Genomic DNA, 72,089 nt, shown 5'->3' with positions numbered 1-72,089 from the left:
ATGGGTAGTGAGAGGAGGGCTCTGGTTTTTGAACTGACTGCAGCTCCAGGAATAAATACTCTTCTCTGAGGATTTCCATCAAGGGCAGATCAAACACAGAAAGGCATGGGGGTTCAGAGAGAAGGGAAAGGAGCTGAGGCCACTACAGGCTTCTCAGACTCCATGTTTCATGGTTTAGGCTACCAACACGTGCTTTTACTTCTTTCTGGACAAACCCCGATTTTGGCAGGGTTGAGGAGCCTGCATTGGAGGGCATTTCTGATGGCACAGTGGTGGTGAATATTGCTCTTGGCACCTGGGAGGGCATGGATCTTGATACTTGGGAGGACATAGCTCTGGGCACTTGGGAGAATGTGGTTCTGGGCATTTAAGAAAGCATGGATCTGAATACTTAGGAGGGCATGGATCTGGGCATTTGGGAGGGCATGGCTCTGGGTACTTAGGATGGCATGGATTTGGGCATTTAGGAAGGCATGGATCTGAATACTTAGGAGGGCATGGATCTGGGCATTTGGGAGGGCATGGCTCTGGGTACTTAGGATGGCATGGATCTGGGCATTTAGGAAGGCATGGCTCTGGATACTTAGGATGGCATAGATCTGGGCATTTGGGAGGGCATGGCTCTGGGAATTTAGGATGGCATGGTTCTTGGCATTTGGGAGGGTATAGCTCTGGGCATTTAGGATGGCATGGCTCTGGGTACTTAAAATGGCATAGATCTGGGCATTTAGGAAGGCATGGCTCTGGATACTTAGGATTGCAGGGATCTGGGCATTTGGGAGGACATGGCTCTGGGCATTTAGGATGGCATGGTTCTTGGCATTTGGGAGGGTATAGCTCTGGGCATTTAGGATGGCATGGCTCTGGGTACTTAAAATGGCATGGATCTGGGCATTTAGGAAGGCATGGCTCTGGATACTTAGGATTGCATGGATCTGGGCATTTAGGAGGGCATGGCTCTGGATACTTAGGAGGGCACTGAGAAAGGCATGAATCTGGGCACTTGGAGGGGCATGGCTCTAAATATTTGGGAGTACATGGATCTGGGCACTTAGGAGGGCATGGTTCTGGGCATTTGGGAGGACATAGCTCTGGACACTTAGGAGAGCATGGATCTGGGCAGTTTGGTTGGCAAAGATGTGGGCTGTTTAGGCATGGCTGGCATGGCTGTTTGCCCTGCTGCTGCTGTTGCTGCTGGCAGAACATCTCTCCTGGAGCTCAGTGAATCTGAAAGAAACAGAGAGCAGTGTTCACATGGCAGAGGGGGAGTCAAGGAAAGGAGGAAAAGGGAACAGGTATATATTAAGCACCTACTTTACCAGACATTGTACTAAGTGTTCTATAAATATTATTTCAGACAAGCATTTGCAAAGGTAGAAGGAACCAAAATCTACATGTAAAGCTAAGTCATGGTCTCAGCAGTCTCTGGTGCCAGACTTTTTGGTGAAGGAATAAGCACCAGACATAAAGTCAGAAGCCTTGAGCAGGTCTTCAGTCTGACACTCAATTTCTTTTTGACCTTGGGCAGGTCACAACCTCGAGACTCAGTTTTCCCATGTGTAAAATAGATCCAATAACATCCCTCATCCCCACCTCCATGGTGTTAACAAATACCGCCTGCATTGCAATACCTACCACTAATATCTACCCTGGAATATTAGAGCTTATTTAGTCTAGCTTCCTAATATTGCAAAAATATAAGGAAACTGAGGCACAGAGAAGCTGTGATCTGTCTCCTATCTTTCAGACCATAGCTTTGTCCTCTATTCTAGAGGTATCAAACCTGAAGCTGGCTGCATATGTGTGCCTATGTGTCAAATATTGGCGGCTGAGAGGTGTACATGTAGGATAGGCAGTAGCATCAAACTCAAATAGAAATGAGGGAGGTGCCAGAGAACCATAAGTAACCATAACGTGCCATAAGGAGCCCTGTGGGCTGAATACTGATTTAGCATAGTAACATGATCTATGTTCAATTGTATTTTATTTTGTTAAATATGTCCCAACTGTATTTTAATTTGGATTGGGCTGCACTCAGGAGCATTGATGGCCACATGCAGCCAGCTTCAGGTTTGATACCTCTAGAATAGAGGACAAAATCCTGGTCCGAGAGATAGAAGACAGGTCACAGCTTCTCTGTGTCTCAGTTTTCTTACATTTTTGTAATATTAGGAAGCTAGACTAAATGAGCTCTAAGGTTCTCAGCTCTAAATGCTGGGTAAGTCTGAGTAAATGTCAGAGAGAAAGGAACCAAAGTCACTGACATCCTGGCCAATCCCATAATAATGCCAATCACCATCATTGTCCTCATCACCACTGCTACCAAGAGCAGGTCCTTGTTAAGCCCCCAGGGCGTTGTGCCCGGAGCTGTGCAGAGACCATTCCAGGGACTCTGACATTGCCGTGACAGCTCATACTTGAATGTGTGACTCTTAGCACATGAGGAGATTCTGCTCTAACCATGAGACTCCTCTAGAGGAGCATGGAGCCTAGTGAATTAATGCAACTTCAAGGCCTTTTCCTAGACGTATCTTGTGCTTCTTTATTTTTTCTTGTCTTAAGTGAACTTCAAGACCACCCACAGAAAAAAACAGCTAACACAATACATTCCCAGCTTCCTTTACCAGACTTCCCCAACTCTCTTGTCTTCCAACAGAACCAAACACATGAGCATCAATTCACACCCAAGTCACTTAGGATTTTGGTATTAGGTGGGGTGTTAGAGATTATAGGACCATGGGATCACTGACTCAGAGCTTAGAGTCCAGCTGCCTCATTTTACAGATGAGAAAGAAGAAGCTGTCCAAGGTCACACAGACATTTAGAAAGAATGGCAGGACTAGAACCCAAGTCTCTTCTTTGTTTCTGACCAGAGAATGCTATGAATTTTTAGTCATTTCATTTTCTTTTGAGATTAATCCCAAATGACCCACAATACCATCCTTTTACAGAATTAGATGGAATATAATAATATAATTTTAATCATTAAATATTATTATTATAATTATTAAAAATTATAATTACATTATCTATTTATTTAATTATCCCCTGCTATAGAATTATCCATTTACTCAAAGAGTGTCAAAACTGAAAGAGACCTGAAAGATCATCATTAGCATTACTCTTCTATTGCAAAGGAGGACACTGAGGCAAAAGGAAGCAAAGAAATGACTTGCCCAGGGTCATACAGCTAGTTAATGGCAGAGCCAACGTCTTCTGTTCTTCAAGTTCAATATTCTCTCTGTTGCCCCCACTGCCTATGAGCTTCCAGACTGATACCTCCTGACCCAGAGGCGGCCCCAAAGGATGTCAGACTCACCAGATGCTTCGATGCTGATCTGGGACCAGGCACCAAGTGGATGCCTGAGGTGTCAGTGAGAGCCCCTTTATAGGGCTGGGAAGTCCTGCCCAGAAGGAAGCAGAGACAGCTGGGGAATGTGCTATCTCAATTATCTCCCCACCAAAACGCAATCCACCTGAGGTTCTGCAACCACCTCACCAAATTCAGCCCAGCAACAGAAACCTCCCCTTTAGGTGATCCTCCCAGGGGCAGCTGCCTGCCTGGGGGTGATTCATCTCACAGAGTCCCCACCTTGACTTGAGATTGCATTTCCTTGTGGAAGGCCTTTAGAAAAAAAATATTCAATTTATTTATTTTCAGTTTTCAACATTCATTTTCACAAGTTTTAAATTTTCTTCCGTTCCCTCCCCGCTCCCTCCCCAAGACATCATGCAATCTGATATGGGCTCTACACATGCACTCCTATTAAACACACTTTCACATTAATCATGTTGTATAAAAGAATTACAATGGATGGGAGAAACCATGAGAAAGAAAAGAAAACAAAACAAAAGAGAAAGGAGTCTGCTCCACTCTGCATTCCAACTCTGTAGTTTTTTCTCTGGATGTGGATGGAAGAAAAGAGGCCTTGTTTTGAATTGGATCCATTCTCACTCCCAGATGGAGGCCCTGCAGGGATGGGGAAGACTTGTGCTATTGATGTGGTTGGATTTGAAGCAAAAAACATGTTAAAGTGGTAGGAAAGGCTGAGTGCCATAAAGGAAAATGTGCCGGTCCTCCAGGTAGAAAACTGGCACTTCTCAGCTGTGTGGATCTGGGCCGTCACTGACCTTTCTCTGTGCCTTGGTTTCCCCCATCTCTAAAATGAAGATGATGATGCTTCTCCTGTATCCCCCTCCCCCAAGTGAGGAGGATCCAGTGAGGCAATATGTGCCAGGTGCTTTGCAAGCTTCAAGGTAATCATTGTAGTTGACATTTCTAATGACACTTCAAGGTTTGCAAAGCACTTTACAAATAAGGTCTCATTTCATCCTCACAACAGCCCTGGGAGGTGGGTGCTGTTATTATCCCCATTTTACAGAGGTGGAAACTGAGGAAGACAGAGGTTAAAGTGACTCCCTCCAGGTCACATAGCAAGCGTTAGAGGCTGGATTTGAACTCACGTCTTCCTGAATCCAGATCCACTGTACCACCTAGGCACCATAGAAATAGAATCTCTAAAGGTAGTCTGGAAGGATCAGAGGATCGTAGCATTCTATGGCCATGGTTTCCTCACAGCTTCAGAGCCAGAAGGAATTTTAGAGATCTTTCAGTCTGACCTCCTCACTTTACAGATGAGTGAACTGAGGCTCAGAGAAACAGTGATTTGCCCAATGTTTGTGTTCCACTTCTGCCAACATGGTAAGTAGAATATAAGGCTCTTGAAGATAAGGACTGCCTTTGTTTGTTTGTTTCCTCAGTATATAGCACAGGGCCTGGCACATAGTGAGTGCTTAATAAATGTTTATTGAATTGGGCTTCTGCCCCCTGATCTCTAGTTAATAAGTATCAAAGCCTGGATATGAACTGAAGGCCTTCAACTCTAAGACTAATGCTTGTGAAATTCTACCACTTTAGAATAATAAAACAACAGCATTGACAATTAACAATGATGATAATATTTATATGTGTTCCAAGGTTTGCAAATTGATTTACATATGTTATCTCATTTGGTACCTACAACAATTCTGTTGGGTTGATGCTATTATTATCCCCTATACAGAAGAGGACACTGAGGCACACAGAGGTTAAGGGCCGTGGGCACACCGCTAAGAAGTGTCTAAGGCCAAATTTAAGCTCAGGTCTTTCTGCTCTCTGGTGCAACATTCTCTTCAATGGGCCACCTAGTTCTTTCTCATCCTGGTGACATATTGGGTTACACCAACGCACTATCTTACATCCTCATGGTCAGCAAAATAAAATGCTGGAGTACTATGACTTACTTATATGCTGTGGTAAGTATATAGATCTAGGCTGAGTTAAGTCCAATGTTTTTGTTTTGCTCTCGCTGAGAGATTTCTCATTAAAAGAATTCCATGTGTTTTTTTTTTCTAATAAGGAATTTTTATTGCAGAACAAAACCTTGTAGTGTGAGTCACAAAGGCATTTGAACTGCAATTAGATATCTTTCAGCATCTAGCACAGTGCTTGACACATAGTAGGCCTTTAATAGATAGATGCTTGTTGATTGATTGATTTTGCAAGACAGTTTTTAACCAAGTACTCACCATTCATATAAGGTGTTTTTCTGTTGTGAATAGAGCGTGGTTGAATGGACAACATAGGATTATGAAAATGAGATGAGAAATACCAGCTCTGAAGCTTACCATCAGTGAGATGTCAGGGAAGTCACTTAACCTCCATGGGCCTCAGTTCCCATATCTCTAAAACGAGGGAGGGTGTAGAATAGATAGCCTCTAAAGTTCCTCCAAACTCTACATGTATGAGCCTATTGTAGTACCCCCAAGGGCTACTCCTCCAACTTGTCTTTTGCACTGGAGGGCTGGATCTTCAGAGAGACAGCTGTTACATTGACTTAAAGGTACCCTACGGGTGACTACTTCTAAACTCATAGCTCAAAGGCTCCCAACAGTGAGATTTCTATTAACAATCCTCCAATTGACACAATTATATCTTAGCAAAGGCATTTCCTAATATGGCCTAATAAAAACAGTAGCTACAAAACATCTCTCCCATAAATGTGGGGTACACTATACACAAATACAAATAGCATTTATTGGAACAGTAAGTACAAACTTAAAGTGGTAGTGCGATACACATGAGCCAAGGCAAATAATAACTCTAGAACTGCAGGGCCAGAAAGTCCTTTCTCTTTTCATAGAGTATCCTCATGAACCTTTCCCTTGGAGACAGTCAACAAGTCAACAAGCATTTATTAAATGTCTGCTGTGTACCAGGCACTGAGTTAAACACTGAACTTACAACAGTCCTCACCAAGGAATTTATATTCTAATGGGGGGAAATAAAATACAAATAATATGTATATACAGTGTGGGAGGGGAAAATAAGCATTTATATAATTACAAATATCTCATTTGATCCTCACAACTACCCTTTGAAGTAGGTCCTGTTAATTATCACCATTTTACAGTTCAGGAAACTGAGACAAACTGAGGCTAAGTGACTTGCCCAGGGTCTCACAGCCAGTAAGTGTCTGAGGCCAGATTTGAACTCAGGTCTTTCTGACTCCAGGCCTAGTAATCAATCTACTGGGCCACCTAGCCATTTCATATAACATGTATACAGGGTAAACTGGAAGGAAATCATTAGAATTGAAGGGAATCCAGAAAGGTTTCTTTGAAGAAGGTGGGATTTTAGCTGAAACTTGAAGGAAACTATGGAATCCAGGAGATGTAGATAAGGAGGGAAAACATTCCAGGTGTATGAGATAGGCAGATGGAACAACCCTTGCAAGGGACTGAAAGGAGGCCAGAATCACTAGATTGTAGTATACATGGGGTGGAATCAAAGGTAAGAATATTGGAAAAGTGGGAAGAGGATGGGTTCCGAAGTGCTTTAAAAGCTAATTGGAAGATTTAAAGTTTGATCCTAAAATGAAAAAAATCCACTGGAATTTGTTGGGGGGAAGGTAGGTGACATGATTAGATCTACACTTCAGAGGATTACTTTGGCAGCTAAGTGGAAGATAGATTGGATCGGGAAGAGACTTAAGGAAGTTCAGTGAGAAGGCTTTACAATAGGCTAGACATGAGGTGATAAGGACGAGCCCCAGGGTGGTGTCTATGGGAGTGGAAGAAAGTCGCCATAAAGGAGAAGTACTGAGAAGGTAAAATCAACAGACTTAGCAACTGATATGGGGAGAGAGATAGAGAGAGAGAGAGAGAGAGAGAGAGAGAGAGAGAGAGAGAGAGAGAGAGAGAGGGAGAGAGAGACATAGAGAGACACAGAGACAGAGAAAGAGACTGATAGAAACAGAGAGACAAAACCAGACAGAGATAGACAGATGTAGAAAAAGTAGGAGGAAGGAAAAGAGATGGGTGAGGGGAGAGAGAGAGAGAGACAGAGAGATAGAGAGATACAGAGACAGAGAGAGAGAGAGAGAGACAGAGAGAGAGAGAGACAGAGAGAGACAGAGAGAGAAAGAGAGGAGAGTTGATGATGACACCTAAGTTGTGAACCTGGATGACTGGGAAGATGATGGTGTTCTCAACAATGAGCGAGGAGGATTTGGGGGAAAAAGATGAGTCTCTTTCGGATATGCTGAGTTTAAGATGTCTACAGGATGTCCGGTTTGAGGGTCCAAGTTGTGCAAATTGCTTGCCTGGGCTCCTAGAGTCTGCTCTTCTCCACTCTTCATGATTGGGGTTAGCTTTCTCTCAGTCCATAGCTAGTTCTCTTCTCTACTGCTTAGGGGTCCCATTCATTAAATATACTTCCTCTTGTAAGTTACTGCCTTTATGTATATGTGTTTGTCTGGAGCATATGTCTCTGCTTCTTCAGTTTCGCCTTGAACTTTATTGAGCCAACAGACTCTTGAATTGGTGCATCTTTTTTTTTTACTACTAGATACTATGGCCCAAGGGGGAGGAGAGGGCAATCCACTCCTTCCCCACTCCTCAGTGATCTACCCAAAACCATTTTCAACCTGCACTCTTACCTTTGAAACTCTCTTTAGCTGCGAGTACAGTGGGTAGAACATGAATCCAGCCTGAGAGACTTATTAGCTGTGTGACACTGTGCAAGTCACTTAACCTCTGTTTTCTTCAGTTTCCTCAACTGTAAAATGGGGGTAAAAATAGCACTTACCTCGAATAATTGTTGTGAGGATCAAGTGAGACCATATTTGTAAAATGAGCTCAGCAGGTATCTGGCACACAGTATATAAATGCCTATTCCCTTCCCCTCCTTCTTCACCTTCTCTCATCAGGCTCTGGCTTCCTTATGATGATAATAAAAGCATTGGATTAGATGCCCTGTAAGTTCCTTCCACTCTTTGATTACTTAATTCTATAGCCTTATTATAAATATTAAGATGTAATTTACAGAACCGGAAACTATCATTCTCGTGAGCTGTCAGTCTGGGCATTGTCTGTGGAAAGGTAAAGGAGAAAGCAGGAGACCCATGGAAGAAATGGCATGGAGTCGAGGGACGACTTTAGTATTTTCCTTTGTGTACTACAGCTGTGAATATCTCACTTTGCTGAAGTCATTAACTTTATCATTATTCCCTGCTTTACATGAGCTTCTGTGGCTAGTAAAAAATTTTACCATAAGAAGTTTCAAGTAAGCAACTGGAGACTTTAAGACTAAGGACCCCCTGAGCCCAAGGAGGGGCAGGTAGAAGCAGGTGGCAACTTTTGGTGTAGAGAACCATGATTAGTGGGGTTTTAGCAGAGTAGTTTTTGAGCCTGTAGCAAGTACTACAAAATGTGCCCTTAAATCAGTTGCTGATAGTGGGAGACACCAGACATGTTGAGATGCCATTAGATTACTTTTGGGAGGACACTTACCCTTGGTGGTGAAAGTGGAGGGAGAGTTAGAACAGGCAGAGCAAAGACAGTGAGGAACTCCTTATCTGGGTGTAACTGTGAGGGAGGGAAAGAGGGGAAGGAAATCATCATCTGGCAACATCTTATTTTAATTTATTATTTTTGATAATTAGGTCCTGAGCCTATGCTGCTACTTTCAATGCTGGTAAAGGATGAGAGGGCTTCCGAGGTCTCTCTAAAACTTACCACCCAGGAGCAAAGCTCCAGTTGACCTGCCTCGGCTAGTATGCTGACTCTTGGCTGCTACATTAAGTTGGAAAGTCTAGTGATAGAATCAGATATAAATTCTTGACTGCAGTCTTAGCCAAAATCTCTTACACAGTCATTTTATTTTTTTTTCTTTATTTATTTTTAGTTTACCTCACACGGTTCTACCTAGTTTTGAGTTCCAGTTTTTCTCCCCTCCCCAAGACGGCATGAAGTCTCATATAACTGTCATGTATAACTTCGCATTGAATTAATTTATGCTCTAGTCAAGTCGTGGAGAAGAATTTTGACCAATGGAATGAATCATGAGAAAGAAGAAACAGAACCAAAAAAAAAAAAAAAGCAAAAAAAAAAAAAAAAAAAAAAAAACCCCAAAAACAAAAACAAAAGAGAAGCAGAAAAGGCGAGCATGTAGTGTGCCTCAGTCTGTATTCAAACTTCGCAGTTCTTTCTCTGAATGAAGATAGCATTCTCCATCGTGAGTCCCCTGGAGTTGTCCTTGCCCCTTTAGGTTGCTGAGAGAAGCGCAGTATGTCAGGGTTGGTCCTCACGGAATCCACATATCTGTGGCTGTGCACAACGTTCTCCTGGCTCTGCTCCGCTCACTCAGCATTATGTCGTGTAGGTTTTTCCAGGTTGTTATGAAGTCTGCATCATCCCCATTTCTTATGGCACAATAGTATTCCATCACCTTCATATACCACAGCTTGTTCAGCCATTCCCCAATTGATGGGCATCCCTTTGCTTTCCAATTCTTGGCTACCACAAAGAGAGCTGCTATAAATATTCTTGTACATATGGGTCCTTTTCCCGCTTGCGTGATTTCTTTGGGATACAACCCTAGAAGTGGTATTACTGGGTCAAAGGGTATGAACATTTCTATAGCCCTTTGGGCATAGTTCCACACCGCCCTCCAAAATGGCTGGATCAGCTCGCAACTCCACCAGCAATGCAACAATGTTCCAATTTCCCCACATCCTTTCCAGCATTTATCATTCTCCTGATTTGTTATTTTAGCCAATCTGACAGGAGAGATGTGGTATCTAAGAGTTGTTTTGATTTGCATTTCTCTAATCAGCAGCGATCCAGAGCATTTTTCCATATGCCTGTAGATAGCTTTAATTTCTTCCTCTGAAAACTGCCTGTTCATATCCTTTGACCATTTCTCAATTGGGGAATGGCTTGTATTCCTATATATTTGGCTTAGCTCCCTTTATATTTTAGAGATGAGGCCTTTATCAGAGATACTAGTTGCAAAGATTTTCTCCCAATTTTCTGCTTCCCTCCTAATTCTTGTTGCATTGGCTTTTTTTGTACAAAAACATTTCAATTTGACATAATCAAAATTATCCATTTTGTAATGCTCTCTATCTCTTGTTGGGTCATGAATTCTTTACTTTTCCACAAATCTGATAAGTAAACCATTCCTTGCTTTCCCAAATTACTTAGAGTATCAACTTTTACTCCTAAATCATGAACCCATTTTGACTTTATTTTGGTATATGGTGTAAGATATTGGTCTATGCCCAGTTTTTGCCCTACCATTTTCCAATTTTCCCAACAGTTTTTGTGAAATAGTGAATTATTAGCCCAGAAACTGGCTTCTTTGGGTTTATCAAAGAGTAGATTGCTAAACTTGTTGATTTCACCTACTTGTGTACCTATCCTATTCCACTGATCCACACCCCTGTTTCTTAACCAGTACCAGGCAGTTTTGATGACTGCTGCACACAGTCATTTTAGAGATAGTAGAGATGACAAAGGATGTATTCGGTAATTGCTGGGAAATGATTATTCTGGTTCCAAGATGCCCTGAGAAAGAACCAATTTCCTGCAAACAAGGTAAGCAGGAGAGAAAGATGCCACTCTAGAGAGCTATCCCTGATAATGACGAGTTGAGTTGGAGAGAAGAGCACACTCTGGGAGTCCAGGCAAGCCTCTTGCCCAGTTTAGACTCTCAAAGGGGACGTCCTGTAGACATCTTAAACTCACGATGTCCAAAAGCAAATTCATCTTTCACACCCCCAAACCTTATCCTGTCCTCTTATAGGTGAGAACACCACCATCTTCCCAGTCACTGAGGTTCACAACTTAGATATCATCAACTCATGTCTGTTTGTCTTTCTGTCTCCCCTTTCTCTCTCCCTCCCCCTCTCTCTTTCTCTTTCTCTCTCTCCTTTCCTTCCTTCTACTTTCTCCCTCCCTCTTTCTATCTCTCTGTCTCTTTCTGTTTTTGTCTCTCTGTCTGTCATTCCACACAGTTGCCGAATCCTATTGATTTTACCTTTTTAATTAATTAATTAAGGTGGGACTTTTTTTTTTTTTTACTGTTTTCTCTTTTAGAATACTAAAGTAATCAAGTGCCTTTGATTAAGTCTTGCTAGGTGCTAAGCCCTAGGCCCACATACCCTAAGCAATGTATATAAATTCAGAGGTTAGTGTTTTGTTTGGGACTCTCACTCACTGGAAGAGACTCTGGGCAGCCGTTGTTAAGAGCACCCCCTTGTCCAATCCCTTCGCTTGAAAACCCAGACATTGGTTGCTTCTCTGGTAATTATGTATTGCTGTGGATAGACTGGTTTGCTGTTGTTTGCTCTGTTTATATTGTCTCTGTTTGTAATTTCTGTTTGTATTTGCTCTGAAGTTCAAGGTTCTGGCTTTTCCCCCTGAACTAAGTGAATGATACCCGTGTGTTTGATTAAAGTGAGATTGTAAAGCCCTTATAGTTGCTTTCCTTAGAAAAGCAGATCAAAGGACCTGTCCTGGCAGCTCTTGTTGCTGGTCTTGTTGGGTCTTACACCCCTACAGCAGCTGCTAGCCACATCATTGTTACATACCTTCTCAATACTTCTCCCTTATGGCCTCTTTTTCTCCAATGTCCACAAATGCACTCTTACATACTTTTGACAAGAATTGTACAGATGGAAAAGGAATGGAGGGCTTCTGATATATGTGAGCCAAGGTCTCACCATCTCTCCTGGTGGCATCTTACTCACACTGCAATCATGAGACCAACATCCCCACATGTGCTTTCTTTGAACACTCAAACCTATAGAGCAATGGTCAATATCTTATCCAGGATTTCTGAAAATCAAGGATTGAGCTTCCTAGCAGATTCCTGGAGTGTGATGGAAGCTAAAATGGCAAAATCTTGCTCACCTCTGTGGTGGTGAGAAGATAAAGCACAGGCTGAAGGAGTAAGGTGACCATCTTCTTCCACACTGGGGAAAGATAATTTCCATTCCTTACCCCCCGCCCAAAATATAACATCTTCAGGGATGCTGTAGAGGAAGACAGAGGTACAGAGTTTTGCTCCTGGTAAAAGAAATATAAAAATAGGGGGAAAAGCCAAAATGGCAGAGTAAAAGCAGGGTCTTGCTTGAGCTCTCTCCCAAACCCCTCCAGATATCTGTAAAAAATGACTCCAAATAAATTCTAGAGCAGTAGAACCAACAAAGTGACAGAGTGAAACAAATTTCCAGGCCATGACAACCTCAAAGGTCAACAGGAAAGGTCTGTTGCACCAGAATGAGAGAGGAGAGCAGTTCAGTGTGGGTCATACTGGTACAGACTGGGCCCCCAGCAAACCTGGATCAGGGCTCAGGGCACCGAATCACTGGCAGCTGTGGTGGTTTTGAGACTTCTCAAACCACAAATGCCAAAGATAACTAACAAGGTCAGTAAGAAAGGTATGTTGGACCTGGGGGAGAGCAGAGCACAGTCTGGCTCTAACGCTGGGGTGGCAGCTGCTGCTGCTTCTTTTGGAATCCTTGGCCCACAGACAGTGGAGGAATTGAGGAGCTGATGGGAAGGGGATTGCAGGTATCTCTTTGCTGGCACTGAGGCAGGATTCTCTTGCTTTGCCTGTACTTAGATCTAGGTCACAGTCCTGGGTGGTGGTTCTGGGGTGAGGAGGAGCACTGGTGTGGCAGAGCTTTTGGTGGTGGTGGAGAGGGAATCCTCCTCACAGTTCTAAGGCAGCAAAGAGTGCTTGTGGTCACTCACAGGCCAGGAAAGGAGTAAACACCTCTCTTTTGATCATGCCACCTTGGAAGAACTGAAAATTTACAGGTCCCTAGAAGTATCTCTGAAAACAGCTGCACAAAAACCCTGAAGCTTGGGACAGCACACCCTCCACACTGGAAGCAGAGTCCAATCTTAACAAAGAGTTAAAAAGTCAAGTCTTTGGCTGGGAAAATGAGCAAACAGCAAAAAAAAAAAATCAGACTATAGAATCTTACTTTGGTGACAAAGAAGGTCAAAACATACAACCAGAAGAAGACAACAAAGTCAAAGCTCCTACATCCCAAGTCTCCAAGAAAAATACATTAAGGGATCAGAAGGCTCGGAATATGATATTCCGGAGGTCAAGGGAGCTAGGATTAAAACCATGAATCACCAAAACCCAAGAATGAGTATATTCCTTCAGGGGAAAAATGGACATTCAATGAAATAGAGGACTTTCAAACATGCTTGATGAAAAGACCAGAGCTGAATAGAAAATTTGACTTTGAAATACAAGAATCAAGAGAAGCACAAAAAGGTAAACAGGAAAGAGAAATCATAATGGACTTATTAAAGCTGAACTGTTCACATTCCTACATGGAAAGATGATATTTACAGCTCATGAGACCTTTTTCAGTATTAGGGTAGTGGGAGGAAATACACACGCACACGCACACACATATACGTATACATGTGTGTATGTACATACATATATATATATATATATATACATATATATATATAGAGAGAGAGAGAGAGACAGAGACAGAGAGACAGAGACAGAGACAGAGACAGAGAGAGAGAGACAGAGAGAGAGAAAGAGAGAGAGAGAGAAAGAGAGAGAGAGAGACAGAGAGAGACAGAAACAGAGACAGAGAGAGAGAGACAGAGAGACAGAGGGCACAGGGTGACTACATATGATGGGATAATATCTAAAAAATAAAATTAAGGGGTAAGAGAGAGGAATATGCTGGGAGAAGGAGAAAGGGAGAGGTAGAATGGGGTAAATTATCTCACATATAAGAGGCAAGAAAAAGCTTTTACAGTGGAGGGGAAGAGGGGGGAGGTGAGAGGGAATGAGCAAACGTTACTCTCATTGGATTTGGCTTAAGGAGGGAATAACATACACACTTAATTGGGTATGGGAATCTATCTTATCCTATAGGAAAGTAGGGGGGAAAGGGATAAGAGAGGGGGGGATGATAGAAGGGAGGGAAGATTCGGGGAGGGGGTAATCAGAAGCAAACATTTTTGAGGAGGGACAGGGTCAAAGGAGAGAACAGAATAAATGGGGGCAGGATGGGATGGAGGGAAATATAGTTAGTTTTTCACACCATGACTATTGTGGAATTGTTTTGAATGACTACAAATGTGTAACCTATATTGAGTTGCTTGCCTTCTCAATGAGGGTGGGTGGGAAGGGAGGGAGAGAATTTGAAACTTGAAGTTTTAAAAATGAATGTTAAAAATTGTTTTTACATGCAACTGGGAAATAAGATACATGGCAATGGGGTATAGAAGTCTATCTTGCCCTATAGGAAAATAGAAGGGGAAGAGGATAATGTGGGGACAGTGATAGAAAGGAGGGCTGATTGGGGGAATGGGTAATCAGAATGCACACCATCTTGGGGTGGGGAAGAGAGAGATGGGGAGAAAATTTGGAACTCAAAATCTTATGGAAGTGAATGTTGAAAGCTAAAAATTAATTAATAAAAAAGAAACACAAGAAAAAAAGAAGAGAAAATGAATAGTAGAACAATGAGAAGGAATACTCTTGGTAATAAAGAAGGCAACCCTTTGTTAATTATTTCCTATTTATCCTTTATATATCTTGTTTATACATAATTTTACATGCTATCTCCTCAATTAGACTGTGAGCTCTTTGAGGATAGAAGCTATCTTTTGCCTTTCTTTGTACCCCCAAATTTAGCACAGTAGTGCCTGGCACATAGTGGGTGCTTAATCCATGCTTGTTGATTGACTAAATGATGGAAGGATCTCTGATCAGAAGATCTGGCTTTGATTTCTACCTCTATTACTAGCTATGTGACCCTGCGTAAGTGACAGAGCTTTTCTAGGTGTCTGTTCCTATGATTCTATAAATTAGGGGACATTACTGTGACCTTGTGCAAATCCCACTTATGACCCATATCCAGGTTGAACTACATTAAAGGAATACTTTTTGGAATTACCACCCAAAACAGATGCATATCAACTCAGGCCCAGTTCATAGTGAGGGAGCATGGAAAAGGCCTGGACTCCCATGCCAGCTGAGGCAGTTTCATCTTTGCAACAAAAGATATGATGATGATGATGATGACGATGGATGAAATTTTCATAATACCTTTAAAGTCTGTCAAAAGTTTCACGTATATTATCTAATTTGATCCAACCAGAGCCAGGATGATACCCACCATATCACATGCTTTTAGATAATGCGCCCTGCTTATTTCACAGGGTAGAAATGAGATAATATCATATATAAAACACTTTATAAGCCAAGAAGTGCTGTTTAAAAGTAAACTGTTCCTGTTATTTCCATTGATAGAAGCCTAGTTTTAACCATGAAATGTAGATTGAAAACACTGATCTGGAAAGGGCCAGCACTGACTGACAAATTGGGGGTGAGGCCCCGGGAAAGGAGGAGAAAAACAATTCCAGTCATATTGTGCAACATTCACTTTGTGTAGGAAGATGGGAAGAGAGTTACAAGGGTCCAGGTCTTGGAAATCATCGCCCAGGGCACATCACACAACAGAAGGAGAGCTCATTCAATAACAAGGTGCCAAAAAGGCTCATCTTTCAGGGCTCTCTTTCTTCCGAGTTTCTGGGAAACCAGGGATCACAGAGACTGGCCCCTTTCTCTGCTGTCTCTCGTCCCAAATGATTTGGAGAGGGGAGGTCTGGTTTCTAAAATGACTTCAACTTCAGGACAAAGGCTTTTTTCAGGGTTACCATTAAGGATGTACCAAGGGCAAGCCAATGACAGAAGAACATGGAAGCTTCTAAGGGAGAGGGAAGAAGCCCATGACTTTGCAGTGATGCTCAAGCTTCCTGTTTGGTGGTCCTAGCAACGTTAGGCACCATTACTGCCTCTTAGGTGAAAACTGCTGCTAACAAGATGGACATGGGCATTTCTGCTGACACAGCAGCAGTGGCCGTAGCTCTGGACATTTGTGAAAGCATGGATGTAGGCATTTGGAAGGGCATGCCTCTGGGCCTTTAGGAGGGCATGGCTCAGGATACTTAGGAAGGCAGGCCTCTGGACATTTGGGAGGGCAAGATTCTGGGCACTTGGGAAGTGCCTGTCGGGGCTGTTGGCACTGCTATCCCTGTTGCTGGTAAGACTTCTTTCCTGGATTTTAGTGAATCTGGAAGAAACAAAGAACAGTGTTGACAGGTACATACTTCCATGGACAGAAGGAACTAGAGTCTGCCCATCAAGTCATGTTCTTAACAGATCTCTAGGGCTAGTCTTTTTGGCAATGTAGTTGGCATTGGAATTGGAGTCAACAGACATGACATTTCCCTACCTGTGTGATTATGGGGTAGTCATATAACCTTTCAGACTCAGTTTTCCCATTTTAAAATGTGTTATAAAAATAGATAGAATAGGAACTCACCTCATGGAGCATTAGGGGAGCTGAACCAAGCTCCCCTTGATACTTCTGGTGACATATGTACTCTGGGTTAGTCCTAAAGGACTTTCACTTTGGGATGATGCAACCCCTTAGTGGACCCTTGGGGGAAAGAACCAAAATCACTGAAGTTCTGGTCAATCTCATGATACATCCACATCACCACCATCATTATTCTCTTCAACATCGCCATCACTGCATGGCCCTCATTGAGCATCCCCGTCAGCAGCAACGGTAACTGTATAGACACAATGCTAGAGGCTGGGATGCTACTCCAGGAGCATGTACTCTTAACTTGTGACTGACAGCACAGAAGGAGATTCTGCTCCAAGCAGGAGACTCTTCTAAAGAGTCTAACTCATTCCACAGCATCCTTGAGCATCCTCTAACATTTCTCTTGGGCAGGTAGGTGGCACCATAGTGCACAGAGCACTAGGCCTGGAATAGAGAAGATATCTTCCCAAGTTAAAATCTGGCCTCAGAGACTTATTAGCTGTGGGCAAGTCACTTAACTCTGTTTGTCTTAGCTTCCTCATCTGTAAAATGAGCTGGAGAGGGAAATGACAAACCCCTCAAGTATTTTTGCCAAAAAAAATCTCAAATGGGGTCACAAAAAATTGGACATGACTGAAAATGACTGAACAAGAACAAAACATTTCTCTTGTGACTCTTTTCCTTCTTGTCCCTCAGAGACTTCAAGACTGTCAACAGGAAAATAACAATAACAGCAAAAATAATATAACAGCAACCTCCCTTTTCAGTTTTCTTCCCAACTCCCCTGCCCCCACCTCTAAAAGCAAACACATGAGCCTCAACTGATACCAAATATCAAGGGATTGTTAAGAGGAATTTTGGAGCTCGAAGAATATAAAATATTAGAACTAGTGGGGACCTTAAAAATCATACAGCCCAATCCCCTAACTATATAGTCAAGGGAGTAGAAATCTTTGCCCAAGATCAAGCGTGTGCAGCAGAGGTCCTCTCTAAATTTCTAGGATGTGTGTGGTTCAGTGCTAAAGGATTTAACATTTTGAGATCCCCAGCTCTCTCTATACTACACCATATTGCCTCTCTTAGCCACGCAGTCAGAACACCTGCCGAAAATTCAACCGTAAAATCAATCAATTAAAATTTTTTTTGAGAATGGGTGCCCCTGTAGATGCTATGGAAGTGAGATTTCAAATTTTAGTGATAATAGTTCAGGTAAGAAAATGAATAGCAAGTGTAATTCAGTTGATGCTACAGGGAAGAATATGAACCTGGAGAAGAAATCTACTTTAATGGTACATACAAACACAATTTTGATATGCCAATCCTTTGAATAAAGCCAGTGGAAGACATAATAAAGAGCATAAAATGCTGACAAGAGCACAAACCAAATGGGTGTGCTTGCTCAAGAAAGGGCAGATGAAACTGACCTTTATCTCCAGTTGGAGGGTCTGATTGGTTCTCTTTGCATAAGTTTTCTTAAACAGAATGGGCTGAACTCTCCTAAACACTTGCCTGCCTCTCAGGTCAAGGGTAATGTGAAGTATTTAATGGTACTTTTCATTACATTTACTTCTGAAACATACTTTTCGATGGTGTGTGTATGCGTACCCAACACAATGGAATCTAATTGCACCAGAAGTGCTAAACATCTCTTTAACTTGCTCACTAGCCAATAACATCTTATTCAATATAATAGGATGCACAGGGTGGTTTTTGTGGTGTTCTACTATCAAAATAAAGCTACAGTTTACTTTTAGTCTACATTCATTAAATTATAAGCTTAAATCACCATAAGCATTTTTATCCAAAACTGTTTGCTCCTCTTTGATCTGTATAAATTTTCATTGAGAAGAATTCTTCTTGAGGTAGCTAGGGGCACAGTGAATAGAGCCCTAAGCCTGGAATCAGAAAGACTTGAGTTCAAATCTAGCCTAAGACACTTACTAGCTGTGTGACTTTGGGCAAGTCACTTAACATCTGTTTGCCTTAGTTTCCTCAATTGCAAAAGAGTGATAAAGATAGCATCTACCTCTCAAGGTTGTAGTGAGGACCAGATAAGATGATATTAGTAAAGATAGCCTCTACCTTCCAAGGTAGTTGTGAGGACCAGATAAGACAATATTTGTAAAGACAGTGCCTAGCATATAGTAGGCACTTAATAAATACTTATTCCATTCCATTCCTTTGTATCTAGAAAAACATGTCTTAGCTGTTCATTTACATGAGAGAGCACAGCTGACCCATTTGTGTTTTCTGATTGTAAGATGGCATTGTCATTGTGCTTGGACTTTCAGATGAAACACTGACATTTGCGAAACTTGTACCATTTCTGAAGGATTCTTGTTAGGATATAGGTATGTTAGTTCACATCAGATTCTTACCATGTCTGTCTAGAGGCAACTGGATGGCCCAGTGGATAGAGTATTGGACCTGAAGTCAGAAAGATTTGAGTTGAAAACCTACCTGAGACACTAGTTGGTGATCTTGAGCAAAATCATTTAATTTTTCTGTGCCTCAGCTTCCTTATCTGCAAAATGAGAATAACAGAAGCACCTACTTTTCTGGGCTGTCCTGATGATAAAATAATATTTGCAAAGTGTTTTGTAAACTTTAACGCACTATAAAATGTGTTATTATTATTATTATTAATCTAATGAAACATTCTAAGAGGACTATATTATTGATCATTTGGGGAAATTTGGGTCTGTATTTTTTTTTGGAACAAAATAAAAACATTTCACTGGTTCTAACCCCAAAGTTCAAACTGCTCTTTAGCTCCTAGCTAAATGTGTTCCTTATTACCTAAAGCATCACCTCATTAATAATTGGGAAAATTGAGTGGAAATCTTGAGATTTTTAACTTTCCCATAGGGACAATATAAATATTCATCTAGTTTGCTGGGAGTTGAAAGTGGATGTGGTGTGTGTGTGTGTGTGTGTGTGTGTGTGTGTGTGTATGTTCAACAAGGAGAGAAGGACTGAGAGTGAGAATGATGTAAAGCTGGCCAAGGAATAATGACTATAGAAGGCAGGGATCTATGAATAATGATATCTAGTACCCAACTATACATTACTCTGTCAACATGGAGAGTCTGTCTCACTAAAATGTACAAGTTAACATGTGGTTGTGATGTTTTCATACAAGAGGTACAAAATAGTGGGTGACTATGACTAACCTGTATTTTGGGTCAAATATGAGGCTCTGTGTTGACGAAGTAGAGTATGTTTTGTTTTTCTTTCATTTTATCCCTCTGCTGAAAGTTTTCTCCATAAAACAACTTCAGCATTCAACTTTCTTACCATCAGCTCAGTACCTCCCTTCAGACAATGGATTGGTCCACTCCTTTCTGGATTACAAGCTTCTCTATATGCCCCTCACATACAACTCCTTGGTATGTTCTCCACCCCTCCCCTGCCCCAACATATGTCCCATGTTCAAAAATGGCAGAAAACTCCTCCCTGTGGGTGTATAAGGTAATATTCAATTAGCCAATTAAGCATGCATAGTAGCCATTTAACCCAGTTCTCTCTTCAACCCTGACTGTTATGTGGCCAGTTTAGGCCAGTTTTGCCTATATCTGGAGTTTGTGGTTTTCAGAAAGTCACTAGCTATTCTCTCATTGGCTGGGTCCATCTACCTTAGTTAATTTTTATTGCCTTCTTTGTTCAAGCTGATACTTCATTAATTATTCTGTAGAACTTAATTAATTATTCTGTGGAAACCTAACTTTCCCTAACTTTTACCAATCTCTCACAGGTGCCCAGTTCTTCTTTTGTTTCCATTTTCTCTGTCAAGAATGATTTTGTACTGGAAATGACAGGACAAAAATGGTGGAACCGGAAGTTGATACCCAAGAAAAGAAAAGAGATTGTAAGAAAGCATCTCGTTATCCTTAATGAAATCAAGTCTCTTGGGTCAAATGAATGACATCATACCATTGGAAACTAAAAGAACTGGCAGATGTGATTAATGAGCCATTGTCAGCAATATTTGAATAATCCTGGAAAATGGGTGAGGTCTTATTGCTGTTGTTGTTGACATGACATCCCCAAGGTGATGCCATGACTTGTAAGTGAATTGAATTTATGTGAGGCAGGACTGTGCAAAGTTTCCAACCTCACTCTCGTCTCCCAAACCATATGGTTCCAGTGGCAAGATATAGGTCAGGATGACTGAAGATAGCCCTGGATGCAATGGGAGACCCTGGCCTTTTTAATCTAAAATCTTTCCTAGGTCTCAGTTTGTCTGAGGCAACACTCATTCAGTGATTAAGGCTAGGTAAGAAAAGAGGCAAAAAATGGCCTCTTTTATCTAGCTAAAAAAAAATCAATCTGGGAGGATTTCTGGCCAAGACAGAAACAATTGCTGTTTACATTTACTCTGAGCCAATTAAGGCCCAAACAACGACCAAGTGGGACTTGGCTTGGCACCTATTGTTAGCCAATCAGTGACAGTCAGAGTGATTTAGGTTTAAAGCATGGTTCTTAAAAAAAAATCTGGCCCACAAACCCCAAGATATTTTGTAAGGTTTCAGTGATCAAAATTTATGTTCCTTTTATTTATATTCGTTTGGGCAGAGCACTGTTTCAACGTTTCAGCTAGCAGCTGCTGTTGGGGTGAAAAACCAACACAAACCCAACAATAAGAATGCTGCAAGCACAGGTTCTTTTGATCTGCTTTACTAAGGAAAGTAGTGTTAAGGGGTTAACAATCTTATTTCAATCCAACATACAAATGTCATTTACTTAGTTCAGGGGCAAAAGCCAGCACCCTGAACTTCAGAACAAATACAAACAAATTACAAACATCAACAGACAGACCTTGTCTGATTGAAATTTCAATGCATAGTCACCAGGGTTTAACAAAGTCCCAAAATATGGGTTTACAGCTGCCCAGAGTCTCCACATCAACACACCTCCAAGAGTGAGAGCCCCCAACAAATAGCTCTGTTCTCTCTTTTTATACACTCTTTTGCCATCATCAGACATCATCTGAGGAACCAGAACTCAGGCTCCTACTATTGGTTCTGGTCTTAGCAACTCCCCTTAGGACCCTGAGGGCTTCATGCCCACATAGGCTTAGCAAACCTAGCGGTTTGGGCCTGGGGTTTAGCACCTAGTAAGACAATCAAAGACATCCAACTTAATTGATATTACAAGCACTTGTAGGTAAGGGTTACACAAAACTGGAGAAAGGCAAATACTGGCTTGATTTTTTTAAAAAAATAAAAGGAAGTGAGAAGAGAATAGAATGCAAAAACTTTAAACCATTGAGCTTGACTTTGATTCCTGATGTCACCTCTCAACCTGGGATAGTGGGCAAGATAGGGCAGACCTTCTAGAAAAGTCTACTCACTGTACAACATACAGCTAGGTCATGATTAGTGCAAATAATGAGTGTCCTAAAGTAGTCATGTGTATTCAATTTTGCACTGTTTGAAGTTCTGATTATGTAAAATATGGTAACTGGCTCCAGCCATATGGAAATATGTGGAGTGAGCTCAAATAATTAGATCACTTCAGGGGAATCATTAGTCACACTAATTAGGACTTAGCTCTAGTAGAAATAAGGTATAGGACAGCTATTTATTTTATTTACCTGCTAGTAATGCTTAAAACACAAGCATTTATTAGCCAAGACTCAAAATAATAATTTATGTTTTCAATTATACCACCCCCAGGGGATGAAGACTCCTGGACTATTTGTGAGACTACTGAACAGATGTTTAACCTTTTTCTTTGAGCAGTGCTATCTTCACAATTCACATGTTCTTGATTGTGAATTCTAACCAACCCAACAAAGCTTCAATTTCTTTAGTCCTTTTATTTAGAGCATTATCCTAGAGGTGGTCATCTTCTCCTCTGACAAGGAACTTCCCTCTGAAAGGCCAGAAGAAACTAATGATCTCCTGAATTCTCTAGCTCACTGGATATATACCCAGGCTAAAAGCATGTATTTTAGGATCTATGATTGGTCACCTGTGGCCAGAGAAAGAAACAGAAAGCAGAAGAGGCAGCCAGGGACTAACGGCCCAGAGTCAAGCTCACCTAGGCAAAACATTTGTTCTCATTTTTATGAGATGATAGTAGTTTATGTCTATTTAAACTTTATGATAGTAGTTTCTATAGTTACTTCTGGAAAACAGAAAGGGAAAAATCTCTTTCCCTCCATTGGTAAGTCTAGGACAAAGACTTCCCAAAAAAATATGTTCAAGAGAGAAAGATGTGTGCGTGTGTGCATGTGTGCGTGTGTGTGTGTGTGTGTATGCACACATACACATAGACACACTCATATATACACACATATATACATATACATATATAGAGAGAGATACACATACATACATTACATATGTATGTGTGTATGTTACCTTCTCCTTTTGAATGCTACTGAGTGGATTACTCTTCCATCTATGATACCAGTTCTCTTTGATGCAGTTTCCCAGCCCTGTCTTGAGGACAAAAGAAACAACCAAGGACCTCTAACCACATGTGTCCCTTAGCATGTCTTATCAAAAGAGATCTGTCTCTATGGGAAAACTCCAGTTGAGTGTGCCATTACATGGGAAAATTCTATAATAGCTCATTAAAGATATGGTTGATGACCATCTAGTGAGGGAAGCAATGATTACAAAGAGTCAGTTTGGCTTCATCAAGAATAGGTAATGTTAGATATAATTTATTTTCTTTTTTTGATAAGGGAATTTGGGGGCTTTGCTATAAATATAGTTTATCTAGACCTCAGCAAGGCTTTTTGATAAAGTATGTCATATTGTTCTTGTAGAGGAAATGGAGAGATTTAGGCTAAATGATAATGCAACTAAATAAAGAACTGGCTTGTTGGCTGGACTCAGCGAGTGGTCGTTCATGGTTCATTGTCACCATGGCAGTAGTTTTCCATTGGTTTTCCCAATGAATTTGTTCTTGGCCCAGTGCTGTTAAAATTTTTATCACTTACTTGGATAATGGCATATAGTTAAAGCTAACAAAATTTAAAGATGATATTGAGCTAGTAAGTAATTAGCGTGTTGGGTCACAGAACCCTGAAGAAGATCTTGACAGGTTAGAGCACTGAACTAAATCTAATAAGATGAAATTCAATAGGATTAAATATAAAGTCATATACTTGGGTTGAAACAACAACAACAGCAACTTAACAGCTTCATTATATGGTAAGTAGGGTTAGGCAGCAATTTGAAAAAGATCTAGGGGTTTTAGTGGTCCACAAACACTATATTAAGAGAAGAATGATATTCAGGAAAAAGAAGATAATAGTCCCTCTATGTCCTGCTCTCATCAAACTTCATCTGGAGCATTGTGTTCAAATTTAGACACCACAATTTAAGAAGGACACTGGTAAGCCAGAGAGTGTTGAGATGAATTCAACCAAAATGATGAAGTTCACAACCCAAGGAGCAGTGAAAGAAACTGAGGGTGTGGACTCGAGAGGTGAAGGAAGACTCATGGGGAGACATGAAGTCTGCCTTCAATTATTGAAAGAGCTATCACATTAAAGACGGATTAGACTAGCTCCATTTGGACACAGGACAGAACCAGAAGAAATGGGTTACACAATTGCAAAGAAGCAAATTTAGGCTTGATGCCAGAAAAATCTTCTAAGAGTTACTGTTGTCCCAGAATGGGATGGGCTGTGCTGAGAGAGTTGTGTTCCTCCCTCTTCTGAGGTTCTTCAACAGAGGACGGATAAATACTCATAATCCATGTTACAGTGAAGATTCCTTTTCAGAATGGATTGGGTTAAGTATTCCACTCTCAAAATCCTGTGATTTTGTGAATCAGTAATTCATTCTAGGATACTAGAATTTTTAGTGGACTCCTGGACATGAAATAGCTTAGTATGAAGAATGAATAGTGAGAAGAAAAAGGAGAACTTGTGACTCAGAGATGGAGGATTAAGGAGGAAAGATGCTGAAGAAGGGGAAAATGGTACCAGGTAGTCTCTAAGATCTCTTCTAGCTCTAAAAGTCTTACTCTAAATCAGAAAAATGATTAATGAAGGTGACAGGAATCTATATGGAGTACAATTATGGGCCTTGTCTTCTGTTTTCATTGTGTTTTCTGTGGCTAAAGTAGAATCAGAATTCTAGAGCTGCCATTTTGTTGTTGTTCTTCCAGTAGGCCTGATACTGTTGCAAAGGAAAATGGGTAGGCCAGAGAACTATGAGGAATTTTCTTTCCCATGGAAGATTTTGTTCCTGCTCAAATTACTATAAACAAATCTTAATATGTCACTTATTCTTGTAATGTTCCAACATCTCCTAATTCAACCTTATACTCCTTTCTGTCTTCCAAATTTATTACACCTCATTGGTCTTTTGTCTTCTTAGAATAGTGAGAAAAGAGTGAATTATTCAGCTTACCTAAGTTTTGTGTTAGCACTTTGAGTGGATCTATGGCCTGACTCTTTCTTTATGGCTATAAGAAATAAAGAATGCATGGGCCAATCAACATGCAAACAATTGACTCAATGCTTCACTTCCAGTAAAAACTTCATTTTTCCCATATGTGGTTTCTAATGACCACTCTGAAGTGGGAAGATTAAAGACCCTGAGGATTGTTGTCCAGAGAGTATCAGATTGAGATAGCTAGCAGCTGTTAGAAAAAACCCTAAGACCTACAAGAGAAGGGAGAAAAAATAATCATTTATATAGCACCTGCTATGTGCCAAACTTTGTGCTAAGCACTTTACAAATGTTATCTCATTTGATCAAAATGGAGTCTTGGCATAGCCATAATTAATGATTGTTGAGCCCGTGGAAAAGACCGCAAAATGCAACCTGAATTCAATTGGTGGGTGTGGGAGTATTTGGGACCTTGGGATGCCTTGAGACTACTTTTGGGAGGTCAAGGCCAGAGGAGGGTGGAGCAGGGTAGGTCTGCCCCTGGGGTGCAGTTGTGTAGGTGGATGATGGAAGAAGCTGCCAGGTGGTAGTTTTCTAATTTCAATGATTATTTTTAATTACTAGGTTCTAAGCTCAGTTGTTTCAAAGGTGCTGAATGATTGTCAGGGCTGTCAAGACCCCTCTAAAATTTGACACCCAGGAATAAAGTCCCAGTTGCTCTGCCCTGCCCTGAGTTTTGGCAATCCTGGTAAGCAGAAAGAGGTCTAGAGACAGGTATGGGTTCCCAGCTGCATTCTTGGCCAGAATCTCTTACACAGTCAGTTTAAAGATAAGAGTGATGCCAAAGCACACATTTAGCGATTTTTTGGGAAATGATCACTCTGGTTTCAAGAAGACCTGAGAAAGATACAATTCCTTCTATTAAGGGCTAACCAGAGATTAGGAAAACAGTCTCAACTTCCACAAACACTATCTCATATTCTTTTGGACAAAAATTGCACAAATGAAGAAGGAATGGAGGGTTTCTGACATTCATGAGGGCATAACCAAGGCTCTGCTATCCCCCTGGTGGCAGCTTACCCACATGGCAGTCATAGGACAAAGAAAGAAGCAAATATCTCCACAGGTATTTATTTGCCTTATGCACTGGAATGGGGACCACCCTCTCACTCAGAATTTCTGAAAGTCAGGGATCAGGATGCCCAGAAGATTCTTAGGGTGTCGAGGAAGTAGAAACTACAAATCTCCTATTTGTTCTGTGGTGGAGATTATTGGCAACAAAGGCTGGAAGAGTGAGGTGACCAGTCCTCCTCCACTTTGGGGAAAACTCCTTTTCTTCCTGTTCTGACACCCAAGATTCAAGGTCTGCCAGGATTTCGTTAGGGGAAATGAGAGCAGCAGACATTTCCAACAGCTAGCTACTTACTAGTGGATATTTTTATATATATAAAATATATATTATATATATATATATATACACATATATACATACACATACATATATGTCTATACACATGTATGTGTGTATCTATACACATATACATATATACATACACATATGTATGACATACATACGTGTACGCGCATATATCTATATCTATCTACCTGAAGACTAGCTGAGAAATGAAAGGACATCTCCTGGGGATAATGAAAACTTTATGGATAATGAAAAGAATGTTGGCACTGAACATCAGACCTGGCTTTGCTTTTTTGCTCTGCTGTTTACAAATGATGTGACTCTGAGCCAGTAGCTTAGCCTTTATGATCTTCAGTTACTTACTCTATACAATAAGGAGGTTGGATCAGAGGATCTCTAAAGCACCTTCTGGTTCTAAATTCTATGATTCTCTAAGTTTGGGACCCATAATTGTGGCCTGTATAACTCTGCCAGCCCATTTCCAGACTGAATTCCATTAAAGTAACCCTTTGTATAAACTTCCCAAACAAACTTATATCAAACCCAATTCGTAGAGATATATAGCGTGGTGTATTGGAAAGGACACTGGCCTTGCAGTCAGAACCCCTGGATTGGCATTCTGCTGACCAACAATGCCATTCAGATCTGTTAGAGTTCATTGAATAGCTTAACCATTTCTACTGATTGTCAGGACCTAGATCTAACAATATAAAAAGTAGTTAGAAAGCATTGACCTGGGAAGGGTTGACACTACTTGACAAATTAGGATAATGGTTGAGAAGACTGGAGAAGAATAACCTAGGTCTCAACGTGAAACATTTCTACCCCATGAATTGTTTTATTTGGGCAAGTGAAGAGTTACAAGGATCAAGGGGATAGAAAGCTCTCTCCCCAACGTAAACCCAGTTTATAGCACATAGCACAAGGGAGAGTTTGTGCAATAGCAGCAGGCCAGGGAGGCCAAGAAGCCCAGCATTGAGTAGGTCAATACTTTCTCTGCTGTGTCTCATCCCAGAGGTATGTGTAGATGTGTGGGTATGTGGGGTGGGGGGGGGAGATGGGTTGGAGCAGGGGAGAAGGGAGGTCTGATTTCTAAAATGAACATAGGTCCAGGAACAAAGACTCTTCTCCCAGGGTGACCAAGGGCAGAAAGGCTTGGAAAATCAGAGAGAGTGAGATGGTTGGATATCCAAATTCCCCATTTCTTGGTCCTGGAAGCTATCACTTCTTCTTCGATGGGCACTGCTGTGAGCAAAGAGGAGGGCAGGGGTATATTTCTGCTGGCACAGCTGTAGTGATTATGGCTCTGGGCATTTGATAGAGTGTGGCAATGAGCATTTGAGTTGGCAAGGATGTGGGCACTTAAAAGGTAGTTGGCAGGGTAGTTGCATTACTGCTACTCCTGGTAGGACAACTTTCCTGAAACTCAGAGAAGCTATCCAGGTGGGGTAAAGGTGGCCAACTCCAGGGGAATAAATTACGCCTGGCCTAGACTCATCCCCAAAATGGAAGCCCCTGGAAGGAACTCACCAGTGGAAGAAGGGATCCAGCATGAAGAAAGGATGTCCCAGGGAGAAAAGACCCAACCATTGAGGGGAGTACTGGGAGGTAGAAAGCATCTGAATAATGGTAGAAGCATTTAGAGAGTCATAAATAATCACAGCCAGGAGTGGAATTAAAGCCATAAATGATTAATCTGTCACCTAATTAAACTAAGTTCAGAAAATTCATTGATCAAAGGTAGGACTTTAGGTGATAATTTGGAGAAGATTATTGACTGAAACATGGAGACACAGTCATTTAAAGAATTTTCATAATTATTATTCCTCGTCCATCTGAGTTCCCCTCCCTTCCCTTTAGCTTCTCACCTTTTCATTGATCCCCTCTGGTTAATTCTGTCTCTCTTCAAGTCATTTGCCAAGCACTTTAGCCACCACTCCCTCGTCCCATCCCTATAAGGGTATAATGAACATAGGTTTAGTGACCTTTGGGAAACTCCTTCCCCCTCTATGGCCCTTCACTTCCCTATCTGTAAAATGGTGAGTGAAGGAGTTGGTCCTGTGATACAGAGGATAAAACACTAGTGTAGAAATCAAAAGACATTTCACACCTTCTCTGTGCCTCATTTTCTGGTAAAATGAGACTGAATGAAACGAACTCTAAGTCCCCTGCTAGCTTCAACATTTCATGGCTCTACAATTTTACAAACTGTGAGTGATTTTTACACACCACATGAGCATGGATAAAAGCTTGAGATAAAGGGACCAAAGTCACTGAAATTCTACATTATCCTATGATAAATCCATATCACCATCATATTTTTTCATTACTACCAACACCGACACCCCGGGGGACTAAATATCTAACTGAGATATGCCAAGATTGAATGAAAGAAAAGGCATATGTTAATTACTTATGATATGCCAATCATTGTGTCAAATTCTATGGATATAAATAAAAAAGCAAAGACAGTCCCTGACTTCAAGGAACTTACATTCTAATAGAATCATATGGTGCACATAGAGGAATGGTATCCAGGAAGGGAACTCTGGTCTGCAAAATTATAAATAGAGTGAGTCCAATGAAGAGCTTGAGGGTGGATTAATATACTCTTTTAGGACCAATGGCAGAGTTCCAAGCAATGGCGTGGTTCCAAATCTGACGGAGTCAGGGAGAAGGTAAGTACTCGGCAGCAAGGCGGTTGGTGGGAAAATGGCCAAGGAGTAAAAAGAAGTATGATTGGGGTCTGCCTGATACAGTGAGCAGGATGGGACACTCACTAGTCGGGACAGCGGGGCATCAGGGCAGAAGTTCTGGAGAGGAATGGGTTAAAACCTCTAAGGCATGTACTCTGTGCTCCAGCAAATCAGTTATGAAAAAAAATGACTAAGGACCCCAGAGTGAAGCTGTAGGAGTCAGATTATGTGTCAGGCTCACAGGGGGTTAATACTCATATGCGTGATTAACATCACTAGAGAAGACTGTTCTAGAGGACAAGCTCCTCTGGAGAAGAACAGTTCAGAAAGAGGTCTAATGAGTTATGAATTCTTATGACTTAGCACAGTGGGAAAGTTGACTCCTCCTCCAGATCACTGAAGTGCATGAAGGTATAGCCAATGAGAGATAGGAGGACCAGGGATACAGAAGTCATCAACGAGAAACTAGGTCTCATTGAGGACTAGTAGGTAGAAGGAGTGTCAGAGAAAGAGATACAGGATGGAAGGAAGTTTTAGATGGGTAGACAGCCATATGAACAGATGATAGAAAGATAGATAGATAGATAGATAGAGAGAGAGAGAGAGAGAGAGAGATACATAGATGTATAGATACATAGATCTTAATGTGTGCCGGACACTAGTTAAATACTAGAGATACAAATTCAAACAAGTAAGATGATACCTACCTTGAAGTATTTTGCATTCTAATGGGAGAGACAATACTTAAAACTATTTTATAAAGAGCAATAAAGAGTCAAACTATTTAGTACTGGTTAAAAATCAGAAAAGTAGATCTATAGATCAGACACTGTGAATCAGAAACAAACAAACTAGTCCATTGTTTGGTAAGCACAAAAACATAAACTCCTTAAGGAAAGACTCCCTATTTGAAAAAGAGTATGTTAATAATAGCTTATTAAATCTAATAAGGGGCAGCTAGGTGGCACAATGAGTAGAGCACTGGCCCTGGAGTCAGGAGGACCTGAATTTAAATCTGGCCTCAGACACTTGACACTTACTAGCTGTGTGACCTTGGGCAAGTCACTTAACCCCAATTGCCTTGCCTTCCCCCCTCAAAAAAAAGCTAATAGTTTATAGCTGGGAAAAACTGAAAAGCAGTCTTGGCCAAAAATAGGGTTGGTTCAGCCACTTACACCAAAAACCAAAACAAGTTCCAAATAGATAGTTGACTTAAATGTAATATTTCACTTTTTTTAATGGAAGAAAATGGAAAGATATTCCTTTAACCACTACAGATGTATTAGAATATTTAACAGGAAAGAGAGGTAATCACAAAATAGAAAATAAAAAATTCTGACTACACGAAATTGAAAAACTTTTGCATAAACAGAATCAATGCATCTAGGATAAAAAAGAAAGCCATTATTTGCATCTCTGATAAAGCCTTAATATAGGGAATTATAAGTATATAAGTCCAAAGGCCATTACCCAAATAAATAACTAGTCAAGGGAACAAATAGTTCTCAAAAGAAGCATTTATTGACAATAACAAGCTATTAACCATTAAAGATTGCTCTAATTCACTAATAATAAGAAAAATGCAATTAAAACAATACTGATTTCATTTCACACAGTAAATTGACAACAAAAGAAAAAGGCATTAAAAAGTCCACCATTTTCTAGAATACTAAAATTCCCAGATAATACTAAAGCTACTTCAAAATCAGAATTTCTAGGAAATGCATAATTAGTTCCCCCTAACTTATACCCTCCAAGCAGGTAAAGGAATACCTATTTGATGCTTGAAAGCCATATCTAGCAGGGCTGGTCATCAAATGAAGATGCAAAAACTCTGGCATCAGGATCTTAGTTCAGCTCTGGTATTCAGAACTCAGAATTGAATGTGGACAGAAACTCATAAAGGTTAGTACTTTCCTGTCTCAATTGTCTTGTCCCTGCCAGGGATCTCTAAATGCTCTCAGCTAGCCCACTGCAGAGCACAATGATTGGACTAAGTAGCCAGCCCCAGCAAGAAGTTGTGGGGCCATTAGGTTCCCCTGACAACCCACTCTCTTGGACCTTACTTGCTACACTTCTCTGCTCCTCGAACTAGGTTGTACCACTCCCTCTCTTCATTATTATTGCTGAGTTGTTTTGAGTTGTGTCTGACCCTTTGAGACCCCACTTGGGGTTTTCTTGGCAAAGATACTGGAGCAGTTTGCCATTTACTTCTCCAGCTCATTTTACAGATGAGGAAACTGAGGAAAACTCAGTGACTTGCCCAGGGCCACACAGCTAGTAAGTGACTGAGGCCAGATTTGAACTCAGGAAGATGAGTCTTCTTAACTCTAGACTTGGTACTCTGGGCACCATTGGTACTCTCTTGATCCTTAGCATCCAAGCCCTGACACTCCACATGGCAGGGTGAGAAGCAGAGAGAACAAGAAGGTCACTACTGTTTGTTTTCCCACAGCAGGTTTCAAATGACTAATCAGAGGTAGGAAGCCTAAGGACTTTCTTTAGCCCTGAGGAATATTGGATAGAGGCACTGGAAGGTTTTGTTTTAAGGAACCATTAATTTATGTTGAGTTAGAGCCATATGAGCTGACTTATGCTACCAGAGCTTCCCAACTTATTTGGCTTGTGACCCCCTTTTTAAAAAAAATTTACCCAGTGCCCTCCTAGAAATCTACTTTCTTTAACCCGTTAACATTTTTTTTTTGAAATTTGCATTATTTCCAAAAATATAAATTTTTTTTAAAAAAAAGACACATCGTAAATTTAATAATTTATTGTAAATTTGTAGGGTTTTTCCTGCATTGAAATTTTGATGATGCAATATTATGTCATGTAATCAAATACTATCATATTGTAAACAAATAATTACAAGTACATATTCCTGCCGATGCATGCAGGACTTTCCAACAATACACAACGCGCTCACTTGCCAACATTTGCTTGTTAAGACCTGTCAGCAGACTTGACCATTGATTGGTTATAACTTGCATTTTGTGAGTTTATTTGGAAAATAACAATCACTACGACTTTAACTCTGTTACACAACAGATGAAAGGTGTATGAATGGATTTTCAAAATTTTCTTCTCTTCTCTTCTTTCCTTATGCTTCTACTACCCCCTTATTTTTATTCAACACCTCCTCCCCTATTGCACCTGAGGCTACTTCTGCCTTCCTGGATCATTCAAGCCTGCCCCCTTAGCACCTCCACCCTGGGGGGTGGTATTGCCCACTTTGGGAACCTCTGTAAGCTAGACCCATACCTAGCAAATTTTGAATCTGAGGCAAGCCCTAAACACACACACACACACACACACACACACACCTCTTGAATTCAGTTTGATTGTTCGAGTAGTGGGACAGTAGAAACCTTGGGATGCTTTGAAGCTGCTAAGGAAGCCATCATCTAAGACAGTGAAACAGCATGGTGTGGAACTGGAAGGGAGTTCCGTGGGATGCAGCTACTGGGGTGAAGAAGCTGTACCTGGTAGTTTCCTATTTTGATTTACTACTTTTTAGAAATAGGTCCTAAGAACAGATGTTTACATTCTACTAAAAGACTGAAGTTGTGTTTGGCGCCCCTCTAAATCTTAGTACCCTGGGCCAAAGTCCTAATCTCTACCCCCTAGTTATAGCTATGGGTAGTTAGATGGATCGGGATAGAGTGCTGGGCCTGGAGTTGAGAAGACGTGAGTTCAAATTCAGTCTCAGAAACTTAACTAGCTTTGTGACCCTGGGTAGAACACTTAACCTCTGTTTGCCTTAATCTACTGGAGAAGGAAAGGGTAAACCGCACTAGTATCTTTGCCAAGAAAATCCCATGGATGTTTTGGTCCGCAGAGTCATGAAGAGTCACACATGACTGAACAACAGGAACAGCTATAGCTATGAGTCTTGGCAATTCCAGCAAGTGGGAAGTTCCAAGAACCTAGGACAAGATAAAGACCCTTGTCTAGAATCCCTTGTATACAGTTTAGATATTCCAAAGTGGAAACAGCCCTGGATTGTGCTATAGTAATTATCTCCCAACAAAAATGCAATCCACATGCCATTCTGCAACTGTTTGCCTTATTACCAGTACCATCCCTCTTTTGCAAGACTGGCTGGAGTAGGCCTTTCACCTCCAGGAGTCCCTCCTGCTACCTGTTCTTATTTGATGCCAAATGTACCTCCTTGTCCAACTGTGGGCACAGGGAGAGAAGCAAGGAGGGAATGTGGATTTGCAGTGGATGGTCTAGAAAAAAAAGATATTAAAAGGCTATAGGGGAGGCAGTGTATTGTGCCATTATAGAAATACTGGTTCTCGGTTCAATAAAAGCTGAGCTCAAGTCCTGGCCCTGACACTTATTAGCTGTATAATTTTGGGTAAGTCACTAAACCTCTAATTCTTTATTTCCTCATCTGGGAATGGGAATACTGAATGGGAATACTGAAAATTACATTACCTCCCTCATGGAGCTGTGAGGATCAAGGTATGTTGCAAATCTCGAGGTGCCTTAAGGTCTAACCTCTTCATTTTATGTCTAGGGAAACTGAGGCACAGAGAGCTTAAGTGACTTGCCCAGAGTCATACAGCTGGAAAGTGTCTGAGGTGGACTTTGAACCCAGATCACTCCAGGAAGCAACTTCCGTGGAGATGTCACCTAGTAACTGCTTCTGCAGGTGCCACAACCACAGCCAAAAGAGCCTTGGCATTGTCAAGTGAGTCAACATCATGAAATCATAGGATTTCATCATTGAAAATGACATAAAGAGAAGGCATTACCATCTGCTTTGCTACTGCACCCTAAAGACTATGGGATCCTTTCATCTGACTTGCCCCTGTTGTCTCCTCCACTGCCACTTCCCTCCTCCCCACCAAAAATGTGAGCTCCTTCAGAGCAAAAATTGTCTTCTTTTTCTATTTGTTTTCTCAGTGGTTAGGACAGAATTTTGCATATACTAATCACTTAAATACATTTTCATTCATTTGGAATGCCCAGAGTCACAATCATTCTCCACCTTTAGGGCTCTTCCTTCATGTCCTAAAGCCCCTATTCCAAAGTGCTGGAACAAATTGGCAAACTCCCCTGGGCTTCCTTATCCATGGACGTCACCACCCCATCACTAACTATTCCCCTGTCGCATCCCCCAACACTCCTGAGCAAAGTTGAAAATTCTGGCTCTCTCGTCCTTGGCACACATTACATCCTCTCCTTTTTTTACTTCCCTTCAGAGGTCCATGTTTCCATCTATTTCATCATTTCTTTGCTCTTTTCAAATTTGTAAAAATATGAGTCATTCTCCAGTTGATAAATGGTCAAAGGATATCAACAGGCAGTTTTCAGACAAAGAAATCAAAGTTATTTATAGTTATATGAAAAAATACTCTAAATCACTATTGATCAGAGAAATGCAAATTAAAAGAACTCTGAGGTATCATCACCTCAGGCTATCAGATTAGCTAATATGACAAAAAAGGAAAATGACAAATGTTGGAGGAGATGTGGGAAAACTGCGGCATTAAGGCACTGTTGGTGGAGCCACGAACTGGGCATACCCTTTTACCCAGCAATACCATTACTAGGTTTGTATCCCAAACATCAAAGAAAAAGGAAAAGGACCTATATGTACACAAAAATTTATGACAACTCTTTTAGTAGTGGCAAAGAATAGACACAGGAACTATACAAATATAAATACAAAACACTTTTTATACGAAGAGGAGGTAAGGTACTTCAAGGAAACCAAGGGAAAGATGTGAAGGAAGTAGATTCAGTAATATCAGACCTTAAACCACATTATAAGGTGAGAGCAGTGTTGAGGTGTAAAATGGATAATTTTGATTATTTTAAATTAAAATTTTCCTATATAAATAAAACTAAGAATAGAGGGAAGGCAGAAAAATTGGGGGAAAAACTCTCATAGACAATCTCTTAGATCGAATGTGATTGGGTCAGAATATTGTTGTGGTGTATGAAATAATGAGGAGACAGAGTTAGGAAAAATATGGAAAGACTTAGACTTATAAAGGAAGATGCTACCCACCCACAGAGAGAGAGACAGCAAGCAGAAATAAGCATAGTATGGTCTTAGGTATGTGTGTTTGACTGCACATGCATATACACATGTATGTATATATATATATATGTACGTCTATACATATGAACATATATATCTGTGCTTAATTATAGCTTTTTGGGGTGGGAGGAGGAAGGGAAAAAGTTAAAAGAGTATAGCAGAAGACAAAGGAAAACATACAAGGAAGCAAAGAAAAGATGCACAGATTTGAAAATAATGTGTAATATTTATTACATAGGTTTTCTTGAAATGGAAATTTATTGCTTTACATCAAATCCTCTCATGTTCTGGTGTGTATGCAGCAATGTTTTTTCTTTTATTTTGCATTTAAGTTTAAAATAAATTAAAGTATAATGAAAAAAGAAAAAACATGCAATTGGAGGGAAAATAAAATATACTTTTAAAAAGTTAAAAATAATAAAGGGGGGCATAGGCTTCACTAATTACCAAAGAGGTCCATGACACAAAGAAGGTTAACAACAACAGTGGGAAGGGATGGTGAAATCTAGAATGGAACATTGGTGGAGTAGGGTTAAGATGGATAGGAATGAGGAAGCAGACAGCTGGGGTTGGGGAGGGGCATTTATCATACAGCAGTTTGGGGTTCAGTCTCACTAGGATGAGGAGAATAAGAAGGAGTGGAAGTGTGCTAACCATTAGGGAATGAGTTTAATTAATAAGAATTTATTATTCAAGCCCTTCTTTTGGGCCAGATACTGTGCACAACAAGGAAAGGCATAAAAGGTCCCAGCCTTCAAGGAGTTCACATTCTAGTGAATTCTAAACAGAATATCAGCAAACAGTCGGAGAACTAATGGTGAAGGCAGGTGGTTAGAAAGTTGTAGGTTTTGGGGACCCTGGTCTTCTAGGCCTCAATTATCCAGTCTTCCAGCAAGCAGTGTTTCTATTTCCTAAAGACATAGAGAAGTTTGACCTCCCAGTAAGCATAAGCAGGGCCTGACAGTGTTATTTTCTGTGAGCATTCAGAAGCCGAGCATGTGAAAATTATGAATCTGTGACGACCACGAATTTATGTTACATAATCTCAACTGAGCCTCCACTACATTGAAGCAACCCTTTTACAACTTCCTAGTCAATTCACTATCCTGCTCTTCAGAGAGCTTTTCGCAAACCTTTCATTCTGGATTTTCTTACAGGTCATGCCTAATAACCATTGGTGACCCCTAAGGATCTATCCTGGGCCTTCTCTTTCTATACTCTTTCATGTATACGTATACGTATGTGTACGTGTACGTGTACGTGTTTGTGTGTCTGTATGTGTATATGTATGTGTATGTGCATATGTATGTACATGTATGTGTATATGTATGTGTATGTGTATATGTGTGTGCGTATGTGTATGCATGTATATGTATATGCATGTGCATGTGTGTGCATGTATATGTACATGTATGTGTATGTATATGTATAGGTGTATGTGTATGCATATGTATATGTACATGCATGTGTATGTGTATATGTATGTGTGTATGTGTATGTGTATGTATATGCATATGTATGTGTGTATATGTATATGTATGTGTATGTATGTGTACGTGTATGTGTATTTGTCTGTGTCTATGTATGTGTATGTATATGTGTATATGTATATGCATGTACATATATATGTATGTATGTGCACACACACATATATACATGTATTTCTGTACTATTTTGCTTGATGGCATCATCTATTCCTATGAATTCAATTATATCCTTGGATTGATGATTGCCAAATCCACCTATCTAGCCCTAATTTTCATCTTGACTTACAGCTACAGATCTCAAACTGGATTTCCCACACACAGCTTAAACTCAACATATCCAAAACAGAATTCGGGTTTGTTCAAAAATCCTTTCCCCTTCCTAACTTCTCTATTACTGTTAAGGGTACCACTACCATCCCCAGTCACCCAGTCTCTCAACTACATGTCAGCCTCAACCTCTTACTCCCTTTCACTCTCCGTGTCTATTCTTTTTACCAAGTCCTGTCATTTTGACCTTTATAACATCCTTCCTATATGTCCCTTTCTCCCGTCTTACACTGACACCACCCTGCTATGCCCTTATCATCTCACGCCTGGACTATTGCAATAGCTTCTGACTGGTCTCTTTTCCTCAAGTCTCTCCCTACTCCAGGTCATCCTTTACTCAGCCCTCAAACTGATCTTCCTAAAGCATAGGTCTGACTATGTCATATTCCCCACCTCCCATCCAATAAACTCCAGTAGCTGCTTATCACCTTCGGGATCAAATATAAAATCCTGAGCTTGGCCTTCAAAGCCTTGCCTAACCTGCCCCCCTCCTACCTCTCCAGTCTCCTTACACCTTACACTCTTCCTCCCCTGTGTACTCTGCAATCCAGTAACACTAGCCTTTGCTGTTCCTTGAAGGAGACACTCCATTTCCCTATTCTGAGTATTCTCACTAGCTGTTCCCCATGCCTGGAATGCTCTTTCTGCTTATCCCTATCTCCTGAACTGCCTGGCTTCCTACGAATCTCAGCTATTATTCCCCCTTCTAGAAGAAACTTTTCCTGATCCTCCTCAATTCTAACATCTTCCCTCTATCGATTGTTTCTGATTTATTCTGTTTATATTTGAACATAGTTGTTTGCTTGTTGTGTTCCCCATTAGTCCATGAGCAGCTTGATAGTAGGAACCAATTTTTGTTTTACTTGTTTGCTTTTGTTTTTTGGCCTTTTCAAAAATATTCTCTGTGCTTAGCACAGAATCAAATAAATGCTTGTTTACTGACTGACAGCATAAAAGAAGGCTGCATTACTAAGTCTTGGAGAGGTATTGGGAAGCCTGGCTTCAAGGCAGGAATGAGCAGGGTCTGGAAGAGTTGGTTACACACAGGGAGTGTGCTGCTATGGCCATGTGGTCCAACCACCCGGGCTTTTCCTACTTATTCATAAATGGTAGTGATATGATATTACATGCAATACAGCCTAATTCTGAATTTTCTATAATGATAACTATTAAGCTAATGTAACACAAACCAATAGTCCCTCTCAAAGAAAGCTGAGATATTCAAATCTCTGAGGGGCCATTTGCCTTCTGGAGCACACCAGGTGTCATAGCTGAGAGAGATAGTATGTGGTAAAGAGATATGGGATGAGGACTAGACTTATTATTTTTACTAGTATAGGGAACTCCTAGATGAGGGAACATCTTTTAGCACTGCAGATCAGCACCTTTTCTACAATTTAGAGTATTAAAGAGTTTCATAGGATGCTAAAAAGTTAAGTGACTTCCCCAGGATCACACAGTCAGTAGCAATTAGAAGTATAACTTGAATTTAGGTCTTCCTGACTCAGAAGCCATTTCTCAATTCACTATACAACACTCCCTCTAACAGAGAAAGGTATAAAGAGAAAGGACAAAAAGAACTTCTTTCTTGAGAGACAGCAAATTAACGGTTCTCTTTGAAGGAAATTGAAGTAACATTTTAAGAGAACTGAGTTCAGTTTATCTTGCAGAGAAACTGTATCATGGAGGAGACGTCCTCAAGAGAATTCTTGAGAGACCAACTGTCATTCTGAGACACCTAAATGTTAGGGCTATGGATGTTTCCAGTGTTTGTGGACGAGTCAGTGGTTGTAGCTGATCATTTAAAGGTGACTCTGGCTGTGATCTTTCTCACAGGTAATCCATTGGCTGAAGTATTTAAATATGTCTTTGTTTGACTTTTAATAAATCGTATAGTCAGTATCAGTGATACTTATTTAAGGGGTGTGTATGTATGTGTGGGGGGCGGAGAAAGGAAGAGAAGAGAAAAAAAGGGAAAGGAAGAGGACAGAAGAGAAATGAAGAAGAGAGGAGAGGAGAGAGAAGAGAAGAGAAGAGAAGAGAAGAGAAGAGAAGAGAAGAGAAGAGAAGAGAAGAGAAGAGAAGAGAGGAGAAGAGAAAACTTATGGGGAAAAAAAGGTTTCTTCTTGATTTGTTTAGAAGATGGGGTGAGACTTTCTGGGGTGAGTGAAGAACTGAGAATCAAAAGACTTGGGTTTGAATCTGCTGCTTTCTAGTTATGTAATTTTAAATAGGTCATTTCACTTCAACTCACTTAGGATACAAAATTTTAACCCAAGGTCTATGAACTTTAAAAAATATATATTTTGGTAATTATTTCAATATAATTGTTTCCTTTGCAATACAAAGAACTTTATTTTATTCACTTTAAAACATTAACTGTGGTTATTAGACTTTACCAGACTGCCAAAGGGGTCCATCTCTCTCTGTCTCTAATACACACACACACACACACACACACACACACACACACACACACAGGAACACACACATAGGAACACACACACACACACATGCAGGCACACATGCACGTGAGTGAGCTTTAGAATCCCTGAACTAAATGGACTCTTAGGTCCCTTCAATCTTTAGTATTTTGTGATTCTTTCATCACGTGGTCCTATCATAAGGCTAGATATTACTTGGAAGGAGGGAAACATATTAATCTACTGAGCTGTAAGTCTAGTGACTAGGTTTAGTAAAAAGGGAGGAAATGAAAGAGAAAGATATGCAAAACACGAACTTGGTTCATGCATGATACCATTGTTAGCATTTGTCTTATACCAGGGCTGGGAATATCTTGCTTTGATGTAGCCCCTGATTTCGTGATTATTTTCTGTTTTATGTGTGCTTTCTGTACCTAGCAAAAAGCTCATTTTACTAGAAGAGCTTTTGAATGTCCAATCAGAGGTGGAAAGGTGGAGGACAGCCTGCTATCTCTGTCTGTCTGTCTGTCTCTGTCTTTGTCTCTCTCTTCTTCTCCCTCTCCTTGTTCCCGTCCCTCCATCCCTTCCTCATCTTCTTCTGGTCTTGGCAGAAGTAGCTGATAGCTTTTGTTTCAGAGGAGCTTCTGAGTGCAGTCTTGATAAAGCAATAACTAGCAACTTTTGCCCTTGGGGCACACAGTGAAAAACGCCTTTGAATTTGGTTGGTGGGATAGGGTTAGTAGCAGAGACCTTAAGACAGTACGAAGGCACTAATGAGGATCCCCTAGGCAAGAAAGAGAGTAAAGTGAGAAATCAAAAGGGAGAAATTCACCTGGGGTCCAGCCAACTGGTCAGGAGAAATCTGACCTCTAACAGCTTCCAAATTTGAATGACAGCTAGATACTGGTTAGTGTGAATAATGAATCCTCTGATGGGGTCACAGATATTTGAAAGGTTAATTATTACTGAAAATTATGTCTGAAGTTTAGTTTTTATGCAGTGAAAGTAGTATCAGGAATTCCTCTGAACTGTGGCACTCGGTACTACTTACATCTCCGAGATTTGAGAACCCTAGAGAGTGAACAGATCTTAGAACCACGGCCAGAAAATGATGACCTTCTGTAGGCTTGGCTAGGATTTTTTACACAACCATTTTAGAGATCAGAGAGATAGCAAAGACTATATACATTATCGCTGCATGGAATTTTTATTCCGATTAAATGGTATGCTGAGATAGAGCCAATACCCCACTACAGGGCCAGTTAGATACAAGGGAAAAGCCCAACCTTCCCTTTAAAAAAAAGAAATTTATATTTTTGGACAAGAATTGCACATGATGGGAAGGTATAGTGGGGGTGTGATCAGCAGGAGGCCCCAAAGTTTATCATTCTCCTAGTGGCAGCCTATCTACCTTATAGGCTCCAGGTGGAGACAAACAACTTCCTAAGTGTTTGGCATGGAATCCCAGACCTATGAAGTGATGGCAGATTTGATGCCTAGGATATCTGAACGTTGGAGACCAGATCCATAGATGCAAAAATATCTATGGTGGCACTTTTTGTCTTAGCAAAGGTTTGATAACAAAGTAGGTGCCTATTCATTGGTGAATAGTTCAGTGAGTTATTGCCCAAGAATATAATATAATATTACTGTATCATAAGAAATAAAGATTGGAGAATATGGAGAAGCTTGTGAAGACTTACATGAACTGATGCCAAGAAAAGTAAGCAAGACCAGAAAATCAGTATAACAAGTGACTGCACCGACGTAAGGGAAGGGCAATAGAAACAGAAAGCTGAGCACTGTTTAATCATGGTGACAAAGCCTGGCTTCAAAGAAGAGATATGGAAATCATCTCCCCAGCCAGTTCTACCGAAGTGGGGGATGCGGGTGTGCCACAATGCACACACTCTCAGAAGTAGTTTGAGTTATGGTTAGTTTTGTTGAGATATTATTTATCATTGCTCTTTTTTATTGTTTGTCACAAGAGAAGTCTCTCTGGGCAGGAGGAATTTATTAAGAAGTGAAGGTGATCTATAAAACAAAAATATCAATCAAAAGGGGAGTGTCAGAATTCCCAGAAGCTGTCCAGTATACAAGGAAACTAGAAATACAAGGTATTGAACGGTTTGGAGGCAACAAGGGAGGGATGTAAAACATAGAACAGCAGGGTAAGCCAGCCTTCTCCCCCTAGGGGAACCCTTCCTTCTCTCCCTCCCTCCCGTCAAAGCTTTGAGAGTCACAGGAATTCCATAGGGGAAAAGAGACTTGCAGAGTCTTTTTTTTGGGGGTGGGGAGGCTGGCAACAACTAAAAGGCAAAGAGAACACCGGAAGGGAGATCCCTAGGAATAAAGAAGGCCACATGAAAAGATGAAAAGAATCCTGCCTTTGTAATCAGAAGACCTGGATTCACATTCCAAATCTACTCCCTGCTACCTCTGTGACTTTGAGTAAGCCAGCCTTTTTGGGCCTCAGTTTCCTCATATGAAAAATGATGAGGTTGGATTAAATGTTGCCTTGTAAGCAGGTAGGTGGCACAGTGGAAAAAAGTGCTAGGCCTGGAGTCATAAAGACCTGAGTTCAGATTTTGGCCTTAGATACTGTGTGAGCCTAGGTGAGTCATTTTACTTGTGTTTGCCTGAGTTTCTTTGTCTGTCAAATAGAGGTAATAGCTCCTACCTTTCAGGGTTATTGTGAGGACCAAATCAAATCAAAGCACTTTATAAAGTGCTTAGAGGGATTCCTGGCACATAGTAGGCACTATATAAATACTTACTCCCTTCCCCCCGCCCAGCTCACACAAGTTGGGAAACCATTATTATAGCCTTAATAACTCCTGCCTATAACCATTTTCCCATGTGAGACACGAAGGAAGCCTCTTTGGCATAACTACTCAAGAAATGTCAAACCAAGCTCAATTCATAGTAAGGAGATTGTCATGAAAAAAATATCACTGCACATAGAGGAAAAGAATGGGGATTTGCATAACACATCAGCAGCTTCCCCACTGTGTGACCTTGGGTAAGTCATATTACCCCTTGGCGACTCAGTTTGCCATCAGACAAATGAAGATGATAATCCCAGCCCTGCTCATCTCAGACTGTCTTTTTTAGGAAAAAAATGAGATAATAGAAGATATAAGGCACTTGGGAAGCCAAGAAGTATGATACAAAAGTGAACTCATTCTGCTGTTCCCCAATGATAGAGTCTAGATCGAGCTGTGAAAAATGGATGGAAAACACCCACCTGGAAAGAGCTGATGCCTGACCAATTGGAGGTAAGGGTTGAAAAAAGAGGAGAAAAACACCAATTCAGGTCTCACCATGAAACAGAGGCTTTATTTGGGGGAGTGGAAAGTGGTGTTAGGAGAGTTCCAATATCCCAGGGGATGGAAATCACTGCCTGGTTACAGACCAGAGAAGAGCTCATGTAGTGAACGGGGAACCAGGAGTCTGATTTCTCAGGGTTGTTCTTTCATGGAGGTTCCAGGAAGCCTGGCATGGAGTAGTTAGTGCTTTCTCTGCTGTCTCTCATCCAAGAGATGTGGAAATGGATATGGGAGATGGGAGTTGGTGGGAGATCTTGCTTCTGAAAGGACTGTAGCTCCAGGAACAAAGGTGTTTCTCGCAGGGATTTCCTCCCATCCAAGGCTGATGAAGGATGGAGAGGTATGTAGGAGCAGAGAGAGGATGAGGGAGCCCAAGCTTCCACAGGGATGCTCAAGTTCCTAGTTTCATGGTTCTGCTAGCATCTAGCACTGCTACTTCCTCTTGAGTGTGCATTGCTGCTGGAAGGATGAAGGGCATGGGGGATATTTCTGCTGGCACTGCTGTGGTAGGCATGGCTCTGGGCACTTGGGAGGGCATGGCTCTGGGCACCTAGGAGAGTATGGTTCAGGGTACCTAGGAGGACATGGCTCTGGGCACCTAGGAGGGCATGGTTCAAGGCACCTAGGAGAGCATGGTTCAAGACACTTAGGAGGGCATGGCTCTGGGCACCTGGGAGTGTACGGTTCAGAGCACCAAGGAGCACATGGCTCAGGGCACCTAGGAGGGCATGGTTCAAGGTACCTAGGAGGGCATGGTTCAAAGCACCTAGAAGTGCATGGTTCAAGGCACCTAGAAGGGCATGTCTCTGGGCACCTGGGAGTGTACGGTTCAGAGCACCTCGGAGGGCAGGGCTCTGGGCACCTAGGAGGGCATAATTCAAGGCACCTAAGAGGGCATGGATCAGGGCACCTAGGAGGGCTTGGCTCAGGACACCTAGGAAGGCATGGCTCTGGGCACCTAGGAGGGCATGGCTCTGCACACATAGGAGGGCATGGCTCAGTACATCTAGGAGGGCATGGCTCTGGGCACCTAGGAGGGCATGGCTCAGTACATCTAGGAGGGCATGGCTCTGGGCACCTAGGAGGGCATGGATCAGTACATCTAGGAGGGCATGGCTCTGGGCACCTAGGAGGGCATGGCTCAGTACATCTAGGAGGGCATGGCTCTAGGCACCGAGGTGGGCATGGTTCAGGGAACCTAGGAGAGCATGGTTCTAGGCACCTAGGAGGGCATGGCTCTAGGCACCTAGGAAGGCATGGTTCTGGGCACCTAGGAGGGTATGGCTCTCTGCACTTAGGAGGGCATGGCTCTGGGCACCTAGGAGGGCTTGGCTCAGGACACCTAGGAAGGCATGGCTCTGGGCACTTAGGAGGGCATGGCTCTAGGCACCGAGGAGGGAATGGCTCAGAGCACCTAGGAGGACGTGGCTCTGGGCACCTAAGAGGGCATGATTCAGGGCACCTAGGAGGGCATGGTTCAGGGCACCTAGGAGGGCATAATGGTTCTGGGCACCTAGGAGGGCATAGTTCAGGGCACCTGGGAGGGCATGGCTCTAGGCACCTAGGAGGGCATGGCTCTAGGCATCTAAGAGGGCATGGTTCAGGGCACCTAGGAGGGCATGGTTCAGGGCACCTAGGAGGGCATGGCTCTAGGAACCTAGGAGGGCATGGCTCTGGGCACCTAGGAGGGCATGGTTCATGCCTCAGAAGGCATGGCTCTGAGCATTTGGGAAGGCATGGCTCTGGGCACCTAGGAGGGCATGGTTCATGCCTCAGAAGGCATGGCTCTGAGCATTTGGGAAGGCATGGCTCTGGGCACCTAGGAGGGCATGGTTCATGCCTCAGAAGGCATGGCTTTGAGCATTTGGGAAGGCACGGCTCTGGACACTTGGGCTGGCAAAACTGTAGCCAGTTGGGAGGTAGCTGGCAAGGCTGTTTGCATTGCTGTTGATTCTGGTAAGACATCTTTTCTGAATCTCCGTGTATCTGAAAGAAACATAAGATACTGTTTGCAGACAGGAAATTCCAAGATTAGGAAGGCCTGAAACTTCCTAATGAGCAAGGTCATGATCTTAGAAGTCTCTTGGGCTAGATTTAGGGGTAACAAAATGACCAGTGGCCTGGGAGTGAGAGAAGCTGACTTCTGGGTGAAGAATTCTGGGTGAAACATTCATTAGCTCTATGTCCTTATGCAAATTATTTCTCTGAAACCTTTTTCTCATTTCTTTTGTTGTTCAGTTTTTTCAGTTGTGTCTGACTCTCTGTGACCCCATTTGGGGTTTTCCTGGCAAAGTTCCTGGAGTGGTTTGCCATTTCCTTCTCCAGCCCATTTGACAGATGAGGAAACTGAGGCAAACAGGGTGAAGTGACTTGCCCAACCTTCCTGACTCCAGGCCTGATGCTCTATTATTGTGCCACTGAAGTGCCCCCTTTTCCCATCTCTAAAACAGACCAAAGCAGAATTTTCTGTTTGAACACCTACTCTATTATATGAGGAAAGCTCATATCAATATTATCAATATGAGCTGTTGCTATAATTCTTCCACTCATTCTTCCAACATCTCATCACAATGGAAAAGTGACCTGGGAGTCTCAGAGCTTAAGAGAGTGAAGGACAAGCTCTACCAGGCCCTTCCTAGCTGGAAAGAATTCCAATTCAGAACAGGCAATACACGATTTAATGCTAAGTTAAAATTAGCTTCATCAGCAGGTGATAGATTGTGGAATCCATAGCAACTCATAAAAACATAGTCTGAGGCACGGAGAGGGTGGAGGGAGTCTTCAGATCAAGGATATTGTGGATATGTGAAAGATTTTTAAAAATTATCATTGCCCTGATGCCAGGTTTCCCCTAATTTCTACTTTACTTATCTACTAATTGGTTTCTAGAGCTAATTCTCTTTCTTCAGTTCATTTTCTAAACACTTTAGGAACCCTGGGTCCATGATGGCAACATGTACCTCATAACAAGGGGCTATGGGACCCCTGTGTAACTCTAAGTATCTGGATGTCTATTTCTCCACCTACAAAATGAAGGTGTTAGACTAGGTATAAAGGAAGAAACAATGGTTTGGAAGTTAGAAGACACAAATCTGGGCCAATGGATCAATCAGCAAGTATTGAGTAAGCAATTACTATTTTTGTGTACGGAGCAGTTAAGCACTAGGGATACAAAGAAAGGCAAAAATCACTGCCCATGCCCTCGAGGAGCTCACATTCTAATGAGGGAGGCAAACAGACTCTTATGAGAAACATGGAAAGTTAATGGAAGGTAACCTTAGAAGGAAAAGTTTGTCTGGGTCTGTGTCATCTGAAAAATAAATGGGCTGGAACAAGTGATCTGCAAACTTATTCACAGCTCTAACACTGTAAATAAATGCAGATGAGCTGTGGTTTTATGAATGATCTGTGAGTATGAGTAAAAGCTTGAAGCAAAAGGACTAAAATCACTGAAATTTTGAATAATCTTGAGATAAATTCACTTCACCAATATCACCACCTTCACCATAACTACTGGGCCTTGATTAAAGCCTTGGGGGGAGATGTACCAGAAGCTACACAGAGACAATGCAAGAGGCTGCCATGTTGGAGGAGCACCTCCATCAACATGGTAGCCTCTTGTGCTGTCCAACAATTGGATTCCTCTACAGAAGGATGGAACAAGGAAGGTTCCAACATGTTTCACGGCATCCTTTAGTTCAAGGCCCTTCTTAAGACCTCTCCTCTGGCTCTTTTATTTTCCTGTACAAAGTGGACTCAAAGACCACCTACCTGAAAGCCAATCAAAACAGCCTAGCCCTAACACCCTTCAAAAACCCCTCCCTGACTTCCAGCACTCTGACAATTAAACACATGATTCTCACTTGATCACAGAGCTTAGAGGAATCTTAGAAGTCATCTCGTCTAACTCCTTCTTTTTTACAAGTGAGAAAACTGAGGTCCAGAGTTCACGGTGTTAGTACACCTAAGCCAGGACTGAACCTAGGTCTGTTAACTCTGATTCCAGCCATTCTGGCTGCCCCTATACTAAATACCATAGACTTTCAATTTTAGAAAGAATCTTAAGAGGTCAAAAAGAAAATAAGGAGTTTGGACTACTCTGATGTCAGAGCTAAGAGAGACTTTAGAGATTATCTAGTATAAGCTCTTCATCTGACAGATGAAAAACTGATGTTAAGGAGAAGAGTGACTTGACCAAGGCCATCTAGCTGAGTAACAGATCTAAGATTCATATTCAGGTCTTATCATTTTCAACAATGGCATTTTAAGCAGTATTGGTCATTTTAGTGGCAATTAAGAAAATTCAAAAGTGACCATGATGAGATCTTAGGTATTTAATATGAAATTATCAACTTGTACTATTTCATAGCACAGTACAATGTGTAAGCAGAAAGGATCTTCAGATTCACCAACAGTCCACTACTCTTCTTTTACAGAAGGAACTAACATTAAAAGAGGCAAAGGGACCAGAACCCAGAACCCAGGACTTTTGATTCCCAGGCTAGGGTTCTCTCTGTTCCACCAAACTGCCTCTACTGACTTTCAGCCTCCAAAAGAAATCCCAGATCCAAGATTAGCCCTGAAGAATTTCAGACTCACCAAATGCTCCAACACAAATGAAGAGTCAAGTGGTCAGTAGATGGCTGTGGTGTCAGCAAGAGCCCCTTTATAGGGCTGGGGAATCCTACCCAGAGGAAGTAGGGACAGTCCTGGACTCTGAGATCACAATTATCTCCTCAACACAACATAATTCTCCTGCAATTCTAAAAATGACTTGCCGCACTCACCCTCGTTTCCAGAACCTCCCTCTTTTGTAAGCCTCACTGGGGTAGCTGTTTGCCTGTGAGTAATTCAGCCAGGAGTCCCTGCCATGATTGAAGCCACATTCCTTTGTCACAGGATTGACTGAATCCAACCCATTGCTTGTCCTAGCTAGTAGCACTGGACTACCTAAGGTTTATTAGTGAATGACCTAGAAGTAAAAGACATTTAAAAAGTGATAGGAAACACACTGCTCTGACATTGAAAGAGCTTTGGTTTGAGGAGTTAGAGAATCACAGACTACAACAGACCAACCCATGCATGAAAAGAAGCCCCACCATGATGTATCCATTAAATGGTCTCTAACTTCTGCCTGAAGACCTCCAAGGCAGAGGAATCTACCCTCTCTTGGGAGAGCTCGTTCTAATTTGGGACGGATTTCATTGTTACAGAGGTTTTCTTTACATCAGACCTATAGTTGCCTCCTTGCAACTTTCTTGTGTTGCTGGTTCTCCCCACTGGGCCAAAGAGAACAAACCTAAACCCTCCTCTCCACCATACTTAAGCTTTTGGAAATCAGCTATAATGTCTCCCCTTAGTCTTCTTTTCTCCATGCTAAACTTGCCCAGATCCTCAAAGCAGTCCTGTATTTCATAAACTTTCACTATCCTGGTTACCCTTCTCTCCCCATTTTCCAGATTAGCAATAACCTTCTTAAACCATATTATCCAAAACTAAACACCACATTCCAGATGAAGTCTGAAAAGGGCAGAGTACAGTGGGATTATCGCTTCCTGGAAGCTTTGACCCTTTAATGTAGTCCAAGATTTCATTCATTGTTTTTTTTTAGACTATGTCACACTTACTGATTCATATTGAGTTTGTAGCCCACCCAAACATCCAGATCCCTTTCAGAACACCTACTATTTGTCTATGTCACTACCATTTCATACATGTGAAGGTGGTTTTTTTTTTTTTGGTAACCATGTGCAAGACTTCGTATTTATCCCTATCAAATTCCATGGCAGCTAAGTTGTGCGGTGGATAGAGGGCTGGCCATAGAATCTGGAGGATTAGCGTTCAAAATCCAACTTCAGATACTTACTGTGTGACCTTGGGCAAGTCACTTAGTCCTTTTTGTCTCCAATCCTCCTCTGTAAAAATAAGCTGGAGAAGGCAAACCACTCCTGTAGCTTTGCCAAGAAAACCCCAAATGGGGTCATAAAGAGTCAGACATGACTGAAAATGATGAAAGAGAATAGAATCAAATTCTATCTATTAGATTCAGTCCAATAGTCTAGCATGTCAGGATCCTTTTGGATCCTGACCCTGATGTCTATCATACTAGCCATCCTTCTCAACCTTGTGGCATCTACAAATCTGATAAGCATGCAATCTTCACTTCATCCACATCTCTGAAAAAATATGAAGTGGCACAGGACCAAGCACAGAGTGTTACTCTAATGGAGACCTCCTACCCCAATGACATCAAAGCAATCATCTTATCAGTTCTTAATCTATCTGATTACATTCCTATCTAATTGATGTCATGCCATCTTCTTTACAAGGAGAGTAAGAGATGCTTTATCAGAGCCATTGAAAAGATCAAGGGAAATTTTACCCTGAAATTCTTCTCATCTATGAGTTTCTCGATCTCGTTAAAAAAATGGAAAATTTGTTTATCTGGCATGACCTGATCTTGATGAAGCCATGTAGGTTTCATTGGAATCACAATTTCCCATTCCAGATGTTCATCAATCAACTCTTTCATGATCTGTTCTAGAATTATACCAGGAACCAAAGTCAAGCTTACTGGGTTTTAGTTTCCTTTGGAAAAAAAATTGGTATAATATATTTATAGCAGCTCTCTTTATGGTGTCAAAGAACTGGAAACTGAGGGGATGCCCATCAATTGGGGAATGGCAAAACAAGTCGTGGTACATGATTGTGATGGAATACTATTGTGCTGTAAGAAATGATGAGTTGGTTGATTTAGAAAAACATGGAAAGACTTGCATGAAATAATGAAGAGTGAAGCAAGCAGAACCAAGAGAATGTTGTATACAGTAACAGTAATATTGTTCAAAGAATAACTGTGAATGACTAAATTATTCTGAGTATTGTAAGTACTCAAATCAATTACAAATGACCTATGAAGGAATATGCTATCCATCTCCAGAGAAAGTATTTTAAATAGAAGTATGCACTGTATGGCCTTATATGTGTGTGTGTGTGTGTGTGTGTGTATACAGTGTGTGTATATGTGTATAGTGTGTGTGCATCTACATCTTTGTCAAATAGTGTCCTTCTCTAGTGCAGGATGAAGAAGACAGGAGGGAGACTGTTCAGAACTTAAAATGTAACAAACAAATTAAATTTTTAAAAATTGAGAGCAATATTTTTTCTTCTCCAGGCTTGTGGTATCTCACTGTTCTTTCACAGTCTTTCAATACCATTGATGATGGCTCAGCAATCAAATCTGTCATTCCTTCAGGACCTAAGGATGATGTTGACCGAGGACAGGGAACATGAACTCATCACGGGCAACGGGACACTCTAATATGTATGTCCTTCTCATCATGGGTGTTGACTCCCTGTTAGCTACCTTTGTTCTGTCATATCTCATAAAAAGGTCATTTTCCTTTGCAGAAGAAAAACCAGAAATAATAAAATACCAACTGAGCTTCTTTATTTTCTCTCCATTGTCTGTTATCATCATCTCATCTACCTCAAGAAAATGTTCTATCATTTCTTTGATCCTCCTCTTTTTTCCAATGTGGAATAAAGTCCATTTTGTTGTCCTTAGATTCCTTCACCAGTCTTCACTGAGCTTTAGCATTCCTGTAATATTTACTTACACTTATCTAGATCTTTCGTTATTTGGCCTTGCTTTCATACTCTAAAGAATTTTTAAAAAAATTAATAGATTTGGTGAATAGTCTAGTCTCTTTAGATAAAGCTCATCTTCCCTCCTGACTGGATTTTTTTCCTCTGTGTCCTTAGAATTTCTTTCTTTAGCATCTCTCCTGAGCTTACTCCCTCTGAAACATTTTATTCTATGAGAGCCTATACCAATTTTAACTCTGAAATTATTGAAATCTCCCTTCCAACAAATCCAGGGTCCACATCAGATTAAGACAAGACTTCCTACTCTTCTGTACGACAAACTCTAGAAAGGAGTGGGCACTTCCCTCCATGCCTCCCAGCCTTACCAGTTGTTTCTTGTCAAAGAGAATCAGATTCAGAATACGCCCATTGGTTCCTTCCCATTTGGAAGATAAAATTATCACTACGCAAATCACGAAGTTACTAGCTGATCTGCTTGTGTCAGGGAGAAAATTCAAGCAGCTACGTAGATAACTGAAGACTCCTCCACCCCCCTCACCACTATATCATGACTCTGTGTGTCTTTGATGGATGGTTCAATCACTGGTTCGCTTTGAGCTTTCTCTTTAGTGGGTATCTGCAGTCTTGTAGACGTGCTAGCTAGACTGTCACATGGAAAGGAAATCAGATTCTGTCTATTTAACCCAAAATGGCAGAACAAATAAGAATGTGTGGAACGGTCAAAGAGGCAAGTTGAAGTGAGAAGTCAAGGACAATTTCCTAACAATTAGAAGTCCCCATGCAAATGGAATGGATTGCTCCAGAAAGTCATAGGTTCCTTCTCATTGGAGGTCTTCAAGAATAGAAAGAGACTGATGATCACTTGTCAGGTATGTTGCAGTGGGTATCCCTTTTGATTTGGGGATTGAACTTGATGACTTAGGTCCCTTTTGACTCTAAAAATCTGTGATTCCATGAGCAAAGGGTGATATATTTAGAGTTGGAAAGGACTTTAGAGGTCATCTAGTCCAGCACCTTCATTTTATAGATGAAAGAATCAAAGACCTGAGAAATTAGTGACTTTCATCCAATTACACATTGACAGGGTCAGTTGCTATGCTATGCTGTACTACTCAGTACAGAAGGCTAGATTAGACAGCAGAAGTGCCAATTCTGTGCTCCTTCTACCGTACAACTCTTACACTATGGTAGCATCAGGACAAACTTGGTATACATAACAATTTCCCCTCCTCTCCCCTCCCCCAATGGACTAGCTCTCTTTGTGTAGACACTAGCGACTAAACCACTCACTAAGTTCTCTATAAGTAGAGAGGTTCTCTGTTTCTTTGGTGTTCTCATCCAACCATCCTCTTCCTCCAATTCAGTTTCCACTAAAGGTCTCTGTGCCAAAGGACAGCTTATTCAGACCTCTGAGTGGGAGAACAACCAAATGAATCCTCTGCTAGAATATCCTTGATTCCATCTGGATGGTACAGAAAATCTGCATGGAATGACACCAGTTGAGTAATGATCATATGATGACAGATTTATAACCAGAAGTGACCTTGAAAGCACATAAGAATGTGGAATTCAAGACATTTCCATTTTTCATCAACTGTATACACTCTGGGCAGGGTGGGAACACTGGATTGCCCAAACATACCTCCTCCCAATGAAGCAGTTCCCTTAGAATCTATAATTTTCATCACATCTGCTAGGGATGAGGGACTTCTTGGTGACATCAGTATTTGCCATGATTTCTCCATGGAGCTGAACCTTCAGGCTTCCGGAGCAATAAGACCAAAACCTTGTCTCTACCTCACCCTGAATTTTCAGGCTTTTGGTTCCTGTAAATTCCAAATGACCTCTGTATTGTGAGCAATGACTGCCAAAGGCTCCTTCTTGCTCCTAGGATAAAGTACAATTTCTTTAGCCTGGCATTTAATGTCTTAGACTTTCTCCATTCTAATCAAGTAGGTCTGCAGGCTGTGCCCCTTACACTGTGTTCCCTCTCCCGGGCCCATACCTTGGCATAAGTGATCCCCAATGTTTGAAATACCTTCCTCCTCACCTCTGCCCTGTAGACTTCCTTTCCTCCTTTGATTTCGGTGCCAACTGTTAAACACTCCTCTTTGCTTATATCTCCAATTATTAACTCTCTCACTCTTGAAATAACTTTGTATTGAACAGCTTTCCCCCGGCTCCTGGGGCCCTGCTTGTCAGCTCTGACGCTCTGCTCCTCTTCCGATCCTGGGGTGGGCAATGTTTGAATTGCGAAGCTTCACTGTGCCTCAGGCCCTGGTCTACGAGCTCCGAGAGAAGACGCTAGCCTCGGCCTAGTCTCAAGTGCGTTGACTTCGTGCGTTTCTAGGGAGGCCTGGAGGGCGCGAGGCAGCGGGCGGAGCTGCTAAGCCGCCTGGCGCGGGGATTCGGCGTGGACCACGGCAGGTGACGGAGCAGAGCGCGGGCTTGGGGCCCCCGGGGCCAGGGCCATGGATGTCTTTGCTGCCCTCGCCTCCCACAGCGGGAGCCCGACGCGCGCCTCCACGCGCTCCTCCACGCTCAGATACGCGCTCGTGCCGCGCTACCGTGGCCTCTTCCAGGACATCGGCAAGCTTGCGGGCGGAGTGAGCTTCCTGGTTCAGCTGCGCTCAGACGTGCTCAAGACCCAGGACCTGAAGACGGCCAGGGAGCGGATTGTGCGTCTGGAAAACTGATGCCACGGAGATTTTTATTTGCCCAAGTCCACACAGTTAGGAAGAAGCAAAGTCTGGATTTGACCTAGGAAATGAATGGAGTGCTGAAGAACTTGCGCTCAGATTTTAAAAACTGGAGCTGGTTACCTGGCACTCACTTTGTGAGTGAGGATGAGGGTGTGCATCCTGTCAAAAACTGGATGGGCATGAAGCAGAAGGGTTAGGTCATACCGAAGATGCTATTTTCCCCCTCACCATTCAACACCCTGGGAACCGCTGATAAGTTTTGCACGTCTCATTGGCCAATAAGATTTCCAACAATACCCAGGCAACAGTGAAAAAGTTTTCTCCTCCAGATACGGAAGACCAAAACAAAATTATCACTGCAATTGTCTGTTCTATCAATGTCACCCAGCAAGATGCTGAATCAGGAAATTTCCTTATAAAATGAGTTGTTAAGAGCCGCAGAGGGAATATCCTCACCTTGAAACTTTTTCTAGTCTGTTACCTATTCCTGGATTCATCAAATGGTATCTTCCAACACTAAGCTCTCATTTAGGAGGAATGAACTTTTTACTGATCTAAATATAATGAAATCTCAGATATCACAGGTGGCCCCATTATTGAAACTTTGAAGATTCTTTTTAACTAGCAATGAATGGGTGAAATCAGAAATACTGGTCAAGGTGTTAGAATCCCCTTTGATGAGATTCTGGGGTTGGTACTTACATGGAGAGAAGCATCATGGTTATGCCCTCAACTCAGTGGCAAACTTTCATCTGCAGAATGGAGCAGTGATGTGGCCAATCAATTGGTTAGCAGATTTGAGCCTCAAAGGCATTACTTCATCCTGTGGGATGATGGTCAATCATCGATATATCTTAGAGGAAACTGCTGCAGACTAGAAGCCAAGAATATCAAAGCTTCTGAGCACGTTGTAAATTTAGTTGCTCAGTTTCGGAAATTTAGCAAGCTTTAAACAGATCCTTCAAAAGGATGAAAAACTTTTCAACATACATTTTCGGGTTTGGCTGGATAGGCTCCATGACAAATAAACCATGACCAATAAAAAAAAAAAGTTCTGGATAATGACACGTTATTATTTCCAATGTATAAGTAAATTCACATCAGTAGAATTGTGTTTGCTAAGCTTATTGGGGAAAAAAATAACTACATGTGAATTGTTATTGAAATGTCAATCTTTTCCACTCACTAAGTGTTAGCACTGGTTAAAGGACTGGATGTAGAAACACTCTACATTTTACTAGTTGAATATTGAAGGCCACCCAAATGTGAAATGGGTGGCTTTTAGGTGGCTTACAAAAATGGAAATATTTAAGTATAGTAAGTTCAATCATTTAACATGAAAAAAAATGAACAGAATTGCTACTGGGGTATAAGTTGATCATTTTAGAGGATAAAGATTTCGTAAGAGGGTATGTGAGCTTCATGAGCTCATTAGTAAATAGCAAGGTTGTTCAGTAAAGTATTAAATATTAATAACAAGGAAATTGCTTTGTATTTAATTTACTTATTTTGCATATGTTTCATCTTCTTCAGGTGTAATAAAAGTTCCTTGAAGGCAAAGAATGTTTAGCTTTTGTCCTTGTATCATGGTACTTGGCAGAAGCTCTGGCATCTGGTCCATGAAACATGCTTAGTAAGAGACATTAATTTTATACTATTATGTTAATAGCTTGTTATTAATATAATAATTATTAATGTCAATAATTATGAACTTGTGATCCATCTTTTCCCTTATTTTTTGGTTAAGATCTGACTCTTGAAAAGGTCAGTTAAATCTCTGAAGGTCACAGCTGAGTGACGAGATTACTCCTAGCCCCCAAGGCACATGCTTGTTTACTAGGTTGGGCAAGATTCCACCCAACTGGGAAACCTAATTTCTGTTTAGAGTATAAACAGAATCCAGTGTGGGTGGGACTTTGCCTGGGGGAGGAACCCCGGTCTTTAATCCCCTTTATTAGAGTTTAGGGATACTCAGCTCATGAAGATGAAAAACAGCCAGAGAGGACCCGATGGAAATGACTTCCTCTACTCAGATGCCTGGAGACTTATGATCAAGCTGAGTTCATTTAGCCCACCTCCTCATTAAAAATCCATCAATCAGGATTGAGTTTTACTTGCCAGGGCAGTTCTCTTTCAGAAGGTATATATCTGATTTAAGGCATTTCAGAATCTTCTTTGGCATCTTTGGGTACAGAGAGAAATGGCTAATCATTAATTTATTGATTATAGGGTAGCCTAATTAATAAGTTGATTACTAATTACCTGGAAACTATCTCTCAGAGGCTTTCATTCATCACATTAGTAGATGTTTGCTAAAATGAATGGATTCAAGACTTGGGCCACATTAATGGAAATGCAGTATCCATAGTAAGAAAGATAATGATCTATCCCTACACTTTTTTGGTCAGACTACCTCTGAAGTGTTGTGTCCAGCTCTGGGTACCATACATTGATAAATTGAAACACATTCAGATGTAGGCAAACAAGATTCCAAAGCATGTCCTGTGAGGAATGATTGGAAAAAAAAATAGGGATATTTCCCCTGGAAAAGTAAAAGAGGGCATGATGATTGGCTTCAAATCTTTGAGGGAGCATTATGTAAAACAAGTGTGCAATTATTCCCTGAGCCTTCAGAAGTCAGAACCATGAAGAATGAGTGAGAGATATAGAAAGAAAGGTTTCCTCTCAATGACCAACCACCTCACTCCATCCCAATAACTAGAGCTGTTTAGCAATATAAAAGGCTGCCCCATGAGTTACTCATCAAGCATTTGTAAGTGCCTATTATGTGCCAGGCACTGGGCAAGCTCTGGGGATTCAAAGAAAAAACATAGTACTTGACCTTAAGGAGCTCACAGTCTAATACGAAAGGACAACATGCAAAGAATTATGAATCAATGAGATACATATGATATAAGCTGCAGGTAATAAACAGAAGAAGGGTACAAACATTAAAGAGGATGGTTAGCTTCTTTAATCTAGAGGTGCTCAAGTAAAGCTTGTATGTCCACTTATTTGAAGTTTCTATAGAATAGACATAACCTGGGGTAGGAGCTTGGAGTGGAGGGCCTCAAAGAGCCCTTCCAAGGCTGTAAGTTAAAAAAAAGTGCTGCATGTACCTTCTATATGCAATATAGGCTCATCACCAGCTTTGCGGCAGTGTGATGAATTCTATCAAAAGCAGCTTTGCTTGCAAACTTGGGGAAGGGAGTGCCCAGACCAACAAAGTTCTAGATTCTTCATGTACCAGTTACTATACTAGATGCTGAGGTTGATGAGTTTCTCTTGTTTTAAAAGGAACAATCTCTATGAATCTGACAACAAGCAGGGGAAACAAGATGTTTACACCAATAAACCTAATATAGAATCGAATATGCTACAGGAAAAAGGGAGGTAGTTAAGAACAAAATGCTCCAAGAGATCTTAGGCAGGAATTATAATACCAGCTGGGGGAATCAATGAAGGAAGGATGGGGAAAGGAAGCAATACATGAGCTAGGTCTTGAAGCAAGGAAAGGATTTCAAGATCAGTAGATGGGACCATTCCATGCATCTCAGATGGTATGAGCAAGTGAATGGAGGGTAGAAATGACAAGACAAATATGGGCAAGCCTGCATAGTCCAATTTTTCAGGAAAGTGCATACTTGAAAGGAAATTGTATGAAACGGGGGTGGAAAATATTGGAGCCCTGAAGATATTGAGCTTCGAATGCTAGGAAATGGGGATCTAATGAAGATTTTTGATAAAAGAAAGGATGAGATCAGAACTGTGCTGAAGAATGATTCATCTGGCAGTGATATCCAAGAGGGGACAGGAGTAGAACAAGACTAGAGACTAAAAGTGTAGTAAGATTAGTTAGAAAGGACTGGTATGATCCAGGAAAGATGCTATGAAGGCCTGAACTTGGAGAGGGAGATGGAGTGGCAGGAAGAATACCTTGGCAGGGATAGATTCAGGAGCTATAAAAAGATTAGGGAATTAAACGAGTCATTGAATGAATCAATAAATCAAAGAAAAGTATTAAGCTATTACTTGTAATATATATAAGTATAAATGTATGCTAGGCTGTAGAGATATAAAGATAAGACCAAAATATGTCCTTAGACAAAACAACACACATAGGGGAGTAGTGATCGTGGAAAGGAATTATGGTCTAGGAAGTCACAAAGAAGAAGGATGGAACATTAGGGCCTTCTGTTTAAAAGTTTTATCTAAAGATAGTAGTAGTCTTCATTAGATTTGAGTTCTCAGAACAGAAATCAGTCAAGAGGGAAGGACATGGGGCAGTGACAGGAAGGTCCCAAGAATTGCTCAGCCAAGAGGCTTGGATTGTCACCACTTGGGTTTCTACAAGTTTTGTTTGGAGGATTTTCCAGTAGCAAGAGCTATTTATGCTATTGTAGAGACAGAAGGGACAGAACTTTGCAAAGACCCAAGCAATTGTAGAATGCAAGCTCCTTGAGGGAAAAGATTGTTCTATTTTTATCTTTTTATTTCTCACGCCCAGCAAAGAACCTTGCATATACTCAGCCTTTGATAAAAACATGTCATATATTAAGACTGGGAGAGTAAGGAACTTTGGGATTGAATGTTAGTGTCTTATGACAGGGACAGCCAGGTGGCACCATAGTGTGCACAGCACTGGGCCTAGAGTCAGCAAGACTCATCTTCCTGAATTCAAATCAGACTCTGACTAACTGTGTGACCCTGGGCAAGTCATTTAACCCTCTTTGCCTCAGTTTCTCATCTGTAAAATTATCTGGAGAAGGAAATGGCAAGAACCCCCCTCCCCCGCCCCCCACCACCAAGTATCCTTGCCAAGAAAACCCCAGATAGCACCATAAACAGTTGGACCTGCCTGAAAATGACTCAACCACCACCACCACAACAAAATCTTATGACAGAGAGATTAAATTTTCCCAGGAGGGCACTTCAGATAGATTGCCACAGCTTTATATCATGCCCAAACCTATTTCTTTAACAGCACTTTCTTTGATATCTAGAACTTGGGCTATAGAGATAAGGGGCACAGACTGTAGGACGATGTCACCCGACAGTGTTGGCCTCATTGTGGTTTTATTCTTTGCAATACCTCTGCCCAGCAGGCAGTCTCCACCAAGCCACCTTTCTGGCCCCAGAGGTAATGCTGCTGTTGAGCTTGGACTGTCTAGACACAGACTAAAATGGAAGTCATTTCAGTCCTTCCCTACCTCCCTTCCTTTTCTCATGCTGTTCCACACGCTTGGAATAACATCCCCCAGGATACCTCACTCTCTGCCCTTTGACAATCTACTCATAAGTCAAGGCCCGGTATAAGTGCTGCCATAAATCCTTCTGCCCCCAGGAGTGAAGTGATCTTTCCATTGTTACATCTCTGTGCTGCTCTTTTAAGGGGACAAAGACCATTGTCATGGCAGCAATACCCAAGCGCAAGAGTTACCAGCTCTACCACTCCCCTTTCATCGTGGCATAGCATGTCCTTGAGGGTTATCAGATCTTTGATGCAATTTGCATGGTCCAGCTAGAGGTTAGATGTGAGGTGAAAAGGACCCTGAAAAGGTGTGCATGTGTCTACCTCAGTAGGAGATATTGACCATGTGGAGAACAAAGACCTTGAACCCTGGGGCAGAGAAGAGGTTCAATTAATTCACTCACCATGGCCGAGCTGTGAGTGAAGACTGGGGAACTTTCCATGGTGGGGAAGAATGATGGTCTTGAGAAATGCCTGAGTGAACTTCTATGTATCTTTTCTACAGCAAATGGATGTGTTTCAAATGTATGTAGCAACAGAGCTAAACATGTGCTATTTAGCACCAAGCCCTTTTGATCTGAAGTTTTCTCACAGTGATAGAGCAGTAATGACTGGTAACCACAACATCATGTAACAGCTCCAGGAGGCAACCAGGAAGAATAAGAAGTCATAGCAGCAGATGACAGCTTCACTCATCATTAGCAGCCTCAGCAGACAATGAATGAATGGAAGCTGTGTAAGTATAATACAGTCAGGGCTCTGGGATCATGCCCAGGGAGATGGCAGAAGCAGAGGCAACAAGGAAAGAGACACAGATGAAAGACACAGCTGTGAAAACTCAGTCTAAACAGATGTTCCATATATAATGAAACCTTTCCTCTCTGTGGAAGAAACATGAGCTCGCTAGGGACTAGATTCCTTTTCCACAACATGGGTTGGTGGGAGATTGTTCCCATTTATGTATTGAAGGATTAAAAATGATTCTGTTCCTAGTTTGTCTCTATTATTTACTTAGCCCTTTTTCCTGATTAAATGCTTTGCTATTGAATGGTCCATGCCTGTTCAATTGGTAGAGAATGTACTGGATTGGGGTTTGAGTAGAATATTAGCCCCTACATTATGCCAGAGAAGTCATGGGATTCCCAGAGTTGAGTGGTTTCCCTTTATATTCTCTACTTAGCATGGTCTCATTTGTATCATGTTGCATATTGTCAATCATACTATACCATAATCTTCTTTGGGGCAGGGATTATGTTTTATTTATCCTTATATTCCCCTCCCCGCCTTTCTGGGGGACAAAAATCTATAAGACAAGAACATACAAATTTGTTAGAAGGAACTCAGGCTTGGTAATTTAGAAGCTTTAATTCTATGAGGAAGTCAAGGAGGCTAAAGAAGAAATAAACAAGTATACAAACCATGAATTAAAGAATAAAAATTTAGACTAAACAGAAAAGGAAGATAATTAGTGATAGAAACAAGATATAGAATTTCTTTTTGGAAATATGCAGAAAAAACCACAAAGCTTATCTATCACTCTCAGCTATCTACATCTGAGATAGTCTGCCTGGTTAGGACACATGACCATAACTGATATAAATAAATGATGTTATAAATATTTGTCAAACAAATGAATGAGTGTATGAATCCTGAAATTTTCCCCCAGAACTTCCTTGGCTGTGTTCTTCAAATATATTCTTAACCAAATGTCCATCCTTACTAGTTTCCAGAATTTGCCATTTTCTAGGGACCTAGTATAATTCTGGAAAGAGCCCTCCTCCTAAAGATACTTGGACTATGAACATATTAAAAATATGCTGTAGATGTAGAGAATGTTGGAGCTAGAACAGGTCTGAAAAATAATTGAGGCCAAGCCCATCATATTGTAGATGAGGAAACTAAAGCCAAGACAGGTTAAACAATTCCCCTAGGATCACAGAGAGAGTCAGTAGGCAAGGTTTGATAGGTCCCCTGACTTCAAATCCAGTGCTCTCTCTCTCTCTCTCTCTTTTTCAGTGATTTTTCAACTCTTAGAACCCAAGCTTCCTTATTCCTATTTCAGTGTTTTTGTTTTTGTTTTCCCCAAAGACAACCATTGACATGGGTTGGAACTCTAAGGATGTGATGGAACTCTAAGGATATGAGCATAGGGATTTCCTCCTAGGTAACACGAAAGCAAATTGTATGGCTTCTTTCTGGTGAATTATAGTTCTTGGTTAAGGCTCAAGTCTCAATCAGCCACATTTTTCTCAAGTGTGGATAACTGAGAGTGATATGCTTTTCCTTATGTTTCTGCTATTACTTTAAACATAATCTCTTCATTAAGATAACAATCATAAGTAATAAGCATGAATAAAGCCCCTTCTTACTCTAAGGCACCAGGATACTCAGGATCCTTTTGGATCATCACGTCCAATACAAAAATCATCCCCTTAGCAAAAATAATACCATGAAGATTACCCTGCAAATAAAATAGCAGATAGCTTCTATGTATGGCCTTTAATCATGGTAATGACAAAGATTGATAGGCAAAGTTATCCAGAATAGAAGTCCCTGGTCCCTTAGTATTATTGGTTACCTATTTTGATACTCATTCATTCATTGAATCAATCATTTATTCATTCAAAAACATATTATGATTGTCTCCCATGTTCATGGCTCAGTGTTGATTCCCGCTGGGTAAATAGGAAAAGATGAGAGATAATTCCAGACCTCTAAGACCTAATACTTTATAGAGCCTTTACCTACAAAATTTGTTTTGCTTCACCTTAAAACTTGATTAATTTGAGGAATGGGATGTTTAGAGTGTTCTAAGATTATCAGTCTGTATGTTGAAGTCCCCTAGTATGAGGGCAGGTTTTGGGGAAGAGAGAAAGCTGTGAGCCACACATTGAACTCAGTGAGTAAAGAAGAGAAGAATCCTACAGGTTGGTAGACAACAGCTACTAGAATTTTAATTGGATGGTAGATATGGGCTGAGTGAACCTCAAAAAAGAAAGAGACAAAACTTTAAGGACCACAGAGATTCCATGGGAGAAAGACAATTGTGGAGTTCTCAATCCCTTGTTGGTGCTGGCAAAAACTAGAAGATAGAGGGGACTGGAAGAGGAATTCTTAAGAATGAAGAAGGCTACTTGGAGTGGTGAAAAGAGAATTGTCATTATAACTAGATGACCTAGCTTTAATTCCCAGCTATACCACTTGTCAGCTCTGTGACTTTGGACAAGTCGTTTGGCCTTTCTGGACTTCAGTTTAAGTATCTGAAAAATGAAGAGACTGGACTAAATATTGCCTTCCAGGCCTACATCCCATGACTGCGTAACTTTGGAAACTATCACTATTACCTCAGCAACTCCTGACTATGATCCATTTCCATGTCTGACGTAAACAAATTTATGGTAAGTTTGCTCCAGGTCATACCACTTGGGGAACATTGAAGCTTGTAGATTCTAAGTCTGAGATCCATGGAATAACACAACACTCAATATTCTCAAGACAGCAGGAGAACGGGGACAAAAGCTCCATCCACACTTTCCCCCCAGAAGTATGGAAAGCCTAGGTATAACCTAAAGTCAAAAGAAAAACAGTAGGCTGGAAGAGTGAGCAAACAAAAAAAAAAGAATTCCAACATAAAGAACCAGTATGGTGAAAGGGGTGTTCAAGACATGAACATAGAAGAAAAGTACTCTAAGATATCTAGAGGCAAAGAATCAAAGAAAAATGGCTTGGACAAAATTTCAGTCAGAATTCTTGAAAGAGATGAGAAAAAAAGCTTTACAAATAGAACTAAAATTATTTTAAAAACTAAATGAGATACATAAAGTCATCAAATAAATTAGGTCCCTGAAAATTAGAATGGGCCAAATAGAAGCTAAAAACTTCATGAGTCATCAAGAAATATTAGAACAAAGTCAAAAGACTGAAAAAAAATAGAACATTGAAGAAATCTCACAGCAAAAACAATAAATCTAGAAACTAGATTGAGGAAAAATAATTTAAGGATCATAGATCTACCTGAAATCCATGATTTAAAAAAAGAGCCTAGATATCTTATTTTAAGAAACCACTAAAAAAAAAACAACTTGTCCAGATCTCTGAGAACCAGAAGGCAAAGTACAGACAGAAATATTCCACCAATCACCTCCTGGAAGAAACATTGAAATGAAAATGCTTAGGAATATAGTAGCCAAAATCCAGAGCTCCCAAATCAAATAAAAGTGGTCAGAAAGAAAGAATTCAACTACCAAAGAGTCAGAGTCAGGATCATACAAGATTTATATGCTACCACTTCAAAGAAACAGAGAGAATGGAATATGATATTCTAGCAGGCAAGGGATATAGGCTTATAACCAACAATAACTTACCCAGGAAGATTGAGTATAATCTTATAAGGGGGAGAAGGGGATAAATTTTTAATGAAATACAGAATTTCCTGATAAAAAATGCAGAGTGAATAAGAAATTTGAAATACAAAGGAGTCAAGAGAAGCAAAAAAAAAAAAGGTAAACATGAATGAACACTCATAAAGGACTAAGCAAGGTTAAACTGTGGATAGATCTTTGAACTTGGAATCAAAAAGACCTGAGTTTGAATCTTGCCATAGGCAGGCTTTTATTAGCCAGGTAAGTTACTTAACACTCTCAATTTCGAATGGGCATAGTAACAGTACTTGCCTTCCAGGGTTTTTGTAAATATCAACAAAAAGAAAGAAAGAAAAGAAAATATAGGCAAAGGTCTTTGTTAACTTTTAAGTGCCACATAAATACTACTCTATATCTGCTCCCCCTGAAAAGCAGTAGTAATACATGTTGTCTTGGAGTTTACATTTTTATCCTCCTGTTCAGATTCCAGGACCATGTTCTGCCATACTCATCTTCCCAGATCACTAGACTTTGAGGCACATTACATACACAACAGTGTACTTATTGCTGCACTGTGTCATATAATTTTGGAAACCATTACTATTACCTCAGCAACTCCTGCCTATAACCTATTTCTATGTCGGACATGAATAAAGGAGCCTTCTTAGTTGTACTTATTGAAAACATACAAGTGTCAAACCAAACTCAAGATCTGCCCAGGTCAGAGCATCCCAATACCCAGGGATTTAAAGAGGAGAATTGGTGTGCCCAAGGCCAAGTTGAGGTCCAAGACTCAAGCTGGCCTGGGAGTGTTCTCTTATATTTTGATCATCTTAAAAGAATAATAAAAAAAGAGGGAAGGAAGAATACTCTTGGGGCGTGGGAAAGGAAGGATGGAGAATATTATTTCATATAATTTATGCCACCAAGGAGGATGGGAGAGGAGGAAATGGGAGACAATTATTCTTGTCTGTGGAGACCTCATTCTCTTCTGAACTAATCAAAGGAAGGACAAATATACACACATAATTGAGTACAAAAATACATTTCACTCAGCACAAATGGGAGAGAGAGAAGGGAACGGGAAGAATAATCCTGAGGGCAGATTAATGGAGGAATTAGTCTTTAGCAAAAACAAACACTTAAAAAGGGGACAGGAAATGAAGAGGAGGAAAAGTATAAGAGAATAACATAAAGGGAAATACATAAAAACAATCATATCAGCGTATGTGAATGGGATGAACTCACTCACAAATGGAAAAGAATAGCAGACTGAATTAGAAAGCCAAATCCTACAGTATTGTGAATAAGAAACAAATTTGAGAAGAAGGTGCACAAAGACATAAAATATAAGACTGGAGCAAATCAGCTGAAGTAAAAAAAGGCAAGGGAACAAATTATGATCTCAGCCAAAGCAACAGCAAAATTAAATTTTGCTAAAAAGACAATGAGGGAAATTATCCTTTCAGCATATATTATATATATATTGAGATATTATCAATACTTAACATATATGGACCAAATGGTATAGCATCTAAATTCTTAAAGGAAAAGTTAAGTGAATTATAGGGAGAAATAGACATTAAAACTAATATAGTGAAGGATCTCAATTTACCCTTTCTCAGATCTAGAAAAATTTAACCAAAAAATAAGCAAAAAATAAATTAAGGACCTGAATACAATTTTAGAAAAGTTAGGTATGTTAGACTTCTCAAGATTCCTTAACGGGAATAGAAAGAAGTATACATTTTTCTCAGCTGTCTATGACACTTCTACAAAAATTGACCATATATTTGACCATCAAAACTTGGTAAGCAAATGTAGGAAAATCAAACGTATATTTTACAGACCTTAATTCAATGAAATCTTATTCCAAGAAGGGGTTTTTGAAGCAAAGACTAAAAATTAATTGGAGACCAAATAACAATGCAAGGATCAAAGGAAATATCATAGAAGAAAATCAATAATTTCATTAAAGGTAATGACAACAAGAAGACAGCATATCAAAATCCCTGGAATGCAGCAAAAGCAATACTTTGGGAAACTTTTATATCTCTAAACACATTCATTAATGAAAGAGATAAATAGCAGATCAAAGAATTAATCATGCAATAAAAACTCTAAAAGAAACCAAATCTTAAGCCCTTAATCAATAGTCAAATTAATTTTAAAAATAAAGAAGAAAATAAAATTCAATATAAGGGCTGTTTAAGTGTCTTTCTGGCAGCATCTAAAGGGTAAAATTCCTGTTCACCTGGATCTTAGTCACTGTGTACTGAGTGGGCTGTGAAGGGATGGTCACCTTCCTCCAGTGCCTTTTAGGCTCTTTGGTGTTGAGAATCAGGTTTGGAATTTTGATTTTATCTGTCCTTTAAAGTTCTTGGTTCTTGTGGTAAAGTCCTTGGTCCTAGGAACTCAAACCATGTCAACTTTTGAGCCATGATTCAAGGTTGAGGAGAAGCCCCAAGTGGGGCTTTGGACTTAGAACTTTATGGTACTATAGTATATAGAAATATAAAAACTAAGTTGAATTGTTAACCTCATCCTTTTCCAATCCCAAGAGATTTGGGTAGCAGGAGGGGGAGGGATAATATCTCCCAAATGTTTGAGGGAGTGATGCTCATGTGTTTGTTCTTTCTATATCTTTGAAATATTCCTTTTAAAATGCTAATCTAGCTGTGAAATAGATAAATGGAACTGGGGTGTAGGTGACCAACAAAATTGAGGGAACAAGCATCTGTGTGATTGAACAAATAGCAGAGACTAGGCACTCTCCAGCTCCCAAAGAACTCTGGGGGAGTGTGAAAAATATAACAGAATGGGCAGAGATGAGGATAGTCATTGTTCCATTGAGTCTCTAGTCTTAGCCTACTCCACTTCCCAATTTGACATCGCTACCAGGTGAATCCTCCCTATACATAGCTCTGATCTCATCACTCCCTTGCTCAGAAATTTTCCTTAGACCCCCATTTCCCACCAAATACAGTATAAGCTCATTAGCCTAGCATTCACAGCCTGATAAGGTGAGGGCTCCAATCTCACTTTGCAACCACGTCTCAATTAACTTCCCTTCAAGTGCTCCACATTCCTGCCAAACTGGACTATTCATATTTCCCCATACTTGGCATTTCTCACCTGCATGATTTGAACACATCATCATAATGCACGGAATGGTCCCGTCTGCTGCTACTGAAATCTTTTCCTTGTTTCAGGACCCACCTTGGGCCAACCTCCTCTACGCACTTTTCCTTCACTGGTGCCCCAGCTAGTATTGTTATTTCCTCTCTCTTAGACCTTCTACAGCATTTTGTTCTTAACCACCTTTCCTAAGGTCTAAATAAGGTCTAATTTGTATTCTGCTTATTCAGGTACACATCTTATTTCTCACGTTATTTTGTCAGATTTGTGGGGGTAGAGACTATTCCTTTGAAACTATTCCTCCCCACCCCCCGCCAGTGTCAAGTACACCCCCCCACACACACACACACTTTGTTTTTTAGAATACAGGTTGCAATCCATCTTTATGCTAGGTGATAGAATTTGAAAGCAAAAAAAAAATCCAGTTTGCTGCTTTTGCAGAAGAATTCAATACATGTTTGTGAATGGTGATGAGATTATACTACATACCTTAATTCACCACATAATTGTCATCCCTGCATAATCATCGCACCCTGTTTTTTTTCAGTCCAAAAATTGGTTAATAACCTTTCATCGTGTAATCGTCACATGGTAGAATTCTGTTCACCATGAGCTTAAAAGGTAAACAGAGCAGCAATATGTCACCAGTGGCATATAGATATGTATCTATCTCTCTCGCATTGTGAGCTGCAGCCTAGAATTCTCAGCACATGTGCATTGTCAGTATATTTTTGAGAACTGACTTGAGTGGTTTGTTTAGAGCGCTGCAGTACTAACTTTGTCACTCAACCCAGTGAAGAGCCATAGGTGCAAGGAGAGCGGGGGAGAGGGGAGGTGAAGATGCCATGAGTAAGTCATGTGATATGGTAAAACTTGTGTCTTCCCATGCTAGCTAAACCTTACAGTTCATCTGTCAGCAATACATTAACATGCAAAGCATTTCTTTCTGATTATGAGGAAATAAAAAACTATTCTGTGGGCTTCAAGCTGAAAATGATTGTGTTCACCGAACAGCATGGAAATAGAGCTGTGGAAAGAGAGTTTTCAGTTAGTGAAACATTGGTGCAAGACTGGTGGAAACTAAAAGACAAGGTAAAAAACACAAACCTCTCTAGAAGCATGTTTAGAGGTCCTAAAACAGGCAAGTTTCATAAACTGATGAAGTGTGTGTGTGTTTATTCCATGCATCCTAATCTTGCACCAAAGACAGTTTAGCAATAAATGATTTTTTGAAAGCTTCACATAATGGTCACATCCCATTTTGGGCAAAAATTTGGCATAAAATCAGTGCTGATTATGTGGTGAAATGTGATATAGTGGACACTAATAGCTTTTATTGAATCTTATAGTCTTAGATCTAGAAAGATTCTTCAAGGCCATCTAGTTCAGGCTCCCAACCAATGTGGCAACCTTTCTACAAAAAGTCTCAAAAAGTGATCATACAAGATCTTGTACCACTCCAGCAAAAGAAAATTCACTGTCCCCCTTAATCATATTGTCCTCTCTCTATTGATTTCCTCCAATTTATCTTGTATTATATTGTGTTTGTACGATAATTGTTTGCAAATTGCCTCCCTCATTAGACTGTGAGCTCCTAGAGGACAGTGACCATTTTTTACTTTTCTTCGAAACCCTCTGTATTTTGCCTGGTGTCCAGCACCTTGTAGGCACTTAATAATTGTTTGTTCAGTGACTTATGGGAAAGCCAATTATATTGCTAAATGGCTCTAATTATTGGATTTTTTTCTCCATTGAGATGAAATCAATCTTTCTATATCACTTATTCATTTTCCTGGTTTCGATTTCTGGACCCTTCCCCGCCCCCCCCCCCCAGCCCAATAATTTGACTCCTCTTAAACATGATCCCCTCTGAAAGATTTGAAGCCAGTTGTCATTCCCTCACTGCCTTTTCCAGGAAAAAAAAAATACCTATTTTTTCAACCATTCCTCATAGGACATGGTTTGGAGTCTTGTTTGTCTTCACCTGAATGTGTTTAAGAATACGAAGTCTTTTCTAAGACATGTTGCCCCAAACTGGACAAAATACTCTAGAAGTAGTTTGACTAAAGCAGTGTAAAAATGAACGTTTACCTTCCGTCTTATAGACACTGCATTCTCATTAAAACAACTTGAGACTCCATTCTGATCAGTTCAGCAGATAATTACTAAACATGTTCCACGCACAGCGTGTAAGAGGCCATGCCAAGAGCTAGTGAAACAAAGACAAAAGCTAAATATTTCCTGCCTTTAAAGAGCTTTCATTACACTGGGAGGATATAACACATACACACATGTAAGTAAATAAGAAATAGTAATTTTAAGAGAGGGAGGGCCAATGATGGGAAGTATCACAGGAGGCATCATGTAGGCATTGGCACCTGAGCTGTGCTTTTAAGGAGGTAGGAAGTCTATGGCACAGAGGCGAAGATGGAATATATCCTAAATACTGGGCATAACTCACATAAAGATATAGGGATGGGAGGTGGGATAAGGTGTAGGGGGAACAGGCAACAAACAAACTCGATTAGGATGAAGAATGTAGATAGTGGAGTAATATGACATAAGGCTATCGTTGTGTGCAGTTATTTTAGTTGTGTTTGATTCCTCGTGATACCATTTGGGATTTTCTTGACAGAGTTACTAAGGTAGTTTGCCATTTTCTTCTCCAGCTCATTTTATAGATTAGGAAACTGAGGCAAACAGGGTTAAGTGACCTGCCCAGGGTCACACAGCAAGAAATGTCTGAGGCCAGATTTGAACTCGTGTTTTCCTGATTCCTGGCCCAGGGCTCTATCCACTGAGCCCCCTAGCATGATAAAGAAGCAACAAGGAACTTTTTGTGTCTTTTACCCCTTATCAAGGTGACTTGGAATTTACAGGACACTGTCTAAAAAATTCAGGACGAGATAGAGAGATGGTTTAGCTCTTCCGTCTCCCAAAGCCTGAAGAATCAATTTCATGGAGAAATCACAGTAAATATTCATGTCATCCTCAAGTCACTGATCCCTGGCAGATGTGTTGACAAATATGAAATCTGAGAGACGTAGATCTGCTTCTCTGGGTAGAGATATATTTGGGTGACTCAGGGTCCCCACCCTGCCTAGGAGATAGCTGTTGGAATATCTTGAATTCCATATCCTCGTTATTCTTGACAGTCCCTTCAAGCTCCAAATGTACCAAGTTATGATGATTACCTGTCTGACATCATTCTAAATGACAAAACTCCATTGTAGGCAAAGTGTGGAATCATGTAGGCAGAATCAAGAAAATTTCAGCAGAGAGTCAGTTTGGATGGTCTCCCAAAGGTCTTTGGTGAACACTGAATTGGAGGAAGAGAAGGATAGATAGATAGATGCAAACACCCAAGAAATAAAGACACTCCCTAGACCTTAGGGTGGCAAAGAAGGTTAAATGACTCGCCCAGGATAACACACCTGGTACATATCTGAGGCTGGATTTGAACTCAGGTCTTCCTGACACCAGCTCTGGTGCTCTATCCACTGCACCACTAAGAAAAGTTCGAGGGTTAGTTGAAAAGGGGACTTGGAAGCAGTAGGGAGTACCTGCAGGTTTTAGAGCAGGAATCCTGGAGGCCTGGAAGAGTCTGTTCATTTTGCAACAGATGAGCTTTGCAAACAGGCTTGGCACAAATTGAAACACCACTTGGAATGCCCAGTTGCACTCAGAACTTGCCAAGAAGCTCATGCTCCCTGTAGAGGGTAGGTCAGAGTTAGCACCTCGGGGAAAAGGATATGAAAGAAGGATATGAATAATTAGAGCCATATGCTGGGTTGAATATGCAGGTGATGGCAAAACCAAAGAGAAGCCCAGGATGAGGGTGATGAAATTCTAGGTGCCAGAGGTGAAGTGACCTGACTGAGTCTATCGGTCAATAAATATTTATGAAGCACCTACTGTGTGCCAGTCAATGTCCTAAGCGCTGCGAGATACAAAGAGACAAAAGACAGTCACTGAGATTGGTGACCGAATGCAGGAATATGTGTGCTGTCCTGTGTGTGGTGAGGGGTGATAGAAAGGGATTTAAAAGAGAGACAGTGACTGTGCCTCAAAGTCTAGTGATCTGGGAAGACACGTGTGGCAGAAGATGGTCTGGGATCTTAAAAAGAGGACAAAAATGTGAACTCCAAAGCAGCGCAATGTTACTTTTCAGAGAGAGTAGATATACAGTAGTAGTTGGGTGTTAATATTTATGCGGCACTTAAAGTGCCACACATAAAAGAACTTTGCATGTATATATATGTGTGTGTGTGTGTGTGTGTGAGAATATATATACATATACAATCTATATACAGATACATATATACGTGTGTGTTCATATAAGTATGTATGTATGTGTGTGGGTAGATAGATAGAGAGATGAACAGATACTTACAAAAACCCTGGAAGTAAGTGCTGTCATTCTCATTTGAGGTTGAGTGCTTAATTAACTTGCATGGCCAAGAGTGCCTAAAGCAGGATTCAGATTCAGGGCTTTTGAACTTTAAGTCTAGAAATCCGTCTTATGTCACCTGTCTTATGTTATACAGGGTGTATCTGTATATATGTATATATAATGTATATGTATATATATGTATGTATATACACACAGACACACACATACACACATATAGACATACATATACACACATACACACATATAGACATACATACACAGACACACACATACACACATATATAGACATACATATACACACATACACACATATAGACATACATACATACATATACACACACACATACACACACACACACATATATATGGGTCATCCCATATAAATCCACTGTGACAAACAGCATCATGTAGTCACCCACGGCTCGGTCCTAAGAGAACTAGTCTTGGAGATGGATTGCCTGGATGATTCAAATCCTGGTTTTGCTATTCAGCAGCCACAGGCAGATAAGTGGCATGGTAGATAGAGTTTGAAGGCCCTGGAGTCAAGAGGACCTGAGTTCAAATATGGCCTCCGATACTTCCTAGCTATGTGACCCTGGGCAAGTCACTTAACCATGTTTACCTCAATTTCCTTATCTGTAAAATGAGCTAGCAAGGGAAATGGCAAACCACTCCAGTATCTTTGCCAAGAAAGCCGCAAATGGGGTCACAAGAAATCCGACTGAAAATGATTAAACAACTGTGCTGAGTGAGGCACCAGATAATCCCTGACAGAACCGTTGTTAGTATGACAAACACAGCACGCAAGAAGAAAGCAGGAATTTTTCTGTTGTATGAGGCATTTGTTGGAGGAGGGGTCCCTGGAAATAGCTTTGGGAACAAGAAACAGAGAATAATGTTAGGAGAGCAAAGACAATTCTTAAATTCAGAAAGGGCCTTAAGTAGGAAGGAGTGGAGAGATGTCATTTGTCATAGGGATAAAGAGGCCAAGGGAAGAGTGCAATCTGGTCTGGGAACAATGGAGCAGGTGAGTTAGGTTAGAGATGGCAAGAGATGTCTGGGTAGGTAAATAATTTTGGGAAAAGTGGCTGTAACATTATAGCATTCCAAATCAGAATGCTGATAGGCCTTCCAGGGTTGCTGAAAAGAGCATTGTAACACTCCTGAAGAGAGCACAGGAACTCTCAGTCTGCCTGGAGGCTAAAGATGGTGATGCTGGCAGATGCCCATTGAAAAGAAAACCCCGAGAGGACGGCTTATAGACCCATCCAGCAGAGGCACACAGATACGTGATATAATAGTGATGGGGGACTTTAGCTAATTACATACCTTTGTATGTCTTTGAGGGTGGGAACTGTCTTTTTTTTCTCTTTGTCCTTAGCACCTGTTCATGGTACACAGTAAGTGCTTCATAGATGCTTATTGATCTTGACAAAAACATAGCAGATAATAACTCTTTGACTTCTTTTAATGATAATTTTATCTATCAAAAGATGGAGGACCCAACCAACATCATTTTGGATCTACCTTACTGACAGGAAGGAACTGGTTGCTTAGATGGAAATGGCTGGAAGCAGAGAGGGAATTGACTGCTGTATCCTAGAGTTTGTGTTAGAGAAGGTTGGGAAATTTGGGCTTAGTCTGACATGACCCCTTGATTGAGGGAAAGGCAGATTTCAATAAATTCCACTTGTTGGGTATGACATAGTGATGATTTCTTTCACATAGAGGTTAGACCAGAGAGCCTCTGAAGTAAATTGCAACCCTCAGAATTGCTATATTTGTGACTTGCAAATGTGACCT

The 72,089-nt window shown here is 40.9% G+C and overlaps 1 pseudogene; it reads left to right on the top strand.

The window, feature by feature from the left end:
* The first annotated feature begins 52,661 nt into the window (after nt 1-52,661).
* LOC118846912 lies at nt 52,662-54,074 on the top strand (annotated as a pseudogene).
* The last annotated feature ends 18,015 nt before the right edge of the window (nt 54,075-72,089 follow it).

This window comes from Trichosurus vulpecula, chromosome 4 (assembly GCF_011100635.1).
Source record: "Trichosurus vulpecula isolate mTriVul1 chromosome 4, mTriVul1.pri, whole genome shotgun sequence".
Taxonomy (NCBI): Eukaryota; Metazoa; Chordata; class Mammalia; order Diprotodontia; family Phalangeridae; genus Trichosurus; species Trichosurus vulpecula.
The sequence above is the reverse complement of the archived record's forward strand: the minus strand, read 5'-3'. Positions and strand labels throughout refer to the sequence as shown.